Genomic DNA, 60,948 nt, shown 5'->3' on the forward strand with positions numbered 1-60,948 from the left:
TTTCATCTTGAGAGTTAAAACCCGGAAGTTTTGCTTCTACATCGATCCTTACACATCACAGCGTGGAGACAATGTTCACTCTCGTTTTTATTTTTTTAAACTTAGGTTTTACCGGGATAACAACTTACGTATTCTGGCAACTCAACACGGGAACTTACGTATTCCGATCTCATCCTTTCTGACCACGTTGCTTCCGACCGGCAAATCAAGTTTGGCAGGTGGTGTTGACTCTAAATCACATCCACGCATGGAAAAGCGAATCCGTAAATCATGGCCAAGATTATCACATGCTCGCCGGGGAGTGGAGAAGCAAAAGAAGAAAAAACCCCGGCCCTGCGCACCTTTCTTCAAACTAACCCGGTGGGTGATCGCTGATTTGGTGTCCAACAGTTTAGCTGTACCATTATTACTTACTACCGTGCACGGCCGTGCCCACGGCCAGCGGTGCGGTTCCAATTGCTAACAAGCGGGCAGATAAAATGTGAGTAATCTTCCCATTTTTTATTACACACTGCTACACTTCATCCTTTCTGGTGGCGTAGTGGCGATGTTATCGCACGATTGGATGGGGTCGGTATCCTTACGAAAACCCCACCATGAAATGGGTACAATCGTATACCCGAGTATATTCGGTGGTGGCGATTTATGAAGCGATAGCGGGATGTAATTTTTTCTTAAGCTACCCGCCAAAGACCGGCGTCCCACACACACACACACACACCAGTGTCGGCACGTCCCAGGACGAGGCGCACGAGCATTCAAATGAATAGCCATACCCGGCTTAATGACTCATCTCGCATCTAGAATGTGTCGAGTTTACGAGGCGTTCGGATCGTTTTGCTCCCTGTGTGTGTGTGTAGGTGAGTTCCCAGTCTATTTGCGTCCACGTCGGGAAGTTATGCAGTGATTTGGACGCTTCGCCTAACCACATTCAACCTCCGTTGGAAGTCATGCTACTCAAGTCGTCACCTCTTGGGTCGCACTTCCCGCAACATCCAGCCATGGGTGATTATAGCCGGATTTATAAATAATTATCGTCTCCCTTTTGCGTCGAGTCTTTCTTGGAAATGTTTGACGATGTCTGTGCGGAACATCGTAAAAAAAAGAGCATATTGTCAGCAGGAGGGTAACCTAGGAAGGCATCAATGTAGACGTATATATATATACACACATTCGGCCACAGCCCGGTGGGGCGCTACAGATGTGGATATCGTTTCCGTTCACGTTGGGAGAAGAAATGAGTTCGGGCAAAATGAGCTCGGTGTGCCGGACTCGATTGCAGGCAGGAACGCGCCCAGCATGGCGGTATGATGAAGGTTGGTACTATCAAAGGCTATCCGAAACACCGCTCCAAGGCGGTCTCGGAGCGTTCGCTGAAGTGGCTATTTCATAAGCGCGTTTCATTTCATTAATCACTTTGCGGATCGTTGCAGCGAAATACGCTGGCCGGTGAGCGGGGAAAAACACGGGCGGCACGTACTAGTGGTGCCTCTCAGCGCCTCCGCATCCTTCGCCCAACCCCCCTGCATGTGTACGGCAGGGCTGCAACGAGCGGGCGGGACGCCCAACGTTCGTGTGCACGTTACGTTTAATTGTCCGTAAGGAAATTGATCAATCAACCGTTAAAAGTGGCAGCACTGGACGCCTGCTACGCGACCAAACCCCACCCCACGCACATGCGGCGCACCGAGTGACCACTGCAGATTATGGCTGCCCGTTGGTATGTATCACAAAGCGGCGCTCGATTCAGTTGATTGAGTTGCAGATCTCTCATGATTGCGACATCTCCTTCCGGCCGGGGATCCTTTTCTTTCGCCGCACAAGGAGTTTGCGAAAATCGGAAACGGATGCGCAGGCACACGTATGTAAGGAGCGGGCTAAAAGTACGAAATGAATATCCGGTTCACCCCTCCCCCACCCGGGGCCGGGCTGCGTCTTAGTGCCTTTTTGGCACAGCACGCTGCAGCACGGCCAGCGCAGTTCGGTTTCATTAGGCATTGGGCGCTCCGTTCGTGCTGCGTTCGTGTCAGTCAACGTGACCAAGAAAACAATCGCAACGAGCGTGGATTTATACGACTTACCAAGGGTGGCGTTCGCTGCTTGCCTCGGTTTCTTCCGCCCGGCAAGGTGATTGTGCCAGATGAGCACAAATTAACTAGAACTAGCAGATATTCTATTACGACTACGACTAAACTTTTGAAACAAGCACGCTAGCGGTAAGATTTACCTCAGATTAAGACGCGATTCGTATTTTTTTATGAGTACGCCCATGTTACTAGCCTTTCAAACATCTATCATTTTTGCATTAAAGTTTTATAAACTAATCACACCAAGGAAATATTAGGTATTTAAATACATATTCCAAGGGCATTACCATTTGCTCTTTAATATTCATGGAACTCCATAAGAATAAGTAATGAATCTCCCACCCTTCAGCAGCTCATCAGCCATTTCTTCGCTTTACTGCACGTCGATATCCGGCATTTGCTACGATTCGTACTTATTCACTCGTTAAATTCGTGATTATTAAGTGCCATCCTTTAAGCGTACTGGTTGCTATCTGAGCTCTTGATTTCTTTTCATTCCAACCAACGAATAACGCTATCACCAACCCGACATTGCTTGGCTGACATTACGGACCCAGTTCTAGGCCCTTGTCAAGCGAGTTTAAGATGAAATGGATTTAAAAAGAAAAAGCATAACTTGAAAATGCATAGCAACAGAAGCAAGTACGTACGATTGCAACTGCAAAAATGCAATGCTACTTACAAATTAAACCGTTTTTTTTTCTTCTTTTTGCCATAGCCGTACTGCTGCTAATCAGCTAAGGAGGTAACAAGAAGGTTTTACCAAGGATTTGCTACAAAATGGTTTACCTTGGCTAGAACATCTTCACAGCGGAAAGGAGATTACTCCGTTTGAGACTATTTTCAATTACCCTAAGAAGCTGTAGTGTATAGAGATGAACGTACATGGGTGAACGAGTTTTTGAATTGTAAGCAGATGTGACAGATATTAGGGAACATTCATTTATTACGTAACGCTTAAATTTCCGCTAAAAAAAAATACTCATTTTACGGTTTTGTTATCTATCTTATTGTTGCTAAATAAGGTATAATATTCTCGGTTGTTTTACAGTCACTGTCATATGTCACATATAACAGTAATATCGCCCATGAAAAGCTCTAAACATCTCTAAATCCACCCTATTTCAAAATCTGCTGCCATATACTCACAATGTTGTTTAAAATTGTTGTAAAATTACCTTTAAAAACATAAGCTATCAAATAGAGCTTCAATTTTTATCATTCATCAGCGTAGCATTCAATATCATTCGCGAAACAATGTTCGATTTTCGACAACTAGAGCAGCACTTGCCTGGCCGTTTTTACAGTCAGCATACCTGTTGAAATGGTTAATTTAATGGTGATGAGTTCGTAGATGCTTCTCAATTTTATTTATCCGTTTTTTGCCACTAAAATGCAATTGTTGAAACTCTAAATTTCTATTCTTCATTGCTTGTCAAAAGACAGAAATGGAGTCACTAAAACCATTTCACCAACAGCCAAAGTTATACAATCGCATTTTTAGAGCCTTTCAACCTGAGCTTTAACTTAATAAGTTTAGTCAAAAATGAGAATGAATTATGACAATAAATAGAACTTCACTTCAAATTATTAGCAGCGATTAAGCAAGTCAGTCTCCTGTGACTATTAAAGTCACTATCCAATACATTTGAAATACAGCAAAATGGGTTAATTAAGAAAATTTCGAGGAAAACTTTATAAACAAGAGAAGTCGAAGAAATGTTACGTAACTTATGCTGGGGGGTGCATAAAGTGTTACGTTTTGTTATAATAGCGAAGTGAGCGGGTCGATAGTAGGCAATTTTTTGCGTTACGTAATAATTGAATGAGCCCTTATATTTTTTCTTGCTAGTGAAACGTCTTTTAATTAAAGAATTGGACTCGAATCATCAGTCAACCTTCCATAATGATTTTTATTATATTCACACTTCCATTAAGATAACGAAAGAAGAAGATTAAGGAAAATGTCATGGAAAATAGTCATGGAAATTTTCAATTCTGCGGCAGATCCTTCAGAAATACTACGCACCATCTATTCATTTACTAACAAACGAACATGACTTATTTTTTACTCGATTGTGTTATCCAAGAGTACAGCTTTAACCCGAGATCTACAGGGATTACCGGCAACATTGCGTACAAAGAGCAGCATCTTACAACGCAAAGGAAAACGAGCACAATACCGTTCCTGTAGAGCACAGTAGCCATTCTTCAACTTAACTACAGACGAAATAAAACTCCTTCCCAGCCTTAGGTCGGCGGAAGTAAATATGAGATAATGAGAAAATGCAACGGGCACTGGGCGGGGGAAGAGAATATTCTCTGTACTGCAGAGTACGGAGCAAAAGACCGATCACCATCAACCGTCAATCAGCAACTTTACGTGTCAAATGCCGGAGTTTGTCCAAGCTAGCTTTCATCACCAGCAAAACATTGCAACAGTTAACGCTTGCTTCGCCGTTACGTTTCCTTTTGTTTCGTTATAATATTATTTTTGACCCTTCGTCTCGGCCCTCCCCACATCCCGGGGTCGGGCATCCCGAAATTCAATTGCAATGGTTTTGCTAAAGCGGCAGTAAACAACAGTCCAGCGCAAAATCACTTTCCTTGGTTTTGACTTCCGCATCCGGCCATCCGGTTCCGCGCCGGCATTTTTCAAACCGATTCTCGGTACCGCACCGTGCAGTTGTCACTGTTCGCTCCGGCACCGTGCCGTTTGTTGCCGTTCGCTTCCCGAGCGCTTCACCGTATTCTTCCGCTTCAGTTCACGATTTACTTCCTTTTCCAATCCGCACCCAAACGAGCGAGGGTCGATGGGCGTGAAGCCGAGCAAAAGTTTTTTAATAATCTTGAAAGTAATTAAAAAGAATCTTTGTTCTTCGCCAAGAAGTTTCTTCGCCGTTCTTTATGCGCTACGAGATCTGCATCGCACCCGAATCGGGGGAAGGAAAAGAATGCTTCCTACTTTCTGTTGTGTGTATGTGTGTTTTTTTACATGTTTTTTTCTTCAAGATCAGAACACATATGGAGCCATGGGTGTCATCCACCTCGCGCCATGTAACACATGCTCCAAAGACCATATGTTAGATTTAAAACGATTCACATAGCTCATCCACCACTGGATGTTCGGTGCGCCCATAGCGATTCAAAGATACCTAGCAGGGGCCCGGACTGGTGGGTAAAGGAGAAAAACACCAGGCGTCTCCATCAAAACCGAGTCAACATGTAACTACCAGGCGCCTCCATCGACACAAGAAATAAGGTGCTAAACCTGCTAGAAAAGTAAGCGGTTGGGGTTTAAAACTAAACTGCCTCCCCATTGAAGTATCTTTCGAAAGCTATGAGAGGAACAACGTAAATGTGACTACAACAGCACCGAAATGCAAGAGCAACTGTTCGCACAAAAAAAAACCACTCCGCCGCGTAAGGCAAAGGGAAGAGACAAAAACCGAAAACTTTTTCGAGCAGTCACTTCGTCATGGAAACCGTACCGGTGGTTACCCGCAAGCGAGGTGTTGGTAAAGTTTAGCAACGCTCACTGTCCAGTTATGTTTCCTCCTTATCGCTTGCGCTGTACGTTTCCGTTTTCTTGTAATGATTCTTCGGGCATTTCCTTTCCTTGGGTTCACGTTTTTGCCTTTTAATAGACCAAATTTGGGGTTTTTGTTCTTCATTGGCAGGTTCCACTCTTCGTGCTGGGTTTTTAATCTGTGTTCTCGTCCACTCTCTTATCTTGTTTTAATGCCAGCCGCGGTAAATTCACATCGAAGACAAAATTTTTACTTGTTTAAGAATTAAAATGTTACTGTGAAAAACAGTTGAAACAAAACCTGGCGCACAAGGCAAACGGTTAAACCCGAAGCATTGATGGGTGCGTGCCGAGGGTGTTACTTGTATATTCCTTCGTTCATCCATAATTCAGTTGAAATATTTTTTTTTATTACCACATCCCACAGTGCCCGGTCGGTCGGATGGCAGTGCCGAAGGGAACTTTTTTAATAGCTTTGTAAATAGAAAAAAGGCAAGAATGAGGGTGCGGCAATTTCTTACCAACTTTTACACTCGTTTTCACCTGAGAAAACGATAACCCAAGCATCGCCCTGCGAGCGGACGTGATTGTTATCAAGGGGAATGCTGCTGGTGCCGAGTGAACATGGGAATGAAATTTTATCTCAGTGCACTCCGCTCACCTTTAATACGTTCTGCTTTATTCTTCCCACCATCTTGCCGTTCGATACACGGTTTCCCCCGTAGTGGGATCATGAGTGACCAGGCGCCTCCATGGACATAATATAAGCTGCACGAGCTGCACGGGCTGTACGAAGCGCTACAACGCGGGAGCAAGTTGGAACGGCATCACGATTCTGTAAAAGGCCTGTACCGGTACTGAAGATGGCGTTGCACACTTTTCCTACCGTAACACCAACGCGAAGCTTAAACCTGGGAAAGACAGCAGTGGAATATGGTTTTTGCTTTCGCCGTACTGAACAGCCGGAGCGAACGAACAGATGCACAAGCGGCACGGTGATATAAAGCGCGTGGAGTCTGGCCTTGTGCCGGCAGTTCCCTAAGCAAAGTGTAAAACTTTTTCTATTAACGATTAATTTAGAATGCTTACACAATTTAGAGGCACAGCTACTGTAAGGTCCAATTTAATCCCTTCCAATTACAGGTTTCCCTTCGATTCATTCGATGTTATATTTTAACAGTTGTTCGTTCCGTTTTTGCACACAAAACATTCGCTAGCAACGAAACAAAAAAAATACAAGCGAGAAAAGAATTAAATGCTTCGAAAGAGGCTCCGCCGAGGCTTAACTATGGGAAGCACCGAGCACATTCAATGGACCGTTGAACGGATATCGAACAACCTGCAGCTGGAGTTCCAAAGTTTTTTTTATCGTCTTTTCGCCATTTTAATTTTACTTCGTGTGAAGCTTTTTGGGATGGCGCGTATATATTCTGCAGATCTCCCTAGTGTGTTTTTTTTTATCGTTCCCCAACTTTCGACCAACTTTCAACCAAACCTAATTTTTTTTCTTTCAATTTTATTAACTGTAAGATGATAACTACACTGTTCTTATTGAAGAAGTATCATACATGTTTTTTTTGTTTGTAGAGAATTAATAAAAAAAACTTATGGTCAAAGTGTTTCAACTTAATTTATAAAGAAAATCCCATTTTCCCAAGATTTAACCAGTATCCGTCAATTTTATGCTGCGTTTAAAGAATGTCACACACTAATTAATATTTTAAATAACGTAAGAAAATACTTGCCCATAAAAGCTTAATATTACTGTGGTTTGTTCGTTCCTAATTCGTATAAATCGTCTTCGTATAAAGGGTTTGATTTTAAGTACACAAAAGCGTCACCCATATTTTGGGTGACGCTGTGTAATGCTCTTTTATTTTTCCTCTCAGAGCGCGTTTATATACTCCTCGGGTCGCACTTCACTTATACCGTCATACTAATGTTGTGGATATGATGTGCTTTCTTTGAACTATGCTTGCTGGGGTTTTAGTGTCTTCAAAAGGCCGTTGAAATGTAATATGTTGTGCTTGATGTAATAGACACTTGCGTTGTTCTGCCATCTAAAAAACCCTGTGAAATAACGAAAAGTACAAAAATACAAGAAAGCCACGTAAATTAGCTTTATATAAAGATTACAAAGTAAGAGAAAGAGACAAAGAGAGCTTTACGCACTGTTGCCATAGATTCACATACTCGGTCGTGGTACGAATATTTGCATCGCCTTTGTTAGCAGGGAACGTAATCATTACGTCAATGCTTAACGGTTCATACTTTGACTACACAGCTACACATCTCATCTACCTGTATTGACGCATCACCAAGATGCAACCCTTGCTTTGGGTGTTGAATATTTCAACACTCATTGTCTCGTCCTTCACTGCTGTGTTAAACAATTGCAACGAGCCTGATGTTACCCACGAAACGAACGCAAACCTTAAATGGTACCGCTAAGAACACTCCGTTAAGAAAAGTGTTGGCTTCTTCCCTCCGTTTGGGTATCCTACGAAGCAAAGCGAATAGAATATGTGTGGATAAAAAATTGTTTTCAAATTTTAATAAAAGCGCTCTTTTTGATAATTAATCCTGATTGTTAGTTTTAAAATAAATCACAACACACAAATTCCCAAAACACCCTGAAGTTTTTTATTCTTTCTTGCTTCAAATGCAATCTTCTGGACACGTATTCCACGGCCAGTTATACTTTCCAAATCGCGTTTTTGGTGCCTAAATCACTTTCCTTTGCCATTCCGTTGATGCTTGCTTTCGCGAGGAAAAAACACCTAATTTTAATTTGCAAGCCTACCAGCCTGACATCCAATATTTTGTGACACGCACCTGAAGAACGGCACGCAATCCTGAACACCACCTGATCCTATCGGGGCCACCGGCAAATTGTGTTCCTCTCATTCATGCGAGTCTTGTTACCTTTTAACAAATTACATTCACATCGCTGACTAATGCTTCGGTTCGTGCTATCCAATTCTTCGTGCAGCTGGCGGGAAGTGCGAAAACGTGGAATGTGTGGAAAACCCTGCCAGAGAAGAATAGGCTATTTTCAGCGGTAAAAATGCCGTGCATTTTTTTTATAACACGAAATTTAACTCTTAGAAATGTTCTTTGAACAATGTAAACGGTGGGGCTAGCGACACCGTCGTTGTCAGATGATAAAGACAGATACTTATGAGGGGCTTGCTGGTCCTTTGTGCACTCCGAATGGAGTCGGCTCCGAACAGTTGGCCCATGCCATCGCAAAAGATCAATGATAAACTCACCCCAAACATGGTCGAGATAGTCCAGATGTATGACGTGAATTTACATTGATTTCTGTCGTATCCTTCGCTCCACATATTCTTCCGTGTTTTACGTTTCCGCCGTGCCCACCGACAATTTTCACATTTGCGCCACACCCAAATGTGCCACCGTCGATTTGCTCCGATGTATTACTGTGCACGCCAACTGTCAGCGTGGTCGTTCATTGTGCAGCGGATCATTAGCTGTTTTAAAGCAAATTGGCTTAAATTTATATCATACCTAATTTTCTTTATCAATGCCCGCATTCAAGCAGCTGTGAAATGGAAAAGCAGGAACGGAGCGATAAGATCGAGTACAAGTCACGCAAAGTGCAGCATCCCGCGCGCCACACTTTGAATACACACAGCGAAAAACTCTTCAAACTTGGAGTGGGTTTTATCTGATTATTAAATTTCACACATCACAGCAAACGACACCAACCGCCTTCACCAGTGCGACAGCAGGAAGAATTCCGGGTTCCTGCCGCAGCATCCTTTACGGTGGGCGAACTAACACTGCTGCTGCCGTGGTGCCGGCAGATACACGGATGTGTATCTCGGCGAAGAGCGGAAAGAAGAGAGCAATAAAAAGGATTCGCACGACCGCAAAGATAGGACCGTTGAGAGAAGGAAAACCGCTCCATAAAGACCAGGTGAGTGGGAGGTAGGCACGATGCTGAGGTTCTTCCAGCACTCGTGCTGACACCATTCGAAGACGCGTTTCTGGTTTTTATGAGTTTGTCAAACGTTCTCCGTGTCCCGATGGGTTGGTGCTGGCTGTAACTGAAAATTCCCTCCTCGCTTCCTCTGCTTCCGCTGCGCAGCCCAGCGAGGGAGAATCGCTTGTTGGGTGGGGGTTCTACCTTTACAACATTTCATTCCTTATTTAACTGCAGCCATTCCGGTGCGCTCGCACGCTAGTCCCGGGGTCCTGAAGCGCATGAGACATTAGCAGAGCGGTTAAAGACAAAGCATTTAAGCTCGCACAGATATTAAATGGAAATGCGTGGGTTGTAGCGTTGGGCTGGGTGCTGGGATGAATTATTGTTCACCCATTCGCTAAGTTGGTTGCTGAGTCCAAAAATCGGAAGCAACCTAGCGATATATCTTGTAGCCAATAAAAGGACCTTTTTTCCCTACACGATCTCGGTGCTGTTCATCGTGCGGCTCGAGGAGTATCGATACACCCGACGAAATATACATGCTCTGCCTCACTTACTCTTACTTTTTACAGAGTCCTATAGGGCAGTGGTGATCCCAAGGATCAGGTGCAACGAGATATCATATATCAACCATTAGATTCGTGACCCAACCGCCTATAACGATGCCTCTCAGGCGGGAGCTGTGCAAGGGTATTGCAAGCGTTTAGTAAATTTGCTGTTACTCGAGTTAGTTAACATAAAATATTACATCTGTAGATGCTTGGGTAAGCATTATTCAGTTTATTATCGTTCTATTTACTGTCATTTTTTTTTCAACTGCCCATTCAAAACATGATTCTGGTAGCATTTACACAGTTTGCTCTTTACTTGACAGTTTTTGACATACGCATCGCATTAATTCGGAGTTATTTTTTTTTATAAAAATATGAATAAGAGTTACTAAATAAGATTTCATTTTTAGAAAAATAAAATCTAAAATATAGAAAGAATGGTTTTCCATCGGTTGCCACCGCTGCAACCGACGCTTGTTACCCGAATTTTATATCATAGAAAGACGATCGCGTATTTTAACAAACTGTCTTTATTCGGCGAAGCTAAACAATCACGTCGTTAGTGGAGTGCCGTTTGCCAGTCCTTTCTACCAATGACTGAGTGGCTCATTCTCCCTGGCGATCGAGGATTCTCGTCTGTCACCGATCGCGATCTATTTTAGCGCCATCTATCGTCGCATCCTCAGTGTGGGTCGGTTCGGGCAGCTTTCAGTCAAATTGATCGTTGATGTATCAACACCACCTTTATATGTCAACAATACAGGGTAACATGATTTTTTAAACTTTGTCATTATATGATAGAATACACCGTATATTATTGCGGTGTTCACCATTCAATGTGAAAACCACCTCTTTAGCCTGATGATATCCCGGCTTCAACAACCTATTGCAATTCTTACAAACATATACATAATATGTGATGATTTACTCTTCAACCACTGTATTATCACCTATAAAATCTAAAATGTATATAAAAAATTCTCTTGAGGACATATCTTCTACAGATAACAGATAGGGTTCTTGAGATGTTAATGTACCAAGCAATAATGACCAACTGCTGTTCTATCATCTTTAGTCGTCAACATGAATTTATCCTGCAGCGATCGGTCAGTATCAACTTATTGGTGTTCTGCTCACTCTGTTTCATGACTTCGTCCCAACACGGACAGGTAAAAACCAATCTGAATAGATCTATAGGTATTCTAGGTCTACAGGTACCTTTGACCATTGTTGACCTCCTGTAGGGAGTGTCATTAGGAAATACTACAACAAGAATGATGGCTTCAAGTCTGGAACTATTCATTTAAGGTCTTTCGAGGCAGTAAATTTGAGTCATTTTCATGATGATGTCTCGTCTCATCTTGCCGACTCGGAAGTGTTCAAGGTATTTCAAAGACACCAGAATCTTCCATATCATCCGTGTACCAACTAATTACAGCAAACTACATGTGTTGAAGGTTAGATTTTCCTCAACATATAAGAACAAATGTTGCGTGATGTATTTTAATTCGTTTAAAACATCCAGTATCTTCAAGCTTTTAAACAATTAACCAGTATTTGTTGACTATCAATGGGTTGAAAATGTTAAATTTTCGTTAACAGTAGCTCAGTTTCACTCACTTTGCTTCTCAAGTCTCCCGGTCTAAGTTCCTCGCTTTATCGTTTGTTCGGTCTGTACTTGAGTACTGTTCCGCTCTATGCAATCTTTACTTTCCAAGGTGACAGTACAGCAATAATAAAGCATTGTTATCCATCTCTCAAACTTACTTTCATATTAACGTATAAAAAAGAACCTTCTAACGGCTTGTTGATAATTTTCAAGGGTGCACAACATAATTTTAACACAGATTGCTTAAGCAACAATACGAGTCGTGAAAATTTTCGTAAACAAACTGCATCCCCAACTACACCTCAAGCAGAAAAGGGGACCTCTCTGGGCAAGTACTACTCATTGCGCGATTCTCAAATGCTACTTAAAGTTTCATGGACCGTTGCGAGGAGCCGTTGAGTATTTTGCCTAAATACATGTAACAATGGCATCAAACAAACGTTGAGCAATGCACATGCAGTGCACAGCATGCAGCAGGAAATCGGCTTACCCATTTGTATGCCTTCGGTTTGCACTGGGCGCAATCGTAGATGGAACAAGTGGTGGCCGATGTTTGCCTGCCTGTTCCAAGCCCAAGCTAGGACGAGAGTAGAGGAGTCCTCACCGTAATGTTCCAATTGGCAAATTGCCCAAGCAAAAACACAAAACAAACAACCTCACGAAATAAAAGTAATGAATCATCCAATTGACCCTCCTCTGACCTTCTTGCGTATTTGATGGTATTTGCTGATTCCACAGGCATGTCACTTCTCCCGTACATTATGCCCCTTTTCGGATGGTTGGCGAGAGGGATTACCGAGAAGAGTGGTTTGAATATTTAGCACTAATTTCTCAATTAGAGATAAGAAAAAAAGGATACTGTGAGGGAAGGGTCACAACTTTTTTTTTCATTTCTTTTTTCTACGTATCTTTCATTGGGGTTAGGCGTGGAGAGTTTTTGCCTTCCTTTTTTTTTTAATTCACACTGCTTTTAACAATTGGATCTTGGAGCTTGTTTTTAAGTGAAGCTAAGCGCAGTACCGCGCAGAAATTCATAACCAGCTACCAAATGAATTAACGTGAAGCTTGTGCGCCCCACAGCGCAACTTTCAACCCGAAAGAGCAGACAGATAACAAAGTGTTCGAGATAAGCAGCGCAAAACGGTAACGGAAAGCCGAGTGAAATCGCCGCTGTACGAGCAAACCTCATAAATTTCAAATGACCAGTCAAATCAAACGGCATAGTAATGAATACCTTCCCGGAGGGTTTTTGCAACTAATCATTCGAAGGGTTGTTGAACAGCGTTTTTTTTTTCTTCTAGGTGTCAATGCGAACGCTGCCGTACAGAGGGACATGCAAGCGAACAGTCGCGCCGCGAATTTTTGCAATAGCACTTTAGGGGGTTTTTGTTTGTTCCAGGGAAAACAAAAAAACCCTCGACAACATTCTTCCGCGGCTAACGTTGCTGGTTGTATTCTTTTCTATAGTCCCTTAAGGAGTCAAAGTCTCTTGTAAGCCATATAAACAACAACATTGCATCGCCTGTATCGACTTATGCCAGCGGGAAGAAGAGCGACTTTTCGCTGTCTGTCTGTTTGCACGGCTTCAAACATACACACACACATGGGCAAGAAAGATTTGATTTGACTTTTTCCCCTTTTGCCAGAAGAGTGTGCGGTTGGTGTGGAATACGAAACAATAACACATTCGGAGCAACAGAGGAAGAAAAATAGAATCCACAGCACACACACACAAAACAACTCTGGTTCGTACACATACGTCCGAAGAACATCCACTTGGCCATCAGCAACGACAAAGTTGCTGCCACTGAGTTGTCGGAACGATGATTTAAAGTTCTTAAAAGCTTGCTCGCCTCCACCATTTGCGACCAAAGTTCCAAACCGACTGCAGCCACGTAAAGGCCAATCGTTTGAAAAAGTTGTTGCATAGAGCAATGAGTTAGTGGCGAAATGTCTCCCGGTGCCGGGTGCTGCTGGGTAGCAGCGGTGAATGCTCCAGCATTAAATTCTTCCGTACGAACCCCGTTACTGGAACGAGCCAAAGCAACCCCCGGTACATTACGATTGCTGATGGTGCAGGATTATAATAATACAAGTTGTTTGCAGCTCATTTTATGAAAGCCATAAAAAAACATTACATAAAGACATTAAGTTGGTGTGAGCATGGTAAAGTAAAGGAAAATATTTTCAGTAACAGTAAACTATAAAATACATGCTTAGTTTTTGACATAGTATAGGTACAGTAATAGTACAAGTAGCCAGCGTTATTTCTTAATAACACAGTACTACTTATTAACTGATAAAGTTTATTAAAATAGTAAATATAATTATTTAAGCAGATCTCAACAGATGCAAATACAATCTAAACAGTTAAAGAAGCTCATTATTTAGGGGTTGTAGTGATAATTAATCCAAATTTACGACTTACGTTGATATTATAATCAAAAAGGTGTCAAAGAAAATGATTTGTAAGCTGCGAAGAGATAATTGCCGTAAGTTTTTCTTCTTTTTTCTTTTCTTCTTTTCATCATCTTATTAATCTTATTCTCCTCCTCCTCCTTATTCTCTTCTCTTTCTAATTTTTTTACTTCTTCTTGTTCTTCTTGTTCTTCCTCTTCTTCTTCATCTCATTATTATTATTATTATTCTCCTTTTTCTTCTTCTTCATTTAATTCTTGTTCCCCTTCTTCTTTTCCTTCTTGCTCTTCTTCTTCTTTTTTTCCTTGGTTTGCTTACGTGGGGCACTACCTTCTATGACTTAGGAGCTATAACCTCCTTTGTCAAGTTCAAGCTTACTACCACATTTTTTTTTTACTTTAAGCTTACTACCACATTTTTTGGACTTATAGTAGATCGTGGGTTACAAATTAAGCTATCAGACCCTTACTTAAATTTATATTTCTGAATGCTGTCAATGGTCTTTAAATCTGAATTAAATGGAATACAATTGTAATCGAATCAAATAAAGCAGTTAGTATTGGAATGCGTCACCGTGCTATCAGACGGTGACAATTATCTCCAAGACTTTTTCTCCGAGCCTTTCATAAAGAAGCTCAATCCTGCAAAAACAGCTACGTTTCTCCGAGATATTTCTGCGCTCATTTGTTTGTTAACAAGTTTTACTTGTGAGTGTTTATTTTATTTATTTAAACAAGCGAAAAGAATTTTATTTTAAACTTGAAATGACTTGTGTTTATGGAAACAACTTGTGTGAACGACTGCCAAAATTGAACTACCTCATACACGCGATGAAAACCGGGAAGCCATTTTTTGTATAAGGACTTTTATATGGAGCATTTCATCAAAAAAGTCTCCGAGACAATTGCCACCGTCTAATTGCACAGTTAAGCTTAAGAAGTATCTGCAGAAGGGGTGCTTGAGAAATTATTGTAAGCACAATAGGGGGTGAGATGGTCAGGTATATTAATTTCATATTGAGACACGCACACAGATGAGTATTCCGCCGACTCTATAAACGGCTTCAAATATGGTTTAAACGAATAATCATAATTTAAATTAAATACTATCCGATAAGTTGTCTATCTTAAACCAATATAGGAGCTCGAGGTGGACCATCATCATCAAATGGTAACGGATCTTGATGTGCTCGATGAATATAACTCTATTTCTTCTCTGCAGGATGTGCAGCAACATGCACCCAAGAAGCGAGCTTTGCGAGCTTATAAGCTAGCTCTCGAGTAACGCTTGTAAGTGAACTGTGGCTCGTAATGCAGCGGGAAAAACAATGCGCCCATGCAACACACCCAAGTGAGCCATTCGATACAACAATGGACACGATTATTTTTTTCTATCCAATTGCACGCAGCGTTGTTTTGCGCTTCGATGGATATTTCAATGGCATTGGGGTACGTCATAAATCGCATACAGGGACAAACGATAGCGAAAGGTGGTGTACTCCCAAGAGATGTGAAGCGCGTGCGGCTGATGCTGGTTCTAGCATCCGGTTATATCACGTAAAGGTCGTCCAGTTCGGTGTTTTAGCGCCCGGCATCGTTGGTGATCTGGCGAGCTTGAGTCATTCTGGTGTAAACAAAAAAATAAATAAATAAAACACCACCATCCCGGTGAAGCGCCAACGTGTAGCATAAATAACAACTTTTCCATATTTCATATTAATATTTTCGCTTTTTCGCTTTTTTACTTGCAGCGTATTTTGCCATGAATATTTTCTGCTGCACACCCAGGGTCTGCCATCTGGCTTCGAAGGTGGTGCACTGAAAGCATGGCTTCGTTAATGGTCCTGTTGCCAGTTTGTCACACCACGTCCACGGCGTTTGCATACGCTGGGTTTCGTGCCATTCCATCATGCTGTTTGGTTCGAATGTTTGGACATCGTTGGCAGTACGGTACCGTCGGCACCCGCTGCACTTCGAATGGCCAATCGGTATTTGTCTCGTACTAGCATCTGATTTTACCAAAAGTAACGCATGATGTTCCCGGTGTTTACCATTTGCAACCTTTCGCGTGTGGTTTGATTTGGAGTATCACAAATTATAAGCTGATTTGGCATCACTCTAATTAAGCTTTAAGCTGAATTTAAGCATGTTTAATCGGGAAGCATTAGGTACCATCAGCCTAAATTTCCAAGAATCCTTGTGTCGTTTTCATCAAACTCCCCACGATAAGCTATCGTTTAAAAAGACTAATAAAACCATTTATTTCACACCTTCACCTACAGCCACGTTGATAAACATGGGAATCTTTAATGGTTTTCACTGCCAAAAAAAAACGAAATGCTAATTGCATAATCACCGCAACACAACGAGTGCATTCTCTTCGCGGAAGCCATGGTTTATTTATGACTAACCGCACACGTACAGCAGTGCTTCGGTCCCGATGAGCTGGCATTTTGCTTTCAATCCGACACCGCACGACTCAGACGCATAATGTGGATACGCTTTCCATTTCTGCCACGGCAATAAATGCATGTGCTTTGTACGGTTTACATGAGCCATTCGTACGCCTCGGTGCCGGCGGTATATCGGTATCGTCGCCGGTCGCACAAGCACAACGGCCACAAAGGATTACGTTTAAAGGGCTTGACATCCGTGTTGGCGGGGTACAACAACGCACAGCAGGGCAAACTGCTTCTGATCAATTAGATCAGATCAACTTTCGGGTTGGCACTATGGTGCAGAAATAGAACATCACTACGCTCCGCAAATAATTCAACTAAATGCATTAAAAACGTTGATAAAGAAGTGAAAGCATACGATTTTGTTCAGCTTTTCTATATTTTATTTTTTTAGAGCCTTTTAAAGATTCTAAATATTACAAAATCGAAATATATGTTTTAAACATTTAAATAATCTAATAATTTCAAATTATCATAATTATCCTACGACAAAAGCGCCAATAAAGTTCTGTATTTTTTAAACCGACAAAAGACTATTTACCTTAAATTAAGCTAAATGTAAACGAAATATTTTAATTTAATTATAGAAGTATATTCTATAATTTAATTATTTAAATGCTGTTTTGCATTTTTGATGGTGGATGCGTTCTAGAGGAAGTTCTAGAGCAAGAATTACGGAATTAAGAAGCTATTTTTTTCCATAAACCGCTCAAGCTTATATGTGGTTTTGGAAGGTATTTTACAAATATTTGCAATGATTGGAATAACGTTTAAATTGAAATAATGAGAATTTAATTGATGGATGATTATTATTTTATTTATTATTGAACTCTTTAGTTATCGAAAATTAGTTATCGAATATAATAGGAATATAATTAATATTTCTCGGTATAATATGTCGAAGTTTTAACATGTTTTTAATACACGAATTTAACTGCTTTCTGTACATTAGACCACGCCATCCTAACAAAGCTTTTATTATTGTTTTATTAGAATAAATATAATACTCAGTAAAATATAATGATATGGTAACAGCAATACCGTAAGGGATGTTATGTTAAGGGTAGAAGACTTAAACGTAATGCTGGTTTATATGTGTTGTATTCTTTACCTGCCATGTTTCGAATAAATACAATTAACTTAAACTTGCACTATTTAGTAGCACTGTTTCGTGCGCTGTGTGTTGGACACATCCTTTCCATTCCCGTGGGGTACACTTGGCACCCCGGTGCAGTCGATGTAGTCAGTGAACGTAAGTATCTCCCGCCGGAAAGAGCCGCTCACGGGTGTAGTGGAAAATTAAGCTGTCATACGAGTAATGTAAACGTCTCCTCTGCCACCGCACAGATCCCACTGGGCAGGCACTCGATAAACGCTGCCTTTAATTTAGCCCAGATCAAAGACGCATTACGAGCCACGACAATGAACAAAAGAACATGTGAACCGGAGGTTTTTAGGGCTTCGGACACAACATTGTTCGATTTGCCCGTGCTGCTACGGTCGACATACAGCGTCGACCACTATGCACGCTATGGTAAATCACCACTTTTTTTTATAAGCGCCCATGCATCGACGCTATCAACTCGCACTTGCATCCGGATACGGTTTTCGACCATCGTTCGGGCGTGGATTTGATACGCTTCCGCAATTAAGTTATAAAACGCTGTGCGTCATAACGTTTGCGAAACCGGCTCCAGCGTTTACGCCTTTTCATCCGTTACTCGAGGAAACATCTTATTGACATCTCAATTATCGCTTCCAGCCGTGCCCGTCCCTTCGGAATGATGGTGGAACCGAAAAACCCTGGCGGGCGTGAACTCTTTCCGCTTCGGTTTTTGGTAGCCTCGCCCCCCTCCCCCCTCCTCCTCCTCCTCCTCCACCCCCCGAGAAAAGACACCAGGGACGGGGCTTCTTGCGGTCATCGGGTGCAAAATTGTTTATTGCCTGGTGAATATTTATGAGTACGATGTTTAATACAATGTTTGCCCCGTATCAAGATCGGATGAAAATCGGTCTCGCTTTTTCCGGTGTCCTGCACCAGGGCATCCGAGTCGTTGGTGTATACGATATGTAACATTCGGCCGCATCTCCGGTCCATTTTGTGCCTTGTTTCTACGCGTGTGAAAAGGGCCGACGAAATACCAAAGGGAAGAAAAAAAAAAACACACACACACACACACACACTATACGAGTAGATAAATAAGGCTAGGCTGACTGAGCTGATCGGGGCGAGTCGGGGCTCCAAGGCCGGCTTATAAGCGTTTATAAGTGTTATTACCCAACCACTTTCCGAACACCATAAGCAACTATTGGTCAGGTTCACTACTTTGCAAGCCAATATCCGATGGACCCAAAATAGAAACGCTGTGGAAAGCCAATGGACAAAAGAAGCAAAAAAAAAAAAACACCCCCCCAACAACACATTTCCCATGGGGAAAATAGTGCCACCCGATCGGAAGATCGTCGCAAAGTCAACCAAACAGCAATTTGGCTGGCACTCACGGCACAATATTGGCGGCCGGGTGGGGTTACGTGGCGGTACAAGCGCAGCGCCATATTGTTCTTGGCCGTCGGCTTTTGCCAAAGAGTTGCAAAATTAACCTCATTTTTTCCTCGTTCACTTCTGCATCGGCTGCTATTGGTCGCTGCCCCGTTTGCTCTGGTGGTACGCGTCTCGACAGTACATGACAGCATTTGAAAGGAGGAAAAACAGCCAAAAGCGATAGGCATCTAGACGACTGTAGAAAAGAGACAATAGAGAGAGAGAGAGAGAGAGAGAGAGAGAGAGAGAGAGAGAGAGAGGAAGAAAGAGAGAGTGGGAGATACGGTGAAACTGTCAGAGACACAGATGGAAACGGAAGAGAACTGATAGTCATTTATCTTCAAATTCGATTATCGAATTTTATGAGCTATCATTATCTTCATTTTATTGCAAGTTGAGACGGGGATTTCAGGATTTAGGTACACGCTTTTGGTCTATTTTTTTTTGCACCGCAGTTTGTTCTTTTATTCATGCTCCGTACTGGCGCTGTAGTGTTGGATGATTGGATGTCGCTTCCCACCTACTTCGGAGGCGAGTTCGGGTTTCAGGGGTAGGTGTTGATTAAAGACGTACCATTCACGCCTTCAAGGAAAGGAAACCTCAACGCAGATTGTCGCATCGTAGCATCCGGTGTCCTGCGGTTTGGTGAAGCTCTTCACCGTTTCCCATTTACAGATCGGCCATCGGTCAACATTATCGCTTTCTTTTCCGTCTGCCAGGCAGCGGGGGCATGGCGGATTTGGGACGCGCGCAGGTAAAGCACCGTTCAGCTGGCATTTTTTGTACTAGTGGGACGGTGGCCGGCAGAAATAGAACAGATGCACACGCTTTTCCCCTCAATTCTAATGTGAAATATCCGCCAGAGGGGGTGGAGGTGGGAAATCATTGCAATTTTCGAGATTTATTTCCGGACGCAAAACCTTGAGGAATTTGGCTGCCAAATCACGATTTTCACTATTCCCCACCGTACCCCATCGACGGTAGCATCGAAAACACTCCCCTGGCCACAGTCAACAATCATAGATAAAGTATTGCTTAAGCTTTAGCCGTCCTTAAATCTTCCTTCCATTGCACCATCCGTCTATTTCCTCCCATAACCCCATTGCTACTTGATCGAACAAAAGTCATAACTCCGGCAAATGTATGTTCTGGCGATGATTTAGCGTTATTTACCCGGGAGTTTATTGCTTTATTACGATCTGCTATTTTGACTATCTGCTGTTACGTCGAACCCGTTATTGACTCACTTCCATTTTCTGCCCCTTTTTCCCGGCACTATCTCCCTCTCTCTTTCTCTGTCTGTCTTCATCTTGACTTTTTTTTTGTTTGGTTGGCTATTTTATATTTCTCGCCGTTGTTTTGACATACGATTGTTGTTTCTGTTCAGCATACGGTGGAAATCGATTTCGAGGATATTATTTATACACATACTTATCGAAAACGGGGGTTTTTGCTGGTGGTGAGCGTCCAATAAAATATTGAAATTAACCATTTGAATGTTTTCATCCGCAGCATCTTTCTCTGGCACTAGCTTATGAATCTCAGCCGTCTTCATAATCGAGGGGTTTGCTAAAAAAAACACACACACACACACACTGATCCTTCTGGGGCACGTTGTTGATTGCAATTTCCTCTTTCGGATGAAAAATATCCGCACCGCTCTCTTCTTACCGTGCAGCGCAGCTACACGCAATATTTACAAACCATTTGGAGGCGAGAAAAAAAGGGGTTACATTGCTCCCTACCAACGGGCATCACCGTGCCATCTCCGTTCTTGAGATAATGGGCATTTTCCTCGCATAATCGATGCCGCTCATTAGGGCTATCGGGGAAAAAGGGAGTTTATTAACGGGCGATGGGCGAAATGTAAAGCTTTAGCGCTTTAATTTCCGTGCCCATTGAGATTTATCCGGTTTATGCGATGCTTTTTGGTTCGATGGAAGGAAATCCCTCATCAATGTCCGAAAGTGTGAATAGATAAATGGAATGAAGAGTAGCAACGCAGCATTATTCTCATATTGTGATACACCCATCGCACGACCCTATCCAGAAGATGATGCGAAGAATTAATCTATGTATAGTTTACACGAACAAAAAACATTATTGGTAAAAATGGATATTCACATCGAATATGGTTTTTTTGTTCCTCGAGCGCCTTTTCCGTTCCACTTTCCATTTCTATTCCGCAGTTAGTCCTCCCAACCGGGCGGCAAGCTTTTATCTCGCATGGTAGCGAACAAGGGAAGGGTTTGTTTTTAATTAACGCCTCAGAATAAATCACGACGTCAGAAAAGAATGCTGATGGAAGACGGTCGAACGAACGGGGAGGGAAATGATTTGAAACTGTTGTTTTCTTTTAATAAAATAGGCTAGAATGAGTTGTTTTTCTTTCACTTTAAGCACTGGCCAGCGAAAGAATGCCTCTCCGCTACGGGAAGCGATCCAAAATGGCTGACTGCTCAGCGGTACAGCCGTGAAAGCTGGCGATTCTATTTTTTCTTTTTTGGCTGTTGTTTTGTTTTCTTTTGCTTTTCGAGGCGAATCTTTTGGAAAATTTTTGGTCGAAAATAATGGGTTCCGGATACACAAAAAAGGGATACAATGATGCGAAAGGGAAAGGAAATAAGTCTCGATTTTGAAACGATTTTGCTTCTCCACTAGTAAGAAATCAGTTTGATTCGTTTTGCCTCGGTTTTTGCAGCAGGTTTGGTTATGGTTTTGAATTTTGGGTGATAATTTTCCATTTTTCGAAGCTCGAAGAATGTTACATTTCTCCTTATATTATGCTACATGACTCGTTATACTCACCGTGTCATTACCATATAAGACGAACGAGCAATATTTTATCGTCAGAGCTATCACCCCAGGTTGTTGATGGCATTTCCAACGCGGAGCAGTAAATTTATCCTGATGGATATATTTCTTCGGCGACGCACCTAGAACAGGTTGAAGGCCAATAACTCCAACCCCTCAACACAACAGCACTTTGAATGATTCGATTGAAACTGTTATGACAAACAGGCAGCCACACGTTTTCGGCCTGGGGGTTTTGCTTGTTTTGTCTATCTTATCCAATTTTTTTAACCTTCTCAACCCAACTCCATACATCTTGCAACCACACACAAACACACACACACACACACGCATATCACTTTCGGTTGGATTCACACGGCGTCGTCGGTGGAAAGATCCATCTGCAAACTACCGAAACTTCCGAAACTGCTCGGTTCAATTTGCCACCCGATGTATCAGCGCACAACTCGCACGTGCCGCCGGGTGCTTCCTAATTAATGAAGCTCTTACTCAGCGCGTACTCGAATTCAATCACTGTCACTTGATGAACCCCACCATTGGAGCTACGCTCCCCCTTACCCGGACGCAGCAGCGCACCGTTAACCATATAAATGTCGAACATGATTACTTGAGATTGAGCGAATCTTGAGCGGGAGGGAAAAAAAAGGATTTTCGCTTGATTTCGCGATAAGAAGGAGAACAGTGACAGACGGGTTGCGGTTTGGCTGGGTGAAGGGAGTTTGTTGAGGCCTGTACTTATGGAAAAGCGATCGCTTCCATTCGGTGTGTCACAGAAGAATGCCCAATGCATACAGAGGCACACCAATACGTTATGATAGAAGGCCTTCGGAGAATTTTTAAAGAAAGCAAGTACTGCAAGGATCAAATTTCTTTAAACTTAATTTTAAGGAAGCTTCTTAAACATGCAGCTTAAACATGCAGTTGATTATGAAATACAGTAAAAACTCGCTAAAATTTCATAAAATTTTCATTTATCTTTTCTTGCTTCATCAAATTGTCTGCTATTTAGAGTTTCCCGACAATGATTATTCACAAAGCTAGGCAATTTTGACCAAGAAATGGTCCTTAATAAGGCAATAAGATTTAAAAAGGGAGTTAGAAGTGGGGAGGTTAATGTCAACTCGCAATGTAATTAATTTCTAATAAATAAATTTTTCTTAAACCACTTAAATCGAACTCCAAATATTTCAACTCATCAAGGGACGAATCGCAAACCAAACCCTTAAACCAACCGCAACCGTGCTTATACAGATGATTGCGATTAGAAAGGATGCTTATGGTTTGGAGTTGTCCATGGTTGAAAGGTGCCGAAACCAATACAATTCGTACCGTGCGGGGAACCATTGTCGTTTCCTAGCCCTCGGAAGGCCACCAACGCTTGATCAAATTAATTTATTTCCCCCCTCACCAACAGTAGGTGCGGAAGCAACCCGCCCGGAGTTGTGGGAATGGAGTGTAATTTTTCTTCAAGCCATCAAGCCAGCAAAGAAAGGCAGGCGTCTTAATCACTTATCTTCTCATATATCATCACTTACGCGGGACGCAATCAACACCTCATCCAGCTTCCTTTTTTGGAGCGCTACGGTGCTTGCGAAATTGACGCAAGTCTGCGCGATGGGGCAGCACTACCACAACCCAAACCGGCCGTATACAGCATGTTTCTCGAGAAGAGTCAAGAACTCGTAGTCGAGGAAAACAAACACACATAAAAAAAGACAGCCAACAACTACACCAGCGCGGCCAGTTTCCAATATTGGTGAAGTGACAAAATGTTCTCTCAGCCATAGCTCGAGTCCTTTTTTCTTTGTTGTTGTTGCAACGGGCAAATCTCTACACCTACCAGAGACCGGATGGGCGAGATCTTAACGATATCTTCGTGCTCCGGAGGAGATCGGTTGTGTGGCAGTTTCGCTCGTCCAGCACACTGCAGCTATGATCTTTCCTTGCCTCCTGCTGCATCCTGCTACCATTCGGCCCCATCTGCGCGGCCAAGTTTTGTTCGTAATTTTCGCGCGACAGACGCGAAAAGAAAAAGTTTTTCCTCGGCGCGATAACTTTAGCACCGCGCCTTTGTTGAGGAGCTGGATCGTGGAAGCGGGAAGCATCTAGTTAGGTCGATGATGTGATGAAGAGGGAACGAAAAGGACGGGGGGAGTGGGGGGTGATGTTGCAGGAATTGGGAAGGGGAGGGCGAAGATTGGGAGGGCCCGAGAATGAATAAAATAAAATTACACTTAATGCCTACATGGTCATTTATAATATTTCCAGTAATTTATCACAAAACCGTCTTTAGTGTCAAACCGTCGGCAAAGGAACCTTTACAAAGAATGTTGGTTGTGTTTCTGCATGTGCTTATGTGTGTGTGTGTGCGTGTGAGGGGAAGAAAGAGACCTTTTTCCGTGCTTTCTCTCACCGTTCGCGGCGGTGTCGGTAGATTGCGGCACAGCCCGTTAGTGCAAGATGGCGTTCCCGGGACTTTTGTGTCTGACAGGTTTGCGACGCGAAGCAACAAGAACAACAATGGCAACGGAAGGAAAGGCGAACAACAAGCACAACAATAGCGAAAAGCGAAGTGTAAAACAAAAGCACAGCGCAAAGAACGAACGGAAATAAGGAAGTAATGGGGGGGGGGGGGGGGGGGGGGAGAACAAAAAAAATAGCAAACGCAGTAGCATCAATGTCAGTGGCTTGGCTCATTTCGCACGGTTGTGCCCCTTTTATGCGCAACCCCTGCCATCCAAGCATATTCTCCACGGTTAAGGAAGCTGCTGGTGGGGCCACTATGTCAAAGTTTGCCAGTTTTACAATGTTTGCTGCGTTACAAATATGTGAGTAAATTTTGGTGTTCCAGTTTCGTTCATTCGTTCAAACGTCGCGCATGATCTGGAGGCTAGAGGCACCCAGCACGCGTGTCTCATTGCCGCTATTTTAAATAGATTCTTGATGTTGTGTCTCTTTGCTTTTCCGACACTCTTGCTCACCCTTCTTGTCTCCCACCCTTCACCTTTCGAAATAATTCTGCTGACGTAAGAAAGCGTACAACAAGCAAACCGATGGCCACGAGAAACTGCGGCATTTTCGGGGCTGCTGTTATTCACCGAATTGTTTTGTTTCTCCTTCTCACACACTCTCTCTCCTTGTCTCTTTCTCTCTCTCTCGCACACACACACTCTTTGTCACTTTCCCCGTCGTGCTACGATTGCCGTTGTGGCCTTTGTTGTAGCTGCGGACATGGATGCGGAAATTCGCCCCAAAAACGCTTCGCTTCTTAGTGCTCTGCGGACTTTTGATACATTTTTTATTGCACTTTGCTCCCGCTCTATCTTACATGACTTTTCTTTTATATCCCTTATTGCATGCTTTTCCCTCCCTTTACCCCCCCCCCCCCCCACTCCTTCCCCGCATCCCTCCCATTACCCACTGAACCACCCCTGGAGCGTCTCTTCCTATTTACTGTACCAAACAAACAACACCTATCCTGTGTGATGCCGCGCGCGGCCGAAACGGGAAAGGAAATAAATTAAATCAAATACGACAGTCGGATATGGCCGGTTTATTGTACGTTAGGCCGGCACGCGGGACGGTACCGGTGTGGGGGTAGGGTACCACGATCCAGCAGCATTCCATCGCCAAAGTTCGCACGAGCCATCGCAAACTGTCACCCGCCATATTCCAGCTCGTGCCATCCTTGCCTGTTTCTTTTTTGTTCGTCTTTTTTTTTTTTTTTGTTAAGTACTTAATGTTTGCTCGCATACCCGCTCACTATTGAAAACCGATCAGTGTATAAAGGAAGAGAAATGATCGTGATTGCAAGTAGCTTTATCTTTATATATTTATGTATTTATTAAATTCGCTCTGTACCGATATTGATCCCAAGTTGGAACGGGTATCGATGGGAAATGTTGGAGCGCTGCTGGAAGACTGTACATCGCTTGCTGTACATCGAACCAGCAGCGCCGTTGTGTTGATTATGATTATTTCATCCAACGAGTGAACGCAAGAAGCGGTACGGCTCCGAGCTTTCAGTGCAAAATGTAGGGTTAAGAGTATCGCATATTAAATTCGGACCGAATAGGAATATAAAAGGTTATTTTAAAAATTTGGAATCGAATTATTAGACTATTTTATGATGATTTCTTGAGGAATTTTCATGAAAACTTCACGTCAATTAAACTTTTTTAATTATACTTATCATTTTTTACTTTTGTGAAACTTTTTTTAAATAGTAACTCTATATTTCTAAGGTACAGTTTATGCTTTCATACATCCCAATGATTGTTGCTTCGTAAAAGACATATAATGGAGGCGCCCAGTAGGTTTCAATTTTAAATGGAGCAAATTTAATTCTTAGTGTTTCACCATGCACGTTTACTTTTGTTAAAATATCTAAAAATGTTACTCTATATTTCTGAGGTACAGTTTAAGCTTTCATAGATCCCAATGATTGTTGTTCCGACATATATATGAAAGGACATATAATGGAGGCGCCCAGTAAGTTTCAGTTTTAAATGAAGCAATTTTAATTCAAAATGTTTCACCACGCACGTTGTGCATTTAGCGGGATAAAACCGCGTAAATTAAAGGCGTGTTATTCCATTGTTTTTGTTTTAGAAGCATGAAGTTGAGGTACAGAAATTTTCGTATGTTTATTAATAACTTTTAAATAATTAAATGATATTTATAATTCAATAATAAAATTATAATGTATTATTTAATAATAATTATTAATAATTATCAGTTCTGAGGCTAATGTTGTCTGTGCCACGAGCACAAAATGTTCTTACACGCACCTTGATTTACACTGTGTTTTACGCACTCTGCTTTTACGCCCTATTTGCACACACTTAACTGAAATCAATAAGTTCGAAGTACCAATTCTGGGATTTGTAAAAGTAAGACATTGCCTTTAAGATACCTCCTGCCTGCCTGTCGGAAAATGCCGGATGTCTAGTATCATAAAAACCAGACCAACTATGACAAACCCGAAATTTTGCAAGGAAGAGCATAAATTAGAATATGCCCGAAATGCGGGACCTTGCTCGGTAAAATATTTGCACATCTAAGCACACATGCAATGTTTTTCACATCTCCGGCGAGATATGCTTAGACGTGCAAAATTCACATTCAATCCCATCGCACTTCAGAGCTTTTAACCCCATCGATAATGTACCAGCGCGCCCGTGCAGACACACACGGAGAGAATGGTATTTACCCTTTCCACCCCGTACCAACACAACGTACCGGTTGTGCCCCCATTGCAATCCTTCCCCAAAATCACAGCCACAAGCACGAGCATCACTCGAGCAGATAGTGCAATCATTGGCTTAAAGTTTCACTCACCTACGGAGGGGGGAAAAACTGCTTTTATTAGTCAGTTTACAGTCAGGCGCCAATTTCGTATCAATCTGCAAATCGGATCAGGGGCGAGCACGAATTGGCCGTTTGTACAAATGGAAAACTTTGTGGCAACTCGGAATCTCGCCCGAAACAGCACTCGCGGGTGGGTGGGGGGCGGTTTGGCCGGGTTGCGTTGCACAAACTTTTACATATTCATCGCCACACGCGTAGGAAAGTAACGATCGCTAGGATCGAAAATATCGACTAATTGTATGGAATATTTATCGTTAGCAAAGTGGAATTTCACATTCGTAGGTGAGCGCCAGTGCGAGGGAGAGGGACAAAACTTATCCATACCGGAGACATGGGGATGGCGCGTTCGATTTACGTGGAAAGTTTGCCATTCCTATCATTCCCACATCCTGCACTGATTTACACGTTTCGTAACTTTGTGAAGTCTCGCTCAACGCTGCACCGCGCGTGTTTTACCCCTCCAGCTTAGACAAACTGTATGCGATGGATGCGGCGTATCGGTATATATTGTCCACCGACCCCCGACTGCATGCGGAAATCTCTTCACCGAAGTTTTGTCCGAGTTATCGATAAACCTTGACCAGAGATGGAGGTGATTCCACACCTCGAAACCGGCCATCGATAAGCAAAACCCCCAAAGCGACCTGCTTCTTCATTGATTGATGCGATAAACGTTGACTTAGGCGTGCGAAACCGGATGGTACGGTTGTACGTGCAGGATCGGCTGTGCATTGGGGCCGACGGAACCAGGTAAGAAGCTATGAATGTGAGAAATCAAATCAATTGCACAGTATGTGGTACGGCGAAGGGTGACAAACACAAACACATCCCAGCCGGAAGGGAGGGGGTTTTTTTATGTCCCGGGCTGAGAAACAGTCACCCGGTGGAAGGAGATAACACACACGCAAACGCCTGCAAGTAGGCAAAAGCCACCCGTCATAGCATTTCGCACAGTCGTCATGCATGGTTGCGCGACCCCGACACGAGTTGCAGTCGATGATTCGACAGAATTGATTGTCGAGAGTGCCGTCGAGCAACCCATACTCCCTCCCCCGACCCCCCACCCAAAAACCGCCGAGTGCAAATGCTCTGCCAAGTGGTTGGGCAATGGCGTAGATGCCGTACCTGATATGCGATGCATAAATTTAAAATTTGTATCCGGACGTCTCCTCTAGCACCTTCGCACAACCAGTTGTGGTGTGATGGTGTGAGTGCATGTGTGTGTGTGTATGTGTATTTTTGTAAGGCTCTTTTGAGCTGGAGCCGAAATCGTCGGGTGCACTCCGCAGGAACCGCAGCGAAAACAGACGGGCACGTCGGGGGCACCTGACTTGTGGCCCCCAAAAACTTGCAGTGCAAAATCCCCGGTAATGCAACGTCGTTCCAGGTTTTTCCGAAAGGAAAACCATCGTTGCTCCGTAATAGGTATGTGTGTGTGTGTGTGTGTGTGTGTGGCTGTGTATATAGTTTGTGTATCCCTATGCTCTTGCACCATACGCCCTTCTCCAAGGCTTTCAGTAGAATGAAAACGAGATATTTTCCGATACCCTTCCCTATTACCTACTCCCCCTCCCCCCCCCCTCCTCGTTCTCCCCCTGTCCACCCACCCGTGTGTCTTACGAGTATGACTACCGAGAAATTCGTCCGGGATGGAACGTTTGTCGAAAAACTCGCTCGTCATCGCTGGCTGTCGATATGTCGATGAGAAGGATGTGAGCAATCAAAAGTTTTTCCATTTCCCGATCGTTCTCGTCGATCGTTCCCGCCGGGTTATTCACTTCGCAAAGCGTCCACCCTCACTATCTTTGTACCCTCGAAAATCGTCCCGAAATCGCCTTGAATATGCTGAATGATATTGTCTAGCTGTGCAGTGCTGTTGCAAGTGTGCCGAATGCCGGCACACGAGATGAAAGAAGGCAACGAGCCACCCTGTAGCCGTACACGGCCCACCCTGTCCCGTTGCGTCTTGCTGGAAACTAGCGGAGCAACAACAACAGCAACAACAGGGGAAAGGAAAATGTCCTGACGCAACAGTGCAGCAATGAAACGAATGGCAAATGGTTGGGATGCGATTTGGCAAATTGAAAATATATACTCATATCTTTTGAAGCAAAAAGTTTTTTTCCCCGCCCCACCTCACCTTTTCCCCCCTTTTTTTTGCCTTGCCAACAGCGTGTCATCATCGACCTAACAACTCTTGCGGTACTGCTGTTCACACTCGTAAAACCACTTCCGTCTCACACTGTGTGTGTTTTTTTTTTTTTGGGAGCGATCTTCCTGCTTTGCACTAAACCGACCCCCGTTTTCCGCTGGAAGTTTCGGTGTCGGAAAAATTGCACTGTTAGGTCAGGGTGCATCCGTCGATCGGTGCGAAAATGCAATCGGAAAATTTACTAATGTAAGGCATTGGTATTTTGTCACTCCTTCGTGGATGTCGGAAAAGTTCACCCCCCCCATTGGTGTCGCATCCGGACTGTGCGCTGGGTCATGCCCCACCCATGCCATGATGGTTGGGGCGGTATGCAAATGTTAGTCGCTTGCCGTGTGCTGCACTTCAGTATATTGTGCAGGGTGAGTGATGTAGAAGCCAAGCGCCTTCAACTCAATTGCCGTGAGTCGGAAATTATCACTGGACTTGTTCGAGCTGGTCCGCATATTCTAAGTATTAGGGGTAGTTGTGACAGAATTCATCATCATTTATAATAAAGAATAGTGACCAGAACACAAACCGTACATGCGATATCTAGATCTTGAAGCGCCTTAAGTGCTGCTTCCTTCCGATTCGCCCACATACCGGCGCTAACGAACTTTTGAGACACCAGCACACCAGTACCTGCTATTTGCGGGCTGACCACAAAAGCCATCAAAGATTTACAAACTATCAACCCATTAGATTATTGTAGCACCCGTGCGAAAGACGTAACAGCGAACGGTCCCGCTGGAAGACGCCGCATCCAAAGCCGCACCGTTATTCGTCACCAAACGGCAGCAGTTGCTTTCTCTCATTTGAATTCAGCTCACATCTATCGGATGTACCTGAGAGCCATTTGCTAGCATAATAATCGTAATAATAATCACCCGGATCCACCGGCCGCCTTTCCTTCCCCTCACCTTCCACCCCACCCCTCCCCATCCAAAACCATCCCTCCGGGTTCTGGGAACCAGTGGATTATAAAAGATGCCCGAAGAAAAGCGTCTTCTTCAGTTCCACTTTCGCACCAGCCAGCCTCGGTCGGGTGCGCAACCGACCAACTCTCCGGAGATGCCGGGCTCCGGGGCTTCCTATTTAGCCAGCATCACTGCCGCAACTATTTACAAAGAATAAATTATTCAAGCACAGCACCTTCGAGCAATATCGTGAAGATTAAAATCCATAAATCACTATCACTATCCGGACGTCTTGTGTTGCTGCGATGCTTTCACGCATTTCCCGGCGCTCCTAGCCCTGACTGCCGCCCACCGCCCACCGCCGGAGGTAAAAGCTAAATCGATGTGCTGTAAGGAGGGTGGGAACGCTGGTGCCGCTGGTGAGCGTTAGAACAGCACCCCTAAAACCGGCCTTAGTTTTCTCTTTCCGTCCCTTCTTTTAAGCAAAAAAAAAGGGACAGATTTTTACCGTCACTTTGAGACGAATGTGTCTGCCAAATATACGGAAGGCTAGCCTATGCAGCAAAGCGAAAACGAAAATCTCATGCGCACGGTATGGAAGTCGTTTGTGAAAGAAAAATCACGTGTCGTGTGTGTGTGTGTGTTTGAGAAAGTAGAAGGGAGGGAGTATGTTTGTATGTGGTTTGTGTTTCGGGTTTTGTGTCCCTGCAAGGAAAGGACGTCAGGAGCGAAGAACAGCAGGAAACAAACTATACGAACAAAAAAAAAACAAGACAAGAACCTTCTCATGTGCCTTGCCGTAATCGTCGGAAGTGAGTATTTGCATAAAATTTAAATTTTTCTAACTGCATCAAGTCACGTACCGAGGTTAGCGCTCCTTGGTGCCTACCCCTTGCCGAATCATCGGCCGCTGTACTGGCGCTGTTTCGAGCGCAAGATGCCAAGACGCCAACCGGTGCCCGGGGTCTTCACGCTTTGTGGCGCCTCACCGGTGATGATGAAATCTTTCTACAACCTTTCGTGACGTGCCCGAGAATTTGTCAGCCTGCCTTCTGCCTGCAAGAAAAACTACATGCTCCTCCGGGAGGGGGGAGGGCGCGGGGGGGGGGAGTTTTTTTCTTCCTCCACCATAGCACGGCCAAGACATCTCACCTTGCACCATTGACATCCACGGCATTGGGATTTCAGCCCGGTGACTTCGACAAATGTACCGTGGCACGGAGCTGTTTTACGTTGACACACGAAAAGTGAACGGCTTAATTCTTGCACTCGGATGAATATTTCAGAAGTTAGTCGGCTGTATGCGCTTTTGCGTGGAGTTGTGTAGACCGGCCGCTATCCTTTACTGTGGGTGAATTGCGTTGGTTTAGTGGTAACGGCGCTACAGGACCGGTACCAAATCCAATATAGAACAGTTGGATATCAAGAATTGAATATCCAGCTACGGATAACTAATATCAACAGAAGCCCAACAGTGACAGATCCCTAGACATCCTGACGTTATTATCTTTCAAGAATAGAAAGAGAAGAATAGCTTTGAAGAATACTTAGCAATGATGGACTCGTCCAAGAATTGTGTGCTAATATTAATTATTTTTGTGCGAAATCTTCGTCATACATCAAAAATATATAAAGGGTATGAGATGCTCATCGTCATCCTTGATAAATAGAGCGGATTTGAATGGTTGTAATAAATAAAACATCGAGAGTACCCACGGAGTAATCGGTTGGCTTGTTCTCTTCAGATAATATTTCAAATTATTATAAATTATTATTTTTTATTATTCTAATTTTTTGAAATAAAGCGTAACAAGTGCTTTATGTTAAAACAGTACAATTGTTTTGCTAACACTTACAGTTAAATGTAGGACATTAGGAGATGTAAAGCACCTTTTTAAGCACCTTCGGTTCGGTAAAACGAAACTCTCCTCTGGATACGTACAACACCTACGCGTCGTAAAATAAAGCACGCTTTCAAATTTGTACATGTATATACTGACATGTATATACCCCTATATCCACATATATATATATATATCCACCCTCACACCCTATAGGTATACGTTCTTACCACACCGATGCCTTTGTGCCGATTGCACCCGGAAGCGTACCTCGAACTCGGATGTCACGGAGATCCGGGCAACCGGATATTAAACCGGAGCAAAAGTTTGCGCAAAATCCCTCCTGTAAATCTGTGGTTCTGACACCCCGACATGAGCAAGTTTATTGGCCGGTAGGATCAGATGAGAGATTACAGCACGTATGAGACGACGGTTTTTTGCGACGCGCAGGTGCTCTTCTTTCCCGTTCTTCTCGCCACTCGCGCTCCCGCTCGCTCTCCCATAGCTAAATGCCGCTTCCAAATGTGGTCCAAAAAACTATTGCACCGATGGGGAAGGTGACTCCCGTAGCAGTAATGCTGCATCTAGGTGTGTTTCTGGTGTGCTACACACACAAAGCAAAAAGTCAAAAAAGCTCGGCACTTAGTGCGGTAGCCCCACAGCTCCGAAAACTTCTTTTAATTTGCACAACGAAACAATGCGCACTCCCTGGATGTCAATGCTAGTGCACTCGATAGTGCTTGCCCTTCGGTCGATGGGTGCGCCAGCCGCTGTAGGCTGTAAATACGTATGTAGCGTAGACCGTCACGATGCTTCAATGCTAAGCACTAAGCACTGCACCGTCGAATGGCGAATCTCGAAACGTCGAAGAGTTGCTACTTTTTACATCTTTCCGAGCCCATGACCGCACGGGCACCATAGGAACGTGAAGTTTCGGTGCTGATATAATACTTCCTGGTGCCAAATCCTGTCCGCCCAACAGTGAGCCTGCCGGCGGCAGAATAGTTAGAGAAACACGCAAAACACCCTAGGCTTCTATTAGCCGGCCAAATGTTGTGTTAAGGTTCGACCTAAAATCAACAAGACCGGGCTGGTCGGATGGGATGGAAGGCAAGTAACGCACGGTGGGGCACAAACAAAACAAAAAACCGACAACATCATTTTTAAATGTACAGACTGTACCAACGGGAGAGTTTTTCGCTATGCCTTGTCCATTTATAAGCTGCTGTAATCTTACTCTTTAATTTGTTACCTGGAAGAAATACACCAGCTTTGAGCCTCGGTGAATCCCGGCAATGGAGGGCGGGTCGCTTGGAGTTGGAGTTCGCGTTTTCATGGTGATCTAATGCTGATGGTCTTCCCAATAGCGTCATGGCATTTTTAAAGGCACCCAAAATCCCTTTGATATACCCGAGTAAAAAGGTGTGAGAAGAAAATATTGTACCACCAAACCGCTCGCCGTGCGTCCGGTGCAAAAGACGCCGTACCAGCAAACCGAAACTGCACCACCGTTTGGTTGATGAAATTTTATCAAATTTAAACTTCTATGCTTACCATTAACAACATTTTCCACTACACCGGCGCCGAACACAGGACACGGGGTCCGTCCAGGCTCCGTCCGACGGCGGGACAAAGACGGGGCCGGTTCCGCATGTTCCCCACCGGAGCACGACAAGAAGTGATGCTGACGCTTATTAGTGTTGAATAACGACACAACTTCGCCGTGCGCTCTGCGTGTGCGTGCCGGCGACCAGGGCAAGCAATGAACTGGGCGCCCCTTCGTTGGTGTATGTTCCGGCGAGCGCGTTGGAGGCTTCTAGGAAGTGGGGTTTTGGGAAAATTTTCGCATCGAATTTCATTTATCATGCCCGGTGGCAGTTGATTGGATGTTGTTTACACAGTTTAAAGAAACAGAATGCGAATTTGACATGAAGGGATGGTAAAGAAGGTAGCAATAAAGAAGTACAGGTAAAGAAGTACAGCAATATTCAATTTAATTTATCTGCTGCATAGTTTTAACAAGAATGGAACACAATTGGGCAAAGTAAGAGAAGTGACACTGAGTCACCTCTGTCGAACGCCTCCCAGAATGTTATAAAAAACCAACAACCATCCCAATTTTCACACGCCCCATCGTTGTGATGGGGTGATTTATTCTCACGGAATGCATTTTCTATTGGATGCATCTACCCCACCCATGCTAATCAACGCGACAGCCCAAAGAAAAAACCACCAAAACGACCACAATATTCCATGGCACACCGTGCAACATCAATCAGCCTCAGCGAATAATCACAAAAATTTACATGATTACTCTTTAAAGCGGGGAGTGAAAAACCGCCCGCTGAGTGCTTCCAACCTCGGTCGGGAGCTTTTAGTGCGGTTCGCACGTGTAATGCTTTTAATTTTATTACACACTTCGCATCACTCATCCGCACCGTCGAGCGGGTTTGGTGCGGGAAAGTATTGCCTCTTTTCGTTTGTTTTATCAGTTTCTCAACAGTGAATACGTAATATGTTTTGCACTTACCAACGCTGGAGCACACATTGAAAAGCAAACGTGAAACGAACAGCAATTCACTTTAAAATATATTTGTTTTATTACAATTATTTTGAATGTTTATGATTAATTATTTATTAACGGCCCGCACCCGCAATTCATCCTGTCCAGGTTTAATGTTTGCCGTCGCTTGCGTTGAGCAGTTGAGTTTTTTTTTGGAGTTGTTTTGCGGGTTGTGACATTTTGATCGGTTGTTGCGCTATTAACACGTTCCCTTACCCGCGCCATGCTTAGAATAGGTATGTGACGATTCGGTTTCGATACTGATTCTATTCGCCCAATTTGATGCATCTTGCGTTGCCAATTTTATGTTATATCGTATATGAGTTTTTGTTTTGTGTTTTTTTTTCTTTCTCAATCTCGCGTTGTTGTTTTGCATTAGCTTTGCGACAGTGGTGAAGTTTGTGTTACACTTTCATAATAATTTACACTTCATCTTCTTTGCTCTTGTTTGTTGGTGTCCGTTTTACCATAAGCTGTTTTAGGGTTTTTTGTTTCGTTTTGTTTTTTTTTGTTTTGGTTTTGTTTTGTTATCTTCCACGAACAAGGACGCATGAAGTCACCATCTAGTGGGGATCATTACGTGCTTTCTGTTGGTTTTCTTTTTTTATAATTTTGCTTTTGTGTTCTAAATTAGTTTTCACATTCACTGTAGATAGTTTGCTTGCGGCCACACAACAGCCATTTTCGGCACGTCTGAGCGAAACTTCACTGCTAGCATTGTTTGCAAACATTCGGCAATTGGCCGGCTTCACGGCAAAACAGCCGTTGAATGCCAGGTTCCTGTAATTCGCAATGAAAATTATAATTTCTACTGTTTTATTGGGTGGTTATTTGAGAATTTCTCATGAATATTCCCATTCGACTCAAACATGCGCTCCCTCGAAAAGTACTTTCATTATAATTGGTGGATTTACTCTCTAAACCGCTTATCACACATCTGTTATTCCTCATCAATTGCTGATTGTGCGAAGCCTTTAAAGGGGGTACGCCACTTTGAGGGTCCAATAGAGGTTGAACGTAGTGCGTTGGTATCGGAGACTTGCTTCTCATCTTGCTCTTACTTTTGTAGGTTCCATGTCGTCGCCATAATCATAACGACAGCTCACGTTAAACTCACGTTACTTTATGCTCTAGTGGATGCTCTCAACAATCATGCCCTACTGAAGAACGGGTGACGTACCAACTGTCATTCGAAAGGAAGTAACCGACCAGCCTTTCACATGCAGGCGTCCACTTGATGTCTGATCGATCTACTTCACACTTCCTGATTAAGTATGATTCGTCCAAAATTCCCATTTCAAAACACACCAATTACCACCCAATAAAAGCAGCCAGCATTACAATTGTAATTACGCATTAGACGAACACTTCGATTCTTGGTGCTTGTCGTGACATCGACTAGTCGCCGAATTGCAAACAAGCATTGTTTTCTATACCGTTAAGAAAAGAGTTTTGAAAAAGACACTCCGGTGATGAATTACTCAAAACGAACTCGAAAACATTGCGCTGAAAACTTCAAATTATCTATATTACTGTGGAATCCAAAGTTCCAAAACCGATCAAAACGGGCATTGGGGGGGAATTCTTTCAATAATTACATCTGTAAACATCCCATTTCGCATTTTCTGCATCGCAATCGTAGCAAAACCCCTTCCCTCCATTACGGTTTACTGAGATCTCGTGTGTCAATCTCCAACGTTTTTACTACATTACAGATTTTTGTTTTGTTTTGTTATAAATTAACTAGTTTAGCTACAATTCTATAATGCATTGCATTATACGTATCCTGATCTCAAGGCCCAATTATACGAATGTATGTATTTTTGTATAACAATAAAAAAAAGTTTGGTGTTGCACACAATCTTTCCGCATCAACAAAGCCAACAAAATCAGACGAAGTAACAAAGTCGGCACCTCGCACAGGATTGGATGCTTTCGCTAATGCACCCTTCAAAACGATTTTGACACAAGCAGTAGCAAATGGCGGCAGGCCCACAACACCACCCCTAGTAGCGAGACAGGTAGCGAAATAAAGGCGTGAACAAAAAAAAAACCCCACGAGCCGCACAGCGCATAATGGCGCCGGACGGAAGAGTGTGCATAAAAAAAAAGCAGCTAGTATCGATTCCATTAATGCCAACGCTGTCGCATTTAAACCTGCGATGCAATGCGATCGGGACGGAAATTTGGGTAAAAAAAAGCGGATGTAAAGAGGCGGCGGCGCTGCGAAATCGCTTCACACATTTGCGCCCGCGAGTTACTCGAGCTGAAACGCAAACAGCACATTTAAAATTACCATCGATACAGGCAAAAGGCTGCACGCCGGATGCTGGAAGAACGAGATTCAGGAAAGGATTTTACAAAACCCTCATACACAGTCTCGCATTCTTCTTCGCATGTGTGTGTGTGTGTGTGTGCTTTTTTATTTGTTTACCTTTGTACATACGCGAAACGGAAACATTCGAAACCTGCATCAGATTGCGGTGTAGGGGTGAAATCAAATTGAAATAACTGTAAAACACTCATACACCTACGGAAAACATCAACAAAGATATAATACTTTCTTTTCTTGATAAATTTAAAACAGCTGGAAAACACCTGTGCAAAATAAGCAATAAATAAGACAGAATTGGCTAACCCACTGCCCTATGGTTTGTTGGATCATCTATATCGCACCATGAAGCTGTCTCTCTCTCTCTCTGTGTGTGTCTTTTCTTTTTCTTCTTCTTCTTGTTGCTTCATATTTTGTTAAACGAGGCCGATTTTCGATTTTCATTGCTAGTACGAAGCGACCAGTGATATGTTTAATTACATTTACAGATAATGTAGGTTCTCTTTGCCCGTGAACGCTTGCTCTCTAACGCTGTGCAGAATTACAGGACAGTGGTGTTCACATTAGGAAGTGTTCACAAACCCGCCACCGTCCAAGGGAAGCAACAAAAAAAGATACTAATGGTGCAAAAATTAAACAAAAAATATACGAGCATTGTATAAGCTTTCTGAAATGGGGGAAAAAGAGCAAAATACCTGATTTATCCAATTATATTACTCGCCATTCCCGATTGCCCCGATATATTGCGGCACAGGTGTGCATTTTTTCGCTCCTTCTTCTTCATTCCCTTTCCCTTTCTTCGTTTATTACTTCGGTAAACTTCAATTCTTTGTTGTTATATTTAACTTCTGCCTGACCGTTTATCATCCCTGCAATACAAAAAAAAAACACAACTTGATGAATCTCCGTTCCGTTAGCTACCTCGGGTTTAGGTATCTTTGCTATTGTTGTGAAAATCGAATTCTCGAATCGAATCTCAACGAATTTTTAAAATTAATAATGAATGGATGAATCTCTACTTTGAAGATTCTTGAATCTTCAAAGATTAATTATTCCTCCACAGTTTAGGAACCCTGAAGGTTCTAAGAATCCTCAAAGGTTCTTTAATTATCAAACTATGAATATTGAAAAATTTGGAAAATCCTTAAAGAATCATACATCCCCAAAGATTCAATAGGCTTTACCCACTTATGATTCCTCACAGATTCATGAATTCACCCCGATTGACGAGTCCCCACCGATCCAAGAACCCGCAAAGAATGATGAATCTATAGAGTGTTGACTCCTGATCAGATTCAGGGAACCGCCACCTCACTGCAACTTCATATGAAACATTCTTCTCAAAAGATTCATTAAGCACAACGCTAGTGTCTCCTTTCTTTCTGCTGCTTTGCTTCTGTATAATATTTTGCTCATCATTAAGATAGGGTTAAGATTTACATTTAGCTGTTAGTTATTCGGTAAATGATAACACGTTGACTGTTTTGTCTTGGTTTTTTGTTTACATTTTTTTGTTTGTTTGTGGCGTTTGTTTTGTTTTGTGTTGTTTTGCTTATGGTACGATTTTTTGTTTGTTTGTTTGTTGTTAATATTCTTTAAGTTTATCTACGCGTGTGTATGCATGTGAGAGGACTTTACTGCTTTGCTTCGAATGTCTTTTTTTTTGTGTGTTTTTTTTTTGTTTTGTTTTTTTTTTTAAAGGATATTCAACACTATATTACAAAATCCTAAATAGCTACCTGCTCCATTTCGCATGATTTCGTGTCTTACTTTACGGGTTTTGTCTGTTAGTTATTTGTGTGTGTTTTCCTTTGGTATTTCTTCACGTCCCGAACGGCTATCTCAGTTATTAACGATTATGTGCTTGGTAGCGATACCTTTGCTGCATTCTTTTTTTCCCCTCCCTTTTTTTTTGTTTGCCAACCTCATCGGTTAATTATTTGATAAATTAGCATTGCTTATTAGTATAAGAAAACATCCTCCAAATGAGTCTCCCTTCCCCGTCCAGGTTCGGGTGTTGATTACACTCACATATAAATCGTAGCGTTTTCAATTACAAACAGCGGTAGATACTTAGCAATAAAAATGTTAATTTGACTTATTTTGCACAAACGGTTGATGTCTTATTTCTTTCCTGCCTGCTCTGCTGCCACTCAATACTTGCGCGGTTAGATTTAGCTCCTTTCCTTCTGTTTTCCCCCCCACCGGGATAATTATTTAGCTGAACTACTTTGACGTCACGCTCATTGTTTTTTTTTTTCTGCTTTTAGCCCAGCTCTTACTCTTCTTACATTGTTAGGAAGATAGTACTAAAGTATACCAATCACTGGTGTTGGACATAAATTTACAGACATTGATATACCCCCCGGTTTCTATACGATCCCACCAAACACGCCCTCGCAGACGGCCTCGCCGTGAGCATATTTGTATAAAAAAGCACTCGCCCCACCCGTTCCTGCTGGCATCCATTTTGGGGGCACCCGGCATCAGCGAGTGTGGTTGAGTCTGTGCCATCCGTTTTGCTACACAGGGCGCGTTTGCTATTTGATTTCTGCAAGCTTGTCTCCCAGCATGCACCGGACAACGCTCCGTGCGTTACAGAGTCTGTCGTACTAAATATACAAATTATAAGGCCTCATATTCTCTTTCCGAACCCCTGTCTAACTCATTCGTCTGCAGTTAAATCCGTCCGGTAGTGACGTATCCCGCGAACGTGTTTGCCTAGTGCGGTACTGCCTTGTAAGTGGTGGAGGTGAAAAGCTATCGGGTTGCTGCACACGAACGGTGGAGTGAAAATTTTTCCCGAATCAAACCCGTATCCGCCCGCAGGCCACTCGCAAGCGGTGCTGCCAAAATCGTACTCTTTTCGCACTGTTACGGGCACCTGCTGACCCAAAATCGCTAAATTATGACATAAACAACTGCTGCGCGAGACGGATATACGCGGGCACGTGCGAATCCTTGCCTGCCACCAGTGTTCTGTGTGCAGTTTAATATTCATAACACTACTCTTTGAACTGCTGTCAGCTGGTACGGCAGTACGACCGTCTTAAAGGCTCTCCGGCTCGCATGGGCCAACATGCCAGCCACGCCAAGTATGTGTTGCATCCCGGTTGCAACAGCATCTCGTAGCTTCACGTGCCCTTGTGTGGTTTTGCGTGAATAAAACTTGTTACCATCTCGACAGCACATCTCAAACCGCGCGGAAGACGACCGTGGCAAGAAGATGACAAAAAGTATTACCGAAAACCGGGAGCAACGGAACAGTTTCGTGCCTGCAGAACCGTCCCGCTGCAGTGCAACTCGCCTGACTGGCTCGGCCTGGAGCCCGGTATTTTGGTTTCACTTATCAAAAGATTGGGTTTGGCGCACGAATATCGCTATTTTAAGGTGCATGCAGTTGTGGAAGCCGGTGCGATGGAGTACGGACGTGCGGATCCGCTAGCCATCCAGCGCTTTAACCGAGCCTCAAACTCATTTTAAGCTGACGGTCGCACTCTGATATGACGCTCCATTTGCGCTCCTGCGTCCCTCGGGGGCACGAACGATGACACGTTGACAGCTGTCGGACTGGCTGAACCGTCAGAAATGCTCTGCCGGTGACATTTCGTGCTGTTTTGCTCCGAAATATCCGTCACCGTACCTTCACTCCGGTGTGTTTCGCACTGTGCTCCGGTTGGTCAATGTTGTTTTTTTTTTTCAACAAACATTCACAAGTATGCAGGCAGACGAGAGAGTCAAACGTATTGTTCGCTTCATCTTCGCCGGTAACTCCACGGTGTATTGGTGCCACGAATCATTGCACCGTGTGTATTGTTTCGTTCCGGTTTCGTCCGCATCGGTTGTTTCCATCCTTGTTGCGCGCTGTTGCGGGATGGAACTGGTTAGACTGAAACGCAACTTACTCTAATATACACTTCGGACTCGAAAGCAATAGATCATTTAGTGTCACTTTTACCAACGCTGCGGAACAAGAGGAACTCCACATCGTGCTAAAATCTATCTACTCCAAAACCGGACCGACGCAGATAGAGAGTGAGCATAGTTCGTAGGCTCTTTGTTCAATGGAGCTGGCGAATTTTATCAGATTTTTTTTTAAATCCAAAAGTCCACACAAAACATGCACGAAACTCCGCCACTTCAAAACACTTTCACCACAGCGCGGTGAAGTTCACAACTCCCATACTACCAACGAATAAAGGTTGAAGCGTTTGTTAACACTGCTGCAGCTGATGAAAGCTGTTTCAATGCACCATATTGATATTGTTTTCTGCTCGTTTTGAGGTTAGGAATACCCGGTAGCTTTTGCTTTTCAATCATCTAGCACCACAATCCATTTCACGCGCGCACTAATCAAACACGCTCGCCAAACGTAAGCATCAACATTTGTCATTAACTAAATTGTAGAAAAATTTCTATGAAACTATCTAACACCAGTTCATATATTTGATCTTTTCGCTACCCTTTCGATCGCGCCTACTCCAGCTGTTTTGTTGCTGCACGCGCTGGAATAAGTACGACAAAAAAAGGCCATTTTTCTCATCTCTTTTACCCAGGTAGTTACATTTTCCTTCCCCTTTTTTAACCGACTGTTGCAACGCATGTTTAGATTGTTTTTTTTTGTTTTGTTGTTGGAGTATTTTCATCTCTTTTTTTTGTTTGCTTCAATGTTGTTTTTTTTTTCTTCGCCTCAACTATAATGCACCATGACGCGTATTGCAACCTTTGCGCTGTTTAAATGAATGGGCGAAGCTGGACGCTTCGTCGGCGTGCGCACTAGAATTTCCAATCACTCCCTTTCCGAGCATGTTTTGCCCCTGCCGGAGGTACTGGTAACGCTCCGACCGTGTTATGAAGCATGCACTGCTTGGCAAGAATCCTTCAGCGACTAGACCTTAACAGGAACAACTTTCGATCCTACCGTCCCTATACGGTTTCAGCAGTAGTGATTAAATATTTACATTTTCCGCTCGACAGCAGCACGAATGGCGTAATTTAGTACACTGCATTAGTGCAACGGTCGCCATCTTTTTTCTTGCTGTCTCTGTGGTTTCCCCGAGCCATCCCGAGCAGTATTTATTTTTTCCTGTTTTTTTTTTCTCTCTTTTTCTTAATCTTTTGTTATCAATCGTATTTCGTAACATTTTCCACGCATTTGGAATGTGATATAATTTTCCCACTTGCAATGTGCACTAATGTAAACCATGGGCGCTGTAACTCATCGCAACTCAACGAACACTCAACAACTGAGATAAACGTACTAACGGTAGTAGAAATTACATTTTGATTTGTATCTGTCTGTGTTAAATCGCATTCTGCCGAAACAAATTTAAATGTCTAATGATATCCCCAAATATCCGCCTGGCCGGTCAAACTATGTTGGCGTTCCTCCTTTCGCTTGGGCGGATACCATTTCGTTTTGGCTTGGCACAAAGTTCAACCTGGCTGCATAAACACTGCACGGTTTACGTACTTTTGCTGCGTCTTAAGCAAACGATGTGAGGTGTATAATTATACAAGCCACGTGTAGAAGCGTAGTGCGAGGCAGAGCACGACAAACATCTGGCATATGTCTGTGTGATGCAGTGATGAAGCTGTAAATAGATCAATCAATTCATATGGTTTCGGTCAAACACCGTAAAGAACAATGGAACTCGTGGAAACAGTACACTTATTAGTTATATATTTTATCATCTACTTTGTATGTAGGTGGGTAATTGCTTCGCGATGAAAAAGTTTTGGGAGCTACAAGAAAGTTTTCAACATGTTTTCAAAAGCATTTCAGATTTCATGTACAGTCAAGTCTCTCTAACCTGCAAGCTGAAATGATCGCTATCTTGGTTGGTATACTATTTATATATGGCAAAAGTCTTCAACCATACTCTGTAAACGCAACCATCACGAGCTGTCATTGGCAAACACTAAAACACGGCTACCTTAGAGAGACATTGGTGTATAAACATCATGTGTAGCTTAGAGAAAATTATATTTGAAAGACTTTGCAGCTTTGAGAGAAATAAAATGTATTGAAAATGAAATAAAACTGTCAAAAATGTTCATCTTAGAGAGACTTGACATCTTTGTGACATCTTTGAGCGATACTACCTTAGAGAGACTTGACTGTATCTGTAAGATTGAAATTGAACAACAACATTGCAGCATTGCTTAAAGGAGCTACTGATATTACTTAATATGAAGAAAAATAGAATTCATGCATGTCCCAGAAAGTCATGCTCTGCAAATGATGGGATTAAAACGAGTGTCTTATGGTTGAATAAACAAATTGGAAACATACTTGTACATCGAAAAACGTTAAACCATTTTACACCAAGTTCTTGACTTTAAATTATCAAAAATACTAACTCAGTTGCAAAATGAATGTCCTATACGAATAATGGATAGACTTTGTAGTTGAACAACTGAACTCATATCAACTAGCTCAATTGAAGCATTTGTAGCTTCTATTTCGTTCTGCACAGGAAATAATCATCTTCTCCTTCGCAATGGAACGCCCGAGAGCGGTCCAGCCACAAAAAAAGCTGGCAAGGAATTTTATTCTGGGCGTACACTTCACCACAACAATCACGACCATGCCCTGGTTGTGCGGCTCATGCGACTAGGATCGCGGTCCACGGCGCCATTCGCCTACGAGCGTTTCACTGACGAGCGTTGGTTGATTGTGTGGCGAGCGGCTGGAAGGAACGAAATGAAGCTACAACTAAATTGTTGTTTTGTTTTTTGTACTTCCATTCTGCGTGCAATTATGTTTTGCAAAGTGAATTACAGTCGTTTTATGTTTTGTTTTGCATAAACAGTGCTGGGGGAAATGGGAAGAGCGTTTATACGGTAGGGTTGAATGCGTGTACGTACCATCGGATCCGCGCCAATTGATCAGCTTTTGGTTGCGCAGCGCGTCCGTTGTCGGGATGTGGATGATCTGCGTTGACTCGCGCGTTGCCTGCGGGATGGAGTCGATCCGTGCCAAACATTTCAGCACCAGCTTGTCCTTTAGCTTGCCGAGCCGCTTCTCGTCGATGTAAAAGCGAATCTCGAGCGTGCGGGATCGCAACAGAAAGCCATCGTTCTCCACCGTCGTTTCATGCTGCGGCTGGAGGTATTCCGACGGTACCTGCGGTCGAACAATAGCAGTGGGATGGTTACAACATTATATGTTTTGGCCGCGCGTCTGCACGGTACCAATGCTCGCGGTACGATGCTCTTACGTTGCGGTCGTTGATGTACCAGTAAAGCCGGGCCGGCGGGCTGGACATATCGGATGAACAGTTCGCTACAACGAAATCACCGAGCGCGTAGTTATGTTGTGCCCCATTATGCTGCAGTCCATTGATGATGGGTTCGAACTGTGGGTAGACTGTCGTGAATGAAAGGTTAAGAGCGAAATGAAGAATGGGCTGTAATTAGGGCAACATTTTACCGCATGGTGCGTGAGCTAAAAAAAAAAAAGACCCATTCTTCCCTCGACCCAATCGTCCGTTCCGCTAACACGGGTAAATCTCGGTACCCCGCACCGAACTGTACAACGAGCGCAAATTGATTACGATTATTAATTAATGGCACGGAATGTTCACTGCTGGAGCTAATGGAGCACGGCTCGGATCAATCAACTCCAAACCCGGCCCCATACGTTTGCCGCACCCGCACGGACCACTGTTTGAACTTTTGTCCTTAGCCGAGGCATCTGAAAAAGATCCGTGCCCAAGTTTGGCAAAGGGTTCCTTTTGATTGCCACGCAATCCTCGGCAGGTTTCAGCTGCTCAACAAATTAATCTTACCCCACCAGCACCCGTGCGGGAAGCGGACACCTTCGGAAAGTATCGCCAAGGAACATGGCCACCGAGGATATCGGGTAAAAACCCAACGCGTCAAGTATCCGGTTGGAGTTACCGCCGTACCGTATTTGATGTGCCTGGCTGAGGTAATGGATAGAATTAAGTCGTACCGTTAGCCGAACACTTGATCAGCCGTACGTGATGGCGAACACAACCGAAACGGCACGTACCGCACGGTGGATAAAGCAGGACGCTTCGTTCGCCTCGTCTAAGTTCCCCAATTAGTCGTATCTAAAGCGATTCCGTTACAACTATTAGTGTTCCCCTTGTAACTTTGCCAACACCGCCAGCAATGCCAGCCGTGCTCAAAAATAAAACTCTAGCACCCGCACTAGCACCACTATTAGCGGGATGGATGCGAACGGATCCCAGCGCACACCGATGAGCGAATGCCCGCGTTCGCGATAAAAGTGCAAATTGATGACTAATTAATGTTGCTTTTGGCGTAATTAAGAATACGCCGGAAACTTTCTAATTTTTCATAATTATCTCATTCCCGCCGACACACCAAGCTGCCACATTTAACACACTCTCTTCACCTTGTTTGCTGCTCTGAAGCACCGCGTACCCATTCCCTGAAGGATGTGCCCGCTGATGGATGTGAAGTGGCGTGCGCGTTTGCACCCGCCACACGGAAACACACACGCAGCAGATGAAAAATAGCGCAAAGCCATCATAAGTGGGAGTGGAACTTTCGATCAGGTGGCGTTTCCGGCTGTAAGCCCTTTAGCTAACTTGCAGAATACAATTTTCCATTTCGGTGTTTTTTTTTCGAGGAAGGGGTTTGTGTGTGTGTGTGTTTGTTTTCGGTGCGATAACAAATGTTGAAACCGTCCCCGAACCATTCGGAACGTTCACCACCTCTTCACCAATATTCATCCACGTTTCGTAGCAAATAGGTAATAAATCGCCTTACAATGGCTAATTTTTCTTTCTTCGAAGGCATGGGCGAAACGAGGACGAACTAAAACGTGACTTTCGGCGTAAAGGGCGTGAAATTCCGTGATGACATCACGTCGGGGGTGGATTGTTTCAAACTATTGCTACACATGCTATCATATATAATGATTGGAAACAGTGTTACAGGAATCTCGCTGGTGGATTATGACACATCAGACAAGTCCCACTACTCAGGTCCAAGGCCCACTAAGTCTGCCTCCGAGGTTCGTCAAGAAATTTGGGGAGCTTCAAATATGTTGTTAACCGGAAATCTTCTTCTTTTTCTTCCTTTTTCTTTTCTTTTTCATCTTCTTGATTTACTCATAGAAGAGCACATCGTGCTGCCAAGGCCAGATCATCAATCCGTTTCCAGGAAACACCGGATGACACCCATTTTTCCTGCAATCCTGATCAAATTTTTCAAAATGTGGGGTATTTGTCAATGTGCCCTTTTCACCAACTGAGGTTATTAAAACAGAAACATACATGAACATCTGCTCCCTGGATTCAAAACTAGTTGAGAAAAAGACTATGTAAAGTAATAACTATGTAGGAACACAACTCCGCGTAGAATTTACAAAGTTCGTATTGAATTTATTGACTTCCAAACTGGAACACATTGAATTCCAAAACTTGTGGCTATTAAAAATGATAGCCATGACAGGTTATGAAATTTCATAGACTATCACAAATACTACTATTTAAAAATAAAAACCTTGAATTCCTGGCGTTTCCTGGGGTCGAAGAATGATCCACAAAGGTCGATCAAATGGAAAATCGGATTAAATCACCCCGTTTTGCAAAATTGTACAAAAGTAGGATTACTAAATTATTTTTACTTCATTTGTTAATTTTTTGATTGTCTCAATCCTTTTTACATTAGAAGACAATAAGAAAAAAATATGAAATTAATTTTTTTAAATAACTAATTTATAGTTTAGCTCGTATCGCATATAAAAAGGATCGGTCATCACCCGCGTATAATAGTTAAATTGGTTGAAAACAATCGAAATTGGTCGCTTTTTTAAACGAGAACCAATTGAGGGGAAGATTAACACGAATGAATGAGCACCGGAGCAGGAGTTATCACAATTCAATTGCATCAGTTTTTTTTTACAACCACACCCCCTGCAAAGAAGCACGGGAAAATATATGGTCGGTACATAGCATTTTCCCAAACAAAAGAATCAAACGACCTATCTGAAACAACAATAAAAAAAAAAAAGAAACAACTGTTCAATATCATCAGCAACCGGATAAGTGATTTAGTTATTCACAGTTTAAACAGAACCAACTGTATCATACCTTCCCCTAACCAGCCGCAAGTCGCTTCCGCAGTCGCCGTACCAGCACTTAATTATTATTTATTTATGGTTCCGTACAACGTGACAAAAATAAAACCACAGGCACCACTAGCTAACAACATAGTGTCACGTGTGCAGATTAACGCAAACACAATAAGTACGGCGCAAAGGGTTGGATTTGAGGGCAGGAGTGAGAGAAAAAAAAGGAATAGGACCGTCGCTAACGTTTCCCCGTGCGTCTGGTAGTTTATAAATGTATTTATCTCCAATCAATTACACCTATCGGCGTACCCGTTACTGAAAGGGAGAGTTAGCGGCACACTGACGTATTTGAGTTATGTATACTAATTAATACAAATTCAATTCATATCGGGGAGATAATTTTCAATAAACAGATTCTGGTATAGCGGGTTAATTTGATTTGTGCCGAAGTATATCGTATTGTTGAGTTATAAACGGGTTTTTAACGTCGCACCGCACCGCTCATTTGTCACGTTTATCAATATGAATTTCCACTCGCTCGGTTGTTGATTTTTTTTTTGTTTTGTCTGTTTTTTTATGGTCTGTTTTAAAATTAGCTGAAGCTATTGTGCTAAAACTGTTGAAAATCACTTGAAATCAATTTTCCGATAACATCCAATTTGTGGCATTGCAGCCGAAACCATATGCGAAATGTGGCTTGCGTACACCAACCGGCTAAATAGCGAACCGGATGCCTATTAAGTGGGTGCGACTGGTAAAGTGTTGTTTGCGCTCTAGCCACATAAATTTGTCGACACCATTACGCGATGCAGAAAGTTACGCTGGCCGGGATTTGGGGGCCACATGCCAGTACGGAAGACAGTGACGGAACCGCCGGATAAAGCATCCCGTGCCGGAGTTCTTCGACATTATTGGAAGCTTACTTCCACCACGGTCAACGTCACGCTCGCTACGATCGACAGCGCCTTTATCGGGCCGGCACTGTTTTATAACGCTGGCTTTCGAAGGCTTTAGCCTGCCCGAAAAACCACCAACGAGACGTTTTTTGGGACCTCGTGAGAGCTCTCGAAATCCGATCCGATTTGAAATTGGATGCCTGCAGACAAACGGAAAAGCTTTCAAAGTTACGAGCCCACGAAACCCTACTTGCTGCCCGCCTCAGGAATAGTTTCACACATCGATAAATCACGTTGCGGGGACGTGGTGTGTCGGTAAGCAAGAGTGAAAGTGACACAGAAATCGAGATGGGATGCTGTTTATGGGGTTCGTGCCGGGCGGGGGTTTTACGGGAAAAAACGGGCCCGAAAATCGATGCAGAGCGGCTAGAATTTTCCCTCCACCAGTAAAAATCGAGTTGTCATTGTATCCGAGTGTATCGGTTACGACGATTCGTTATTGAAAGCCGCACGAGGGCGTAGTGCTAAAGCCCGCTACGGATGTTAAAACCCTTGGACCGACAGTGGAATCGTACGGTCAAACACTTTTACCCTGCTAGATAGAAGTGTGGTTAATGGTATAAAGGCTGTCAAAATCATAGAACGACCGACAGGAACTGGTGCGGATTGAGCTGAACAAGCTACAAGAACGTACTGGAGGTGCACTTCCTGACCTCCGATCGAGAAAGGAGGCATCAAACGCAATTGAAGCAATATCGTACTCGCTGCCGATTGCATTATATTGGTGTACGATTTCGGGCAGGCTGTGTTAGTGAACGACTATCAAAGCGAACGCTCCAGACCCACGGGGTGATTTTATTTTCCGAATTTGTCCGAGCGAAACGTTTAAGATAGCTCTCACAATACAGCAATATGGCAGATTTTTATTAAACAACAGCAGGAGATTTTGATAGAACTCTGGAGGGATTCATGAATCTTTGATAATTCATGAGTTCTTTGAGGATTTATATATTTTGACAGATTCATGAATCTTTTAAGAATTGCGAGACTTTGAGGATTCACGAACCTTTTAATCCTAAAAGGATTCATGAATCTTTGAGGAGTCGTTAATTTTTTGGGATTAGTATTTTTTTAAGGATTGATGAATCGTTGAGTAGTCATGAATCGTTGAGGATTTAAAAATCTTTCAAGAGTCATGGATTTTTGAGGCTTCATGAATTCTTAAGGAGTAATGAATCTTTGAGGAGTCATTAATCTTTTGGGTTTAATAATTCTTTAAGGATTAAAGCATCTTTGAGTAGTCATGAATCATTGAGGATTTAAAAATCTTTCAAGAGTCACGCATTTTTAAGGATGCTTGAATCTTTGAGAAGTAATGATTATTTTAGGGATCATTACTCTTTTGGGATTAGTAATTCTTTAAGGATTCTTGAATCTTTGAGCAGTCATGAATCATTGAGGATTTAAAAATCTTTCAAGAGTCATGGATTTTTGAGGATTCATGAATTCTTAAGGAGTAATGAATCTTTGAGGAGTCATTAATCTTTTGGGTTTAATAATTCTTTAAGGATTAAAGCATCTTTGAGTAGTCATGAATCATTGAGGATTTAAAAATCTTTCAAGAGTCATGCATTTTTAAGGATGCTTGAATCTTTGAGAAGTAATGATTATTTTAGGGATCATTACTCTTTTGGGATTAGTAATTCTTTAAGGATTCTTGAATCTTTGAGCAGTCATGAATCATTGAGGATTTAAAAATCTTTGAGGAGTCATGGATTTTTGAGGATTCATGAATCTTTAACGAGTAAAGAATCTTTGAGGAGTGATTAATCTATTGGGTTTAGTCAATTCTTTAAGGATTCATGAATCTTTAAGTAGTCATGAATCGTTGAGGATTTAAAAATCTTTCAAGAGTCATGGATTTTTTTTTTTTGATTCTTGAATCTTTCAGGGATAATGAATCTTTGAGGAATCATTAGTCTTTTGGGTTTAGTAGTTCTTTAAGGATGCTTGAATCTTTGAGCGGTCATGAATCATTAAGGATTTAAAAATCTTTCAGGAGCCATGTTTGTCGAGGGATTTGTGAGTCTTTCAGGACTCATAAATCTATATCTGCGATTCGGAGTCATACGTTCAGTACAAAGATGCGCTCTGATTCGCAAACCAATCCAATCCAATCAATTTCATACACAATTTTTAATATTTCTGTTAATTACATTCTTCCTGTTTGTTAGTTCATATCACGAACTTGATCCAATCAAATAGAACAAACTCAACTTTATCGTCGGATCAGAAGCACATTACGAACAAGTGCTAAACGGGTTCCCATCGTACCCATTGCATCAGTTTTCACACGCAACCATAACAATCAGCAGGTTAGCGACACGAGCAAAACGCAATGATGGATTGATTAAATTAACGATGAGAAGCAAAGTTGATGCGACCGAAAGAACAAAAGCCGCTCAATCGCGAGGGAAGAAAACAAAAACCCGGCCTTCACATGCGAACATTGCGGCCAAAGGTTCCGTTCCAATTCGATTGATATGCGAAATTCTAGACGCGAGTGGTTTTGCGATTGCATGAGAAAAAAACAACGTGCGGGATGGATGATAACGTGCTGGACACAACGCACGACGATGAGCGGGCAAGAAATCGGAGCTAAATGAAACGATTGGCATAGCGAAATGAAATTAACCAAGGAAAAAGTGATTTTCTTGCCAAATCCAAAATCTGCCTTGTCACCGTAAAGAAACAATAAATTTTCCACTACATTAAGCATTCGAATGATAAAAGATTTAACCTCCAACGGGCAGAGCCGAGCGGCCACGATGAAATAGAGAACGGAGGATTGCGGAGCAAGAGAATGCTTAATAGTGGATTCTCATTCTCCCTTTTCCAACCGGCTGTTGAAATGTGCGAGTGAATTCGTAAGAAAATAGGCGAACAACCGGCACCCCCCCCCCCCCCCCCTCCTTCCCCCGAAGCACTTGCACGCCTCCGGACGGGTGCGCGCGGAAACTCTTCGTGGAGTTTCCCTCCCCATTGTGGCCTTAATGTTTCCACGAGCCATGAAAGCATACAACCCGGCGGGCATTTCCCAACCATTCACCATTCCCATTCGGGCCGTGCATTGCGCTAAAGGATAAACATAAAGGCATTACGGACAGGGTGAGCAGGAAGCCGGTCGGGTGAGGAACGCCGGAAAACCTGGCAATTGCACTGTGGAGAAGGAGATCGTGTGGAGCGAACGGAAGAAGTACACGCCGTCTTGTGCAAAATCTCTCCCCCCCCGCATCCCAACCCACCGCCACACAATGTGACAGTCGTGAGAATGCAGAAAATCTGGCTCAATCTGGTTTCTGGCGGTGGGTCACGAGAATGTGATAATAATAATCAAATCTCATCTACCCGACCTCCGGTTGACCTCCTTCCCTCCGGGCGCAGCGAATGGATCATTAAACGCTAAAAAGCCTTGCTCTTTTATTCAACGACCATCCGGACATGCCACATCTCATCTGAAACCACTGCCAGGGTTGATGTCATCGTCCTAAATGTGGAACTAGAGCGTAGCCTGTCGTGTTCGGTATCGATGCTGATCGCTATTACGAATCGTAAGGAGATTTTTATCCCATTTAGCCTTTCTCATCCTCATCGCATCGATCCAACCGTTCGGCGCTTTGCATCTTCATCGTTCCCATCATCACTCTGCTGCGAATATTATAAAAATAATTAGATGGCTTAAAATTATCCTTCACTCATCGCACAGCTCATAACCTACCCAATGCCCTTGGCCGCATCCAACAACCGGAAAAACCGGATCTATTTCCCAGTTTACAGGCAGGCCCCAAAACACACCCATTGAAGCCATTTCTCGCTGTTATCCCTCGCCGCTTGCGGATCCGTGTAATGGGTTTTGCTTTCCATTCCGTTCGCTCTAAATCGTGCTCAGCTCCTTTGCTTACTTTCTATCGCTTTGCTCGCGCTGAGCGTGCTGATTGTCTTTATTGTTACTGTGTTTGCCCACCATCTCACCCCCCGTTCGCTTCCCGCACCCACTTTCCATTGCTTCCTTTACGAAAAAGAAGGCGCCTTTTTTCGTGGAACGATTTCGGACGATTTACCACAATTTGTGCGATCTTTCAATTTTGTGTGCTTCCTTTCCGCTTTGTTCGCCACACAAAACCTACCAAAAAATGGGAAGGCATCCTGGAGCATATTTTAAAATGTTTGCTGCATATTGTAATTTCTTGCCCGGTTGCCTGTCGTAGTGCCTCGGTGGAAGTTCCAGCGGGAAGCCATATGCTTTACAGCCACAGTTTTGAGCTTATCGTGCTTTCGATTTCTCGTGTTAGACCTGTTATGCCTGCCGTACTGGCTGCATTCGGACCCCTTCGGGAGCTATTCAATGGATAGATGGTTACGACCTAAGCCCCCGTTACACACCTCGAACGATTTCAGATGCAGCTATCAACAGCACTTTTTTTCTGTTTCGGATAGCTAAAGACTCCAAGGAGTTTCTTCAAACCGAAAGTCTTCCGTTGGGCCACTTGCGACAATGCTTAACTACGTATTGCCTTATCGTTGAAAACATAACAAAAGCATGACATTGGAAACATAAATTTGCAATTTGTCAGCGTACATGCAGTGGTGATGTTGATTTCATATTGATAGAACCTGCCTTCGCTAGACAAACGTTCCAAATTATAGATTCACAACAGCATTTACGGATGATTGATGGGAATAAAAATGACCTTTTCTCTCCTATGTTTTGAGTGCTAAAGAAGCCATTTTTTATTACAAAAAACCGACAAAATAGAACTATCTTAGAACAGTCTTGATTAAACTTACATAATTTAAGTGAATCCATTGCTTCTTCAACGCCTCCGCTGGGTTGTCCGGTGTCATTCTAATGACATGACCCATGCATGCCTATTCGTTGTACGACAGGGAGTTCATCGTACAGCTCAAACAGTTCTTCTACATATAAGAGTCTAAAAATTTTAGTAAGCACCATGCTTGAGGATGCCCCCTTAAGGATATCGACCGTTTTGGGCAGAGTCCACATCCTAAATGGGCATAAAACCTTCACTACATCGTTCAATCGAATTATATTAAATGCTCAAATCTCGAATTCTTTAAGAAGAGACATCCTTGCAACATTTATTTACAAACCCATATAACGAGTAGCGTCCCTATAAGCATTAACATTACCATTAGATAGCATTGTAGACAGACGCAAATTGTCCTTTCACCAGCGAAATGCTTAAATGTAGCAAACGCCCCAAATATTCGATACGTTCGACAGCGATATTTCTCCAAGTGGAACCGCACGATCATAACACGTGGGCGGACAACATTGTTTGCTGCTGCGGTGCGGAATAGCTGAATGGCATTTTATTTTCTTTTGCTTCCTAGAAATCACCGATGCCCCGCGGACCAGAGGAAGCCCTTCGGCTGGTATGGTAGCGCTGCTCACATTTGTCTAGATTCCCATTTCCCCGAACGCAGGTACATTGCCTTTCCAATACTTTGCGAAACAAATGCTTGCGAACTCTTCATTCTTCGTTACAATTTTGTGAACAAAACAAGAAAAATTTGATGAAAAAACACACACACACACACACAATGGTTCCAGCTTATAATGGTCGGCTTCGGCAGGCAGAAATGGTTGTGGTTTCCCTTCGCCCATCGTACCATTGTCTCCTGCGGGACGGGTCTCGCAAAAATTCACCAGCAAACCGCAAAATTCCTCGAATTTCAGTAATATTTACACTGAGCACCACCAAACACCAAAACCATGCCGAAGAATATGCCAACACTTAACCATTGGCAGCGAGTGAACGGCAAACGTATCGTTGCTAGGGCAAAAGAGAAGCAAACACAGATACCGGACGGAGGATTACGCAAATGGTTTCACAGTATCATTTTTAATTATTTATGTACTCGCCACACAACCAAACCCAGCAGTACCCCTAGGATTATTTAAAATAATACGCACAATAATAACGCAAAACCCGGAACTGCTCAAAAACAAACAAACCACGAGGGCCATAACGCTTGCTTTCTGTGTGGCAAATGATTCTTACGCAATTTCCGGGGCGCTACAGTGAAAGCATCGCCTTCTCGCACGATAGAATCGGTACCAAACCCCACCAGAACCATTCTCCCGTAGGCGGCGTGAATGAAATTACTTACATTAATAATAGCATAATCTTATGGGTGTATCGCCGTCCAGCAAAAACCGAAACATCACATGACAAATTCGTGCCACAGTGCAGAACAAGCCTTTACCGGTACGCAGTTGTTTTGCTTTAATTGTGCACCTTTTGTTGAACCGAATCAGCCTCAAAAGTCGGCTCTCGATCAGCACATTTTGTAAGGAACGTATGCGAAAAAAGCATCATGAAAGATTACTGATGCGCTGGGAATTCGTTGCTTCGTCAGGAGAGAAAACACCCTAAAGTAGAGGCTGCAAAAGCAAGAATCCTGACAGACCGTCCCAAACACGGCCCGATTGTTAGGAGTCAACGTTATTGGATTTATTACTCAATTAGTCTTGAACACCCGAGCTAATCAACGTGAGTCATAAACCTTCCAGGTTTTTGCATCTTTTGCAACGAACCGTACCAGATGTTCACCGCCGCTTTTTGAACTGTAATTTTCTAACAAATATCACTACCCGGCACCATGCATACCCACCGTACATTACGGCCTTGCAAAAACCCAAAACCGATTCACCTTTGCTGCTCGGTTACGTGCCACGGTCACACCCCAAGTATGCATTAGTGCTGGGATTACGGGCAGTCCCAGTGTCCCCGGGCGCCTGTAAATAGTGGCTGCCCGGCCATACGCAATGCCGTACTCGTGTGGCACATGAAAAACGGTTCAACACATGTCATTGAGGCGATAATCTATTGCTTTACTGGGATTTGCGAGATTGAGGTTTTTGTGGGGTCCGCCACGGCGCACGGCAAACGCATCCCGATAACATTGACTGCCGGATGACAGTCGTGCGTTTGGCAGGGCCTGGAAACCTGGAAAGCCGTAACGAGCTCAAAATGCTTAGCCGTAATCCACTGTAGTGGCTATGAAAGTGAACCATTTGTGAGAAAGTGTATAAGCAGATTGGGATCCGAACCCCAATGAGAAGGATTGCAAGGGTGGAGGGGGATGAGGGGGGAAGGATGCGAGAGCTAGTTTTGGGGAGGTTATTTTTCATTCACTTCCCACATGAATGTATGCCTTTCAATGTCACTGCAAAGTGATACGGTGAGCGATCAAGCCAAACACATTCTTTCTATGGTTTGCTCCCAGTTTAACACAAAGAATGGTTTTGTAGTGCATTGTGCTTAGAGGTATGCATATTAATCATCAATTAAACAATCTTCATTTGTACCAGCAATTGAGGTAGGGAAATGAATGCAAAAGAAGAAACACTACGTTCCATAAACCACACCCTCAGCAGAAGCGTCATTCATTAATCTATCTTACCGGCCACCGTCATATTACCGACGCCGTGCGCCAGCTTGAACTCTGGCGCATCGCCAGATATTTCGCACCGGTACGAGCCGCTCGAGCGAATGGTGAGCTTGTACAGCTGAATGCTGCACATAAACTGATTGCAGATCTGTACCGTCGAATTCTCCAGCAACGTCACACCGTCCACGTCGAAAAACATCAGGCTCTTGGGCATCATCGGCGAGTATCTGTTGGGAACGAAATCAGACAAAGGAAACGGTGCCGTTAGGGGGTATAAAGTAAAAAAAAAAAAACAATCTCCCATCACCCAGGCTTACAACGAAAAAAAAAACCCACCTGAAGAATTCCCGCTCGTCTTTGTACCATTTGACGGAGTTGAGCTTGTGCAGTCCCATGTCGTAGCTGCAGGAAAGCGTTACCGTCTCGCGTACATCCACCACTTCCGGCACGGTGATATCCGTCAGCTGCAGACATCTGGCAAGCGTTAACGCTATTGTGAAGAAGCCAAGGAAAGGATTTATTTGCATATATCATTGCCAACGGAAATGTAGAAATTATGTACATTACAGAAGGTTCATTTTTTGTATGATATATGGGTGGCTAGGATGTTGTAATGGAGGTTCTCCCTATTTTCACTGAAAATAACTTACCCAAAAAAAAAAAACAACATAATGGGTTTGGAATCTGGATGAACAGTAGAGTTACGAGATCTGTCTCACAAGGTATATAATAAATGTTGTCACAATTGAACCGTTTTGGGTTTTTTTTAATTCACAATTGCTGACTGAGATAGTTTAGGGACCTATGAATATAAAAGTAAAAGATAGCTAAGGTATGTCAGGTAAGTTAAAAGGATAAGATTTTCTAAGGTTTATTGTGCCCGAAAAAGGGATAAATTTATATTACTGGATCCAATACTTCATTTTTCGAATCCACCATTGATGTCGTAGAGATCTGCAGATATTTTTTATTACAATATCTAAAACAAAATCCAGTTCTAAGGATATTTCGTATTGACTTTTTACGATATTTTTCCAAACATTTCAATCTTCTCCCTAGCCTTCAATAACTTCAATTTATATTGCCGAACAAGCAAACCTCCATCCTCAACTTCCATCAGCTCGCAGCAGATTATGGTCATGATTCACAGCTGGTTAGGCAGATGCGTCATACCGATCTGGAACATCCGTCCGCGGTGCGTTACCGTTCGGTCGGCAGGTATGCAATTCGCAATTTGAATTTTCATTCCAATGTGCTAATGAAGCCAATGACGTAATCAAAATACTTGCCTAGTTTTCACCCTCATCAAACGAACTCACGGTGTCAAGCGTACTATCAATCGAACAAAAGGACCATAACGCGCCCGGGGAATGCACGAGCGACCAGGCGCCCCCATCATACGGAGGCGCGTGAGTGCGAAAAAGGCAATAAAGTTGTTCGACGGGTAGGACGTCCCCGCTTCGATGGTGTTTAAAATTTGACCAAAAAACAAGCGAGCGCAAGTCCGTATCGGTCTGCACGGTGCAGAAGAGCAATGTTCGTATGAAACGGATTATAAAAGTTCTCGCACTGACTGCAACGCTAATGGCGATTCACTCATGCGAAAGTGTATTTATCTCTTCACAATGAAGGGCATTTTTCTTCAATAACTCCGCAACATTAGAGTGATCCGTTATTTGTTTCACAGAAGCTAGTTTGTAAGGTGTATTGAACGTCTAGTTTGTATAAATATGTTGAACTTCAAGGTTTTTCCACCAACTAACAGCGCATGGTTTTGTATAATCACTATAATATTTGCTATAAGCTTGCCCTAATCATTAACTTTCGAAGCCGTTCAGATGAATCAATTTACCATATGATCATTCATACGAACTAGACACACTGGAAGGACGGAAACAACATCAAAAAAAGCACCATTCTCTACCACCAAGATAAATCACTCACTCGTGGAACGGGGTGCCAAACAAAAGATTACACCACTTCCTAGCCGTTTAATGTGGAAATTGTGCTCGCGCCCAAAATCGGTGGTTTCGACATCATACGCTGTGAACAACCGCTACCGGCAGCAGCAGCACCAGAAGCAGAAAAACCACGCGATGTTCCCTTTTCCGTCCACTAACTTCTGCGAGATATTTTTACTAATTGCGACAAGAAAATAAAACTGTCACTCAGTAATTTGTCAGCATGATTTATGGCATGTCGGAAGTGTGCTCCCACCCGCTCGTGGGAATTTCCCGCTGGTGGGACGGAATGCAAGGTCACGGATGCGGATGGTGTAGGAAGCAAATGGTAACCAAAAACAACGCGGCTGGGATGGGGCATGGTGACGACGAGAATCTAAAAAACGAGCGCCAAGAACCACACATCCATTGGCATAAGCAACACACACACACATAGAAGGAAAAACGCACATTTGGGAAAAGGAATTATACGCTGCGGGGGGGGAGGAAAGCAACTCACAAAGCAATGGTAGCTGTATTTACCATTGTGCAGAGAAAACCAAACACATAAAGTGTGAAGTAAAAATGAAACATTGTACTCCTCGCCATTGTGTTCCCTCCCAGCTGCACCGCCCCAATCTTATTTTCCTGCAGCATTAAGCTCAGCCGCACAACAACAACAAAAAAAAACGACCACTAATGGCCACAGAGGTGCATAGCATGCTACAGCACCTTAAGCATCTTGAATGGTTCGCGAGAGAACTCCACGGCTTGGATACGGAAAAGAGAGATGGTGAGACAGAAAGCGATAGAGATATAGAAAGAAAGTAAGCATAATGGGATGGCGTGTAAAATTATGCCAGCCAGCTAAGTGGGTCCTCATATTTAAACGCTGGAAAGATAAACTATGGAAGGAAAAACAATTCACCTCGCGGATTCACGTTCGCTGGAGGCTGCTGGAAAAATATTTCCCACTCACACATACTCTTCTTAGTCAGTTAGATTGTGGGAAAAGATTCCTAATGTAACCTTACCAAGCGAAAACCACGCCTGTGTGTGCCAGAACGGAAGTTTTTGTGTGTGAATGAACGGTGTAGTTGTTGTTTCCATGGCTGCCACAGTTAACACGAGCCATTCTACTTTCGGAAAAAAGGGCTCACGAGCACCGAGAGATGCCACGCGTTGGATGAGAGGAAATGATAATTAGAATTAGTGGAGTTAGAATTAATTAGAAGCCTAAGAAGCTTTCCTTCGTATCAAGATAATCATAATCGGCATTTACAAACAACGGGGCATTTTGCTTCCGTTTCGTGCCGCTGGCAAGGTGAGCTGTTAGTTGGGCTCCTTTCCACTACCAGATTTGGAAGATAACGAGCACGTCCGTGTTTGAAATTAATATCTACCTCAAATCTGCTTTCCAATCGAGCTGTTTCGATATACTTCCCAACACCATAAGCTTAAACGAACATCTGCACCGATCAGCGCAGGAAAATTATTTTGTGACACCCGTGTGCCCTGGAAGGAAGTCATGTAACTCACTGTCATCATCGTTCCAAATTAAAAGCGGGTTGAAAATACGCGACGAGTCATATATGATATGCTTACCCTGCAGTAGTAAGACGGCTGCTATTAACCTGCCATTCAAGCACATCGTATTGCCAGGCACGGTAAAAATATGCATCTGTTAGTTACCCACTCGGTTCACCGCTCAGTTACACGCTGTTTGTCGCCGCTGCTGTTACGGCTGTAAAGCCCACGCACTGTTTACACTGTGATACTAACTACACCGCACTAAAGCGCACCACTGGTTGCAACAATCCTACAGCTTGTCATTTTAGGGCGCACAAAACCATGACTCACCAGTTGGTGCGTGCCTGGCAAAACCGCACCGAAGCGCCCCCGGGGTCTTAAATATCACTCGACTTTTATCACTACATTCAACCGTAATCAGCACTTTACACCACTCCGCTGGTACGATTCTTAAGCGGGAACGATGGTTCGCGTGGGGGTAACTGCAGCACCACCTTCCGGTACTTGATCGCACCCGGATGATGGCCGAGCGGATTGTCCTTTGGAGTGGAAGTGCTTAGAACCCTATATCTTATAGCTCTCCGTAGCGCGATTTTATTCGAACACTGAATTCTGAAAGCAAACAATATCCTTCGTTGTGATAGGAGGAATGCATATAGGTTGTAAAAATGTAAAACATTTCTTTTTTAAATTTTACTATAAAAAAAAAGAATCTGAGCGAAGAATTTAACACCGCCTCCAGAATGAAATATCCTACGATAAGTGGTGAAAAGGATATATATCTTTTCTACAAGGTTTTCTAAAATATTTTGTAGTTAATTAGCACAAGAATATATTATTGCAACTGTTATGCCTATAATGTCCACAAGAATCTCAGATTACCCATAAAATTCTGGAACTCAGCACTGTAGCGGATCAAGTATTATGAGGTAAATAAAGATGAGTTACACATACATTACCAGGATAATTACAAAAAAAACAGCCTCCCAAATTCTAAGAGTACTTCCAAGCTTCCAGGAAGAAGTTGATAGAAGATCTGCACATGTGCATCTGTATATGGACACGAAGATCGGCCTTCTCAAAACCACACATACGCTAGTGCTCATGGCAATGGACGTGCCGGTAGTAAACAGCAGAAATACCCTGGCAATATGGGGATTTTTTGTTGTTGTTGTATGTTGATTGTTGTTGCCATACTGCGGTGGTGCTTTGCTATCTTCACCAGCGCACAGCTGACTGGGTGGGTGTTTACACACAGTACACACAGTGGGACATTTCCCTTCGCTACTTTATTATAGGCGAACAGATATCGCAAACTGACACCGACCCAGCTTCCTACGTCATATGTTTCCGACAACTCCACCATTTGCTGGCGGTGAATAAAGAAATAAATGAACCGCCAGGGTGAACACAAAAAAAAAAGCAAACAGGCAAACAAAAGGTGAAACGGACCTCCGTTACCCTTTATTTTTTTTAATATCCTGATTTCCGACACCCGCAAGGATAAACGGGTATAAAATGCGAAAATGTGGTCGGAAGGTTTTTGCCTCTCGTCTCCCATTTGTGTTGTTGCTGCTCCGTTCGTTGTTGATTTTTTTTTTTGGTTTTTCGGAAGGCACGTTGCAAGCACTGTATTTTCCGGCCGTGTGTGTATGTATCCTGTTGTTTCTCTTTCCACGTTTAATTTCTCGGTTCTGCTCTACCATATTTCACCATTCGTCTATTCTGGGACCACACCGGGTTCCGGTTTTGCGTTGTTGCAAATGTCATCCTGCCATTGATAACGGCTTTCATTGCGTTGTTGGTTTCTGTAGCATGGATTGGTTGCAGGGGTTTTTTTTTTTTGTTGCTGCT

The 60,948-nt window shown here is 43.2% G+C and overlaps 1 protein-coding gene across 1 annotated transcript; it reads right to left on the reverse strand.

The window, feature by feature from the left end:
* Positions 1-42,685: 42,685 nt before the first annotated feature.
* On the reverse strand, positions 42,686-59,245 carry LOC128706794 (uncharacterized). Its single transcript, XM_053801739.1, has 6 exons — positions 59,170-59,245; positions 55,961-56,114; positions 55,637-55,851; positions 44,398-44,546; positions 44,045-44,303; positions 42,686-42,768 (listed from the first exon to the last, which is right to left on the reverse strand). Exons 1-6 carry the CDS (start codon positions 59,243-59,245, stop codon positions 42,686-42,688), a joined length of 936 nt encoding a protein of 311 aa, XP_053657714.1.
* Positions 59,246-60,948: the final 1,703 nt, after the last annotated feature.

Source organism: Anopheles marshallii, chromosome X, assembly GCF_943734725.1.
Source record: "Anopheles marshallii chromosome X, idAnoMarsDA_429_01, whole genome shotgun sequence".
Lineage (NCBI taxonomy): Eukaryota > Metazoa > Arthropoda > Insecta > Diptera > Culicidae > Anopheles > Anopheles marshallii.

Bases quoted from the DNA above. Each gene is read 5' to 3' on its own strand.
- LOC128706794 (XM_053801739.1), bottom strand. From the start codon at position 59,245: ATGCATATTTTTACCGTGCCTGGCAATACGATGTGCTTGAATGGCAGG. The intron at 56,115-59,169 runs GTAAGCATATCA...TCTTCACAATAG, and splicing joins AGCCGTCTTACTACTGCAGG to CGTTAACGCTTGCCAGATGT. The intron at 44,304-44,397 runs GTAAGAGCATCG...GTTCGACCGCAG, and splicing joins GGTACATCAACGACCGCAAC to GTACCGTCGGAATACCTCCA.